General features: G+C 44.2%; 2 protein-coding genes across 6 annotated transcripts; one reads left to right on the top strand and one right to left on the bottom strand.

Annotated features, from left to right (window-relative positions):
- The first annotated feature begins 20185 nt into the window (after window positions 1-20185).
- Window positions 20186-31358, top strand: ZACN (zinc activated ion channel). Its single transcript, XM_060271050.1, has 9 exons — window positions 20186-20339; window positions 21114-21193; window positions 21390-21394; window positions 21487-21496; window positions 22782-22951; window positions 25076-25200; window positions 26217-26421; window positions 29971-30165; window positions 31044-31358. The coding sequence occupies exons 1-9, from the start codon at window positions 20193-20195 to the stop codon at window positions 31238-31240; spliced, it is 1134 nt and encodes a 377-aa protein (XP_060127033.1). The 5' UTR covers window positions 20186-20192; the 3' UTR covers window positions 31241-31358.
- Window positions 31359-35115: 3757 nt separating this feature from the next.
- Window positions 35116-66884, bottom strand: EXOC7 (exocyst complex component 7). Of its 5 annotated transcripts, XM_035104525.2 has the most exons (21): window positions 66607-66884; window positions 65476-65541; window positions 64948-65132; window positions 63712-63817; window positions 62771-62993; window positions 60091-60258; window positions 58777-58788; window positions 53123-53215; window positions 52355-52423; window positions 50619-50764; window positions 50381-50533; window positions 49174-49272; window positions 48582-48644; window positions 47761-47827; window positions 43057-43122; window positions 42124-42241; window positions 39485-39580; window positions 37800-37863; window positions 36758-36799; window positions 36502-36635; window positions 35116-35314 (listed from the first exon to the last, which is right to left on the bottom strand). In XM_035104525.2, the coding sequence occupies exons 1-21, from the start codon at window positions 66709-66711 to the stop codon at window positions 35212-35214; spliced, it is 2178 nt and encodes a 725-aa protein (XP_034960416.1). In that variant the 5' UTR covers window positions 66712-66884; the 3' UTR covers window positions 35116-35211. The 5 variants fall into 5 exon arrangements, with proteins under 5 accessions (XP_034960416.1, XP_034960417.1, XP_034960418.1 ...); XM_035104526.2 differs by lacking the exon at window positions 52355-52423 and having other exon boundaries at window positions 66607-66847; XM_035104527.2 differs by lacking the exon at window positions 53123-53215 and having other exon boundaries at window positions 66607-66843.
- Between the last annotated feature and the right edge of the window lie 4502 nt (window positions 66885-71386).

The following is a 71386-nucleotide window of genomic DNA, read 5'->3' as shown; positions in this document are numbered from 1 at the left end:
CAACAGTTTCCGTTCGGATGTAGAAAAATTCGTAAGCGTGCAGCCATTTGTCCCGTTCTTAGTCGAAACCTACGGATGTCGAGTCATTCGTAAGTCAAGGGACCACTGTAGTTTCTTATATTAGGGCAGAGGTGGAACATAATGACGCTCTTCACTGAATTTTACTCTAGCTTGCTGAGTTAAGCTTATATTGTAAATCATCCTCCAAAGACAGCTGAAAAGCAGTCAAATTGCCAGTGTCCAGTGCTCATTATTTTATAGGTGACACTTGACCTCTGGCACTGGGGCCAAAAGAAGTAATGATATGTTCAAAACCTTTAGTTGCCTGCTTATCAATAACTTAAAGGTAAAGGTAAGGGGACCCCTGACCATTAGGTCCAGTCGTGACCGACTCTGGGGTTGTGGCGCTCATCTCGCATTATTGGCCGAGGGAGCCAGCGTACAGCATCCAGGTCATGTGGCCAGCATGACAAAGCCGCTTCTGCCAAACCAGAGCAGCACACGGAAACGCCGGTTTCCTTCCCGCTGTAGCTGTGTCTATTTATCTACGTGCACTTTGAGGTGCTTTTGAACTGCTAGGTTGGCAGGAGCAGGGACCGAGCAATGGGAGTTCACTCCGTAGCAGGGATTTGAACCGCCGACCTTCTGATCGACAAGCCCTAGGCTCTGTGGTTTAACCCACAACTTATTTGGCTGTAAAATATCCCATTGGCCAAAGCTGTCATTACCTGATGAGGCCACTACTACACTTTGCAGAGGTGGAGGACTGAGTTTGATTATCTGGCTCTGTAGATTGATTAATCTGGTTAGCTCTGGGACATCCCCGGGGAATTTTCTTGAAGATTTAGCTGGTGGCCCTGCCGTGGTCCTGGTCTCCACATAGGATGAGGGGAGGGGCCGCACAATCACTCCCCTTGCAGCTGTAGAAGTTTGGCAGGTGGCTCTTGGGTATTCAGAGATGCTGAAGGGAATGAAATGACGAGGTTGACCATTACAGCACAAATGGCAGAAAACTCTCAATGAATACAGCAGAAAAGACATTGACAATAACTTCAGGACCCACAGTATCTATGATCATCCTTTGCTTGTTGCAGCCTGATGGAAATAGCACAAAATAATCCACTGTTAAAAACATTTGGATAACATCACCCAAACACTTTGGAAATTTTGCTGTCTCTCTCCCATGGGTATTACAAAAAAGCATTATTATGGTAAAAACTCCATTTATTAGCAGCAAAGAAGAGGGGGACTGCTTGCCGCTGCACTCAAAAACCACCTACATCTGAGATGCTTTTAACAACAAATATACCTTCATTAATCTCACTATTCCAGCAGCAAAATCGACACATCACACATTACAGTACCATGGTTGTTCAGGTGGAGGTTAATGCTTTTGCTTTCTGTTTTCTGTGTTTATTCCATAGTTACACAAAATATTTGTGAAATTATTTAGGCGCTACTCCTCTGAGGCCGCTGAATGTGGTGGCCATCTGGGCTTATAGAATCTACATTTCACTCCCCAACCCCACCAAAAAAAAAAAATCAATGTTAGAGTTCCACTGTTGGCATCTGTATGCCAAATATTCTGTGGATGCATGCAAAGTAGGGCCATTCATTACATTTCCAGAACTGAGATGTCCGGTGTTGAAAAGATAGACTGGTGGATTCTAAAGCTTTAAGCTTTGCCCAGTCTTGATCCCAACCAGGGCTGGGAAACCTTTTGTGATGGAAAAGTTGGTTCCACAAGTACTGTATTTTTTGGACCATAACACACACTTCCCCCCTTTTAAAACGGAAGGGGAAAAGTTGTTGCGTGTTATGGAGCGAATGCCAGAGCCAGAGCCCTGCAAGAGCCAGAGCCGTGCGCAGTGGGAAACCGGCTCTCGGGCTGCTTCCGTGACAGCGAGCAAGGTGAGAGGAGAGACGGAAGGGAGCCCCTTCTGCCCCTCCTCCCAGCTTCCATCCTTCCTTCCATCCTTCCTTCCCCCCTCTCCCCTCCCTCCCTCCCTCCCTCTCTCACCCCTTCCTTCCTTCCTTCCTTCCTTCCTTCCTTCCTTCCTTCCTTCCTTCCTTCCTTCCTTCCTTCCTTCCTTCCTTCCTTCCTTCCTCTCTCTCTCTCTTCCCCCCTCCTTTTTCACCCCTTTCTTCCTTGTCTCTCTTTCTTTCTCTCTCTCACCCCTTCCTTCCCTCCCTCCCTCCCTCTTCCAACTTGAATAAAATATTGGGAGGGGGGCAGGTAAGCCCCACCTCACATACCATATCAACCTCCCCCCGCCTCCGCTGCGTTCAGTGAGAAGTCGACCTCCACCCCGCCAACCCCCGCGCCCCCTCCAGCGCCCCCTCCCAGCCTTTTAGAGGAGGAAAACCGTGTTATGGTCCGAAAAATACGGTATTTCTTTTTGCTTTTATCTCCTGCCAGCAAATGGTTAAAGAATGGCAGCCTCTGATTGGCTGAGGTTCCAGGAGAGAGAGTTTAAAATGAGATGCTTTGGAGGGAGAGAGTTAGCTAGGTTGGTTTTGAGCTGTGGTTGTGGAGGGGGTTGGAATTGAGGTTGGAGAGGTTGGGAGTTAGGTTAGGAGACAGGTTGAAATATACAGAGTGCTGAGGAGGGAGAGTTGGTTCAGGAGAAAACATCCACGCCGAGTGTACAGAGAAGGACTGAGTGTAGTGTCCTGCAGGAGTAATGGGACCAGATCTTGCTGGGAGACTGAGGGAGAGACAGGAGAAGTAGCTGAAAAAGGATCAGTCTACTTAGGTCTCTAACTAGTCTGGAGGGGAGAGACTCTTCTGAGGAAGGAAGAGACTCCCAAAACCCAGTTAAGGAAGGCGGGTTGTGAGCCCTTAAGACTATTACTATAAGTTACCTCAGGAGTTGGAAAGTGCCGCCTCAGAAAGGTACCAAACTAAAAAAGCCAAAAACTCTGTGAAACGAATTCAGCAAACTAGCTTATTAATTCTCAAGTAACCTAAGTTTCTCCACTTGTATTACAATACAGTAATACCTCTGTGAACGTCCACCTTGTCTAGTGTCCATTCTGGCGAACGTCCGTGGCAAACCCGGAAATACCGGAATGGGTTACTTCCGGGTTTGCCACTCACACATGCGCAGAAGCGCAAACCGCTTCGCACACGTACGCACACGCAGTGCTTTACCCTGTGTCCTTTTCAGCTAGCAGGCATCCCCAAACTGCGGCCCTCCAGATGTTTTGGCCTACAACTCCCATGATCCCTAGCTAACAGGACCAGTGGTCGGGGAAGATGGGAATTGTAGTCTAAAACATTTGGAGGGCAGAAGTTTGGGGATGCCTGGGCTAGCGGCTGGGGCTCCAAAACGGATCCCGGCTGCAAAACAAGGTATGGCTGTACCTTGTTTAAAATAAATCTTTATTGTTATTTTAAAAACACCTGCTTGATACTCCAGCTTATTGGTTATCCCCCTCACAAAGATCCCCCACTAGATTCTCTAGGATAGTTAGCATTTGTTTTAAGGGTTGTTCAGTGTAAAGGTAAAGGGAGTTGTGACCGACTCTGGGGTTGCGACGCTCATCTCGCATTTTTGGCTGAGGGAGCCGGCGTATAGCTTCCAGGTCATGACTAAGCTGCTTCTGGCGAACCAGAGCAGCACACGTAAACACTATTTACCTTCCCGCTGTAGCGGTCCCTATTTATCTACTTGCACTTTGACGTGCTTTCGAACTGCTAGGTTGGCAGGAGCTGGGACCGAGGAACAGGAGCTCACTCTGTCGCGGGGATTCGAACCGCCGACCTTCTGATCAGCAAGCCATGGGCTCTGTGGTTTAACCCACAGTGTCACCCGTGTCAGTGGGTCAGTGAAGTGGGGGCAATATATGTAAGAGAGAGCGGGCAAGTCGGCGCGAGCGGTAACTGAGGCGTCAGGCCCATAGCACCTTTGGCCCTCCAGCTGCAGCTGAACTACAGCTCCCATCATCCCTGATTATTGGCCATACTGGTTAGGACTAATGGGCGTTGAAGTCCAATGTCATCTAGAGGACACCAGGTTCTCCAGCCCTGCCATTGGGCAAGGTGGCAAGCAAATTGGTTGTCACAGCACCCAAGAGAGCTCCTCACGAATCCCATGACAAGCTCACTGATTGGGGGAAGGAAGCAATGCCTCTCTCTACAGAGGACTCGGAGCTAGTTAATCCAGAACAAATAACATTGCCTTCCATTGAGTGGGTGTTGCTGTTTCAAAAGGGCCTGAAGACATAGCTGCCAAGCCCTTTTTCAAAGGCATTTTGTGCTAATTAAATGTGAAATCGTTCCCTTCTCTTCTTTTATATCCCAGCCTACCGAAGAGCGGGCTGGAGGGAAGGGGGAACGGAAGAGTCAAACATATTCAGCAAGCAGCATGTAAGGAAAGGAGGTATTCATGTGCAGAAAAGAGAGATAAATGAAATGCATAGGTAAATCTGTAAGCTAGGGCATGGTTTATCACACTGTTTTATTGTGAAATAAAGAATTTTACAATAAAGCAATCTAATTGTGCTTGCAAAAAAGCAAGTTCCACTGTCTCTAATTACTATCTATTGATTAGCATACTTCCACCTCTGCCATTCATTGTTACCAAGCCCAACATGGGAATACAACACAGCAAGAGCAGATAAAAACCCGTTACTTAATACAGGCATGAATATACTCTAAAGGCAATATTTTTAAATAATTTTTTTCATAATTATGGGGGATCTCCCCTCCCTTGTCTCTCACACAAGCTCCTTCAAACAGCCCACCACCTTCAAATGCATGCAATTCTTACCCAAATACAACAACAAATAATATTAAGAGAAATAATAATAGAAGAGAGAGAGAGAAAGAAGAAGAATAACAAAGATATAATAATAACAGTCGTAAATTCTTCCTGGCTCGGCTTGGGAGTTGTGGGGGTGGAGGGCGCCAATTGGCACCCCCCCAGAGTGGAACCTGGGGCGGATCGCCCCCATCGTCCCCCCATTGCGATGCCCCTGCTTCCTGCAAGACCAAATGCGGTCATAAACAGTCCGGTTTCCCACCACCCTTTTGAGTGGTGCCCCCCTCCACCCTCTCACTATATATAAGGGCCTGGTGACTTCTGTTTCAGTGTATCTGAAGAAGTGTGCATGCACACGAAAGCTCATACCAATGACAAACTTAGTTGGTCTCTAAGGTGCTACTGGAAGGGGGGAATTTTTATTATTATTATTATTTTGTTTCAACAAAGATGAAGAAAGAGATAAAAATGACTTCCATCTATCCATCCATCGTTTGTGCCAGCAAACATTCCTCATAATAGTCCAATGTTCAATCCCGAATAATATCCATTCATTCCTCCCTCTGCTGATGTTTTCCCAATGTCCAACCCAGGAAGCACAGATTCATTCCTTTTTCTTTCCATCCAAAAAGTCCAAGAGAGGTTCTCCATTTACAATTATGAGTAAGAGTCAGCCATAGAGTGCTTCCAGTCCAACCTCACAACTTGACTTCTTTCCGCTGTTATCTTTAAGAAAGATTTACATTCTACCATTTCCTGTATATCCCAATCCCTTTTTTTCCAGGAGTATTTCAGGTGACATGGTTGCCTTTTCTCCTGAGATCATTCCAAATTTTACACGGGGCTCACTGCTCACCTTCCACTGCATTAAAGTTTCTATGGTCTCCTGCCACTGAGAAGCATTCAGCAATCAGATCCATCCCGGGAAGCCACTTTGCAGCAGTGTTCTCCTGAAGCACTTCCCTGGCTTGCTTTTATTGAAGGCTGCTGTTTACTTAGTAACCCCACTGTTTTGCAGAACCATCCATCCTGTTGATGTAAATTGGAAAAAAAGAGTTGGTAGGCCTCAAAAGCCAACACTGTGGTAGCAACTGCTGTGGTGAGATAAGCCATGATAACATGCATTTGCTGCCGCTTCAGGAGTGATGACGACTGGCTGTTAAGGGACGAATATAAGTTTAGGATTATAGCAATGGAAGGGACCTCAAAGGGCATCTAGCACAATCCTGTGCATAGGGTTGCCAGACTCAATAGAGGACAGGACTTCTGTGCCTTTAATTGCCCTTCTCTCTTTTGAGTCTGGAAACCTTAAAGAGAAACCAGCAGACCCTTTGCTTGGAAATTAAACAAAGGGTCTGCTGGTTTCTCTTTAAGGTTTCCAGACTCAAAAGAGAGCAGGGCAATTAAAGGCACAGAAGTCCTGTCTATTGAGTCTGGCAGCCCTACCTGTGCAAGTGAAGGATGCATACTGCTACAGCATTGATGGCAGGTGTTCATCTAGCCTTGCTTAAGAGCTGCTAATGATGGAGAGTTTGTTAGCTTCCAAAGCAGCCTGTTCCACCGTCAGAACAGTTTGTACTGCCAGGAAGTTCTTCCTAACATTGTCTCAGGCCACACCTGTACCTTACATTTAAAGCAGTATCATACCACTTTAACAGTGGTGGCTTCTCCCAAAGGATCTTGGTTGGCAACACACAACAACAACAACAACAACAACAACAACAACAACAACAACAACATATTATTTGTACTCCACCCATCTGGCTGAGTCTCCCCAGCCACTCTGGGCGGCTTCCAATCGAATATTAAAACAATACAGCATTAAATATTAAAAACTTCCCTAAACAGGGCTGCCTTCAGATGTCTTTTAAAAATAGGAGAGCTGCTTATTTCCTTGACATCTGTTGGAAGGGCGTTCCACAGGGCGGGTGCCACTACCGAGAAGGCCCTCTTTCTGGTTCCCTGTAACCTCACTTCTCGCAATGAGGGAACCACCAGAAGGCCCTCAGAGGTGGATCTCAGTGTCCGGGCTGAACGATGCGGATGGAGACGCTCCTTCAGGTATACAGGACCGAGGCCGTTTAGGGCTTTTAAGGTCAACACCAACACTTTGAATTGTGCTCGGAAATGTACTGGGAGCCAATCTCTTTACATACTTGGTGGTTTCTTGTGAGATGTTCACATCCACACTGTGGCTTTAAAGCACGTGACTTCCCGCAAAGAGCCCTGGGACCTGTGGTTTGCTCCTCACAGGCCAACAATTTCCAGTAGTGCCCTCAATTCCCATCACAATTCCCAGGATTCTTTGGGGGTAAGTCATGTGCTCAAAAGGTACGGCATTTGTTTCTAACAAAGAGGACAGGTTGTCCAGTGGTAAGTGGTTGAGCTGGCCTTGGTTGTGCTTCTAATTCCTGCATCACTGCAAGTTGAGAGCCCTGTTCCCTTGAGGCCCTTTGGCCACCACACACCAGCAGCTGTGGGCTGTTCCCTAGCTGGGTGAGAGTGTAGATATGCCCTTGGGGACTCTGCTTCACACAGAGATCAGCTTCAGACAAATAACTGATTATGAATCCAAAGTATAGCGTTGTCAGGCACTTAGAGAATGTAACAGCTGACACTGGGGAAAGCATGACCCTTCTCTGCCTCTTCCACATTTCCATCTTTCAAGGGAAACGGGCATGTTCTGCAAGGCTAAGCATCTTCCTAGCGCAAACAGCCTTACCTAATGGTGTGAAGCAAGAGGAACAACAGGCACCAGGTGCCTCAAAGCAAAAACCATAATGCCACCTGTGAGGGACAGGGGATATCGCGAAGTCCCTCCCCTCCTGAGTTCAAGCCCGTCCCCGAGCAAAGGGGAAAGCAGGGAGAGTTCCGATTCCAGTGGGGAAGCAGGAAGTCGTGTCCGAGGCTCAGGCAAGGTAGAGGAGCCAGGGTCCCAGGTGGGACAGGAAGGGGCAAGTAAGGGGGGAAGACCCATCCCCCCAACTCCAGAATTACGCAGGAAGAGGAGGGGCAAGAGGATGGGTCTGCCAAAGCTTTTGTGTTGGAGAAAGACGCGCCAAAAGCCATTAGGAGGTTCTGAAACCGACTGACAACATCGCTCCGTGTAAATAGCAATGACTTGAGCACTGTAAATACGCAGCACCAATAAAAGAATAAAATGCAGAGCTGCGTAGCGTCGTTACTCTGAAGTAGTCCACTCCGGCCACTGTGACAGCAACCTCCTAATCATTTTTGGGCTACTTTGGAGTTGCCGGGATGAGCGTGTCAGAGGCGGAGAAGTGGCGGCAGATCGCTGAGCAAGCCCAGCTAGAACTGCAACAGCTGTCGCTGCAGGCGCAGGGAGAATTGAAGGCAGCTAAAGAGGAGACTAAGAAGGTCCAGGACGACCGGCTACAACTTGCGGAACAGGTGAGAGAGCTCCAGGAAAAAGAGCAGCATTTAAGGGCGGTGGCGGTAGACCTCCAAAACAAGCTGGATGCAGAGAAAAACAAGGCGGGAGGGGCACCCCAAGTCCAAGTGCTACCAGGAAGGAGAGCCGGGACCCTAGTAAGCAAGTTCAATGGAGACCCGAAGGAGTTTCAGGGCTTTGAGACTGAGATTGTGTATGCTCTTGAGCTGCACCACGATGAGTTCCCTGATGATGAGCACAGAGTAGCGTTTATTGTGGAGCACCTTACAGGGGCGGCCAGGGAGTGGCTAAGACCGTTAATTGCAACAAGGAATCCTTGCATGAAGAATGTCAAACTATTTCTAGAAGGTTTGAAAACGATGTATTCGTCCGATAGTCATATGGACCAGACTAAGGAGGAACTTCATAATTTACGCCAAGGAAATATGACAGTTCGCGCGTATTGGGCGAAATTCACCATGCTGGTGCACAGATTGGGGTGGGATCTGGAGTCTGCCCCAATGCAAGCGGCGTTTTACTTGGGGTTGCATGAGGAGGTGAAGGATGAGCTCTCGAGAGGTCCAAAGCCCAGTAATATGGATCAACTGAGCAAAGCGGCTCTGGCGGTGGGGGTGAGGCAGGAATCCAGATGGAGCGACAAGCAAGCAACGCGCGCAAAGCGGGCTTGGTTCCCACGGTCGCAGGAGAAGCCACTCCCTCAACAACCCTTTCAAGCCACGCCTGGGGCCACTCAGGACCAGGAACCCATGCAGATTGATAGCGCGCGCGCGCGGGCTTTTCAAACCCCAGCGGCGCCAAGACGCAAGGAGGGAAGGGGTGGGAATTGCTTTCTCTGCAACTCCCCCCAGCATCTCGTCAGAGACTGCCCACATCGCAGGGAGTGGCAAGGAAAGGCGGGAACGGTTGTGCCCTCCCCCACTGACGCAGCACCACAGCAGGGAAACGGGAAAGCCTGGCTGCAGGAGACAAGGGGCGGCAGCCAGGCACAGTCAGCAGACAACAGCCCCAGCCCACCCACCCGCACAGAGAGGAGCAGAGCCAGCCCACCCCTCCCAGAGCAGGAGTGGTTCTAGAAGTGACGCTCACGCTCCCTAATGGCTATCCCCTGACAGTCCTCGCCTTAATTGACAGTGGGGCGTCAGCGAACTTCTTCTCGAGGAACTTTGCAGAAGAGCACCAGATCCAGCTTCTGCAGCTGGATTTTCCTCTGCACGTGGCAACCATTGACGGCAGAGAGCTGCTGGGAGGGGCCATCACTCATCAAACCCCCCCCATGAGAATGACGGTTGGAAGGCACTCAGAGACACTGGCATTCAACGTCACCACCATCTCAGACCCCCCAATCGTTTTGGGCATGAGCTGGCTGGCGCGCCACGACCCCTCCATAAGTTGGCATCAGAGATGCATCACTTTTGGATCGGACTTTTGCCTGGAACATTGCATGCAGCACCAACCAGGGGAGGGGCCTCCGATAGCCACGGTGGCCACCATGCACGTCAAAGGGGGTGAGGCGATACCCAAACCATACTGGGACCTGCAGGAGGTCTTCAGTGAAGCGGAGTCCGACCACCTGCCCCCACACAGGCCTTTTGACTGCCAGATCAACCTGGTGCCTGGGGCAACTATACCCCCAGCCAAGCTGTACGCCATGTCAGACCAGGAACTGGAGGATCTGCGCGCTTTTATCGACAAGAACCTCAAGCGGGGGTTCATCAGAGAAAGCAAGGCAGCAGGGGGCAGCCCGGTCTTCTGGGTGGACAAGAAAGACACGCAACAGCGCCGTCTTGTGGTGGATTTTAGACGGCTGAATTCGGTGACAGAGCCAGTGGCTTTCCCCATGCCCAGAGTGGATGATCTCCTGACAGCGGCACGCAGGGGCAAGATTTTCACCAAGCTAGACCTGAGGGGGGCGTACAACTTGATCAGGATCCGGGAAGGCGATGAGTGGAAAACCACGATGTTCACGCCTCTGGGCTCTTTTGAATATCTGGTGATGCCCTTCGGGTTGCAAGGGGGCTCAGCATGCTTCCAGGCCTTCATGCACCACGTCCTGGGGTCCCTACTCTTCAGGAAATGCTTGGTCTTTCTGGATGACATCCTTATTTACTCCAACGACCCAGTGCAGCACGTGAAGGACGTCAGGGAGGTGTTACAGCGCCTGAAGGAGAACCACCTGTATGTGAAGCTGGAGAAGTGCAAGTTTCACACCAAGGAGGTGGACTTCCTGGGCTACAAGCTGTCAGACAAGGGGCTGGCAATGGACAAGGACAAGGTGCAGACCATCCTGGACTGGCACAGCCCCAGGACGCGCAAAGATGCCCAACGCCTACTAGGCTTTGCCAACTTCTACAGGAAGTTCATCAAGAACTTCTCTCGAGTTACGGCTCCCATCACTGACTGCCTGAGAGGCAAGCAGAAGTTCAGGTGGACACCAGAGGCGCAAGCAGCGTTCGAAAGCCTCAAGAGGGTGTTCGCCTCAGACCAGAACCTGTTCCACGTGGTTCAGGACGCGCCCCTACGCATTGAAACAGATGCTTCTGATAAGGCTGTGGGCGCCATTTTGTTGCAACTGGACGCCAACAGAGAGTGGAGACCCTGTGCCTTCTTCTCCAGGAAGTTGACCCAGCCCGAGCGAAACTACACAGTTTTTGATCGGGAACTTCTTGCGATCCACGCGGCGTTCCAGCACTGGAGACACTTCCTGGTGGGCGCCAAGCACCCCATCCAGGTGTGCACAGACCACAAGAACCTGGAGTTCTGGAGAACTGCCAGGGTGCTCAACCAGCGGCAGATACGGTGGGCGGAGTTCTTCTCGAACTTCAACTTCTCCATACACTACATCCCAGGAGAGCAGAATGTCAGGGCGGATGCCCTCTCCCGCAAGCCAGAGTACATGGAGGAGGAGGCGCCACCAGCCCCAAGGCACATTTTCCCCCCGTCGGCATGGTCCTGCGGAGCAGCAGTGGTGAGCGAGGCAGAACTCACAGCACTGACGGCAGCGGATGAATTTGCCAACCGCATCTTCAGAGAACTGAGAGGGGGGAGGGAGCAGGCAAAAGACTTTGCAGAACGCAGAGGGCTGCTTTTCTACAAGGGTGCGCTGTACCTACCCACCACCCAGCTTCGACGTACGGTCCTCAAGCAGATGCACGACAACCCTACAGCGGGGCATTTTGGAAGGGACAAGACCACTCACCTAGTCATGAGACACTTCTGGTGGCCAGGGGTGAGGGAAGATGTTCGAGACTATGTAAGGGGCTGTACCACCTGCCAGCGGGCGAAGGTGGTCAGAGCAGCGCCACCAGGGTTGCTGGAGCCCTTAGCCACACCACACAGGCCGTGGGAAGTGGTGTCCATGGACTTCATCACAGATCTGCCTTCGTCCAGGGGTAAGACTGCAGTGTTGGTGGTGGTGGACCTCATGTCCAAAATGTGTCACTTTATACCGTGTGCCAGGGCAGTCTCGGCAGAAGAGACAGCCAAACTGTTTGTTGATCACGTTTTCAGACTGCATGGATTACCTTTAAGGGTTATTTCGGATCGTGGCCGCCAATTTGTTTCCAGGTTCTGGCGGCGGCTCATGAACCTCCTGCAGGTGGAGGTCAGCTTGTCGACGGCTAGACACCCGCAGACCAACGGACAAGCGGAGAGGGTCAACGCCATTCTGCAGCAGTACCTGAGATGCTACGTCAGCCAGCGGCAAACGGACTGGGTGGATCGCTTGCCACTAGCAGAATTTGCCTACAACAATGCAGTGCACGTCTCCACAGGGGTGTCGCCCTTTAAGGCCAATTACGGGCGCGACCTCAGATCTTTCCCAGAGAGGGAGAGGGAGGAGGAGGAGGAGGGCCCACAGGCTGAGGATTGGGCAGAGGAACTGGAGACGGTGCACCAGCAGCTCAGAGAACACTTGGAGAGGGCCAAGGAAGCGTACAAAAAGGGGGCAGATCGCCACAGGCGACAAGGGGAGGTCATCAGGGTGGGGGACAAGGTGTGGTTGTCCTCGGAGGGCCTTCCCACCAGAGGGAGGTGCAAAAAGCTGGCACCCAAATGGCTGGGCCCCTTCACGGTCACGCAACAGGTCAACCCGGTGGCATACAGGCTGGCACTGCCAGAGGACATGAGGGTGCATCCAGTGTTTCATAGATCGCTGCTGTCGCCATACAGGGAAAGCAGCAGGCTCCGAGACAGCGAACAAACCCCCGAGGGAGGGGGGGAGAGGGAAAGCAGGGAGCAACTCAATGAGGCCACGGCCATCCTGGATTCAAGGTGGGGGGTGGGGGGCCTGGAGTACCTCATGGCATGGGAGGATGCTCCACCGTCCCAGAATGAATGGGTTCCCGCCACTCAGATACAGGAGGAATTCTTGGTGGAAGAATTTCACGCCCTCTTTCCCCACAGACCCAAGCCCTGGCACATGGAAAGGGAGGGGGAGGAGGAGGAGGCACGGGAGAACAGCTCACCATGGCGCTGGGAAGCGGAGTTTGAGGAACCAGAGGATGAGGTATGGGTGTCGCCAAGATCCACCCAGTCAGAGGAAGGAGCAGATTGGCAAAACATTTTTACCCCCACCAGCTCTGACGCCACGGACTTTTTGGGATTCCCGTCCTCCCAGGCGGAAGGGGGGGGCTCGCAGGACTGGGGGGAGGTGTTCACACCAACGGGCTCGGAGAGCACCGAGTTTTTAGGCTTCCAGTCGTCACCGACACATGGGGGGGGGCCTGGGGAGGGGTGAAGGAGAGCTTGGGAGGGGGGTGGATGTGAGGGACAGGGGATATCGCGAAGTCCCTCCCCTCCTGAGTTCAAGCCCGTCCCCGAGCAAAGGGGAAAGCAGGGAGAGTTCCGATTCCAGTGGGGAAGCAGGAAGTCGTGTCCGAGGCTCAGGCAAGGTAGAGGAGCCAGGGTCCCAGGTGGGACAGGAAGGGGCAAGTAAGGGGGGAAGACCCATCCCCCCAACTCCAGAATTACGCAGGAAGAGGAGGGGCAAGAGGATGGGTCTGCCAAAGCTTTTGTGTTGGAGAAAGACGCGCCAAAAGCCATTAGGAGGTTCTGAAACCGACTGACAACATCGCTCCGTGTAAATAGCAATGACTTGAGCACTGTAAATACGCAGCACCAATAAAAGAATAAAATGCAGAGCTGCGTAGCGTCGTTACTCTGAAGTAGTCCACTCCGGCCACTGTGACACCACCAGTGCTGTTTCTGCTGCTTATGGCCAATTAAAAGCAACGGAGAGCTAAGACTTCTTGCCACTTTACAGAGCCTTCCCCAATGGCTTAGAGTATAACGGGCAGACTTATACCTTGTACACAGAGCACAGCACTGGGATTGCATACATTTCTTGCTCCGAGGTAGGGCATTCATCCTGAGCTGTATTGTGCTGGTCAGATCTGCTTGGTGCCATCCGTTTTAGTCCATGGGTAGGCAAACTAAGGCCCAGGGGCTGGATCCGGCCCAATCGCCTTCTAAATCTGGCCTGCGGACGGTCTGGGAATCAGCGTGTTTTTACATGAGTAGAATGTGTGCTTTTATTTTAAATGCATCTATGGGTTATTTGTGGGGCATAGGAATTAGTTCATTATTGTTTTTTCAAGTACTTGGGGCCCAAACCCACTTTTGTTTCTACACTACCAAACATTGGCCATTGTTTTGTGTTGGTTTCATATCTTTGGTCAGTGTTAGCTGCCCTGAGCAATTTTTGGAGGGAGGGTGGGATAAATAAATACTGTACTTTTCTGTGTATAAGACTAGGTTTTTGTTTTTGTTTTACTAAAAAATAATGGTAAAAGGGGGGGTAGTCTTATACATGGGGGCAATCTTCCCCCATTTTCTTAATTTTGAGTCCCTCTTTCTGTGAAATATTTTAAAATGTATTCTAATAGCAGGTATTTACAAAGAACTGAGTCCATGTTTAACTCTTCATTGGCTGGAAATAAATCCTGAGATAAACTATATTTCATTTCCCCAAATGTAGTTGGTTGGTAGACAGAAAGAAATGAAATAGAACACACACGAACATCTAAGCACATAATAAACAAGGTGCTGATTTTGTTTGGTTAGTGATGCAATTTATACTTCTCTTTATGGCAATTTACACCCTTCTACACGCACACACGCGCGCACACACGCACGCACACACACACACACTTCCATTGTGTTGTTTCACAATGGACTGTTGTTGTTGCTGGGAATGCAATGAAAGCCCAGGAAATTACCTCCCAAAGGGCAGCTGTTGGTAGAAATGCAATGGTATTACATGTAAGTTTCAAGGCACTTCCATCTGCCATGAGCGTGACAGTGTTGCTTCCAGAAGCAGTAACTCTGGCAGTGTTAACTTACAAACTTACAAATTGAAGCTTTCAAATACAGTATATGTTTTGGATCTGAAGACAGTGTTATTGGGGAACAGGGTTCGTCAAGAGCAGTGCTATTTTTCTAGAAAAAGAGGCGCTGGAACTCACCACGAACACCTCCCTTGTTCTCTTCGAATGGTAGTGGTGCTGGAATTGAGTTCTGGTGACTTCTGGCTGAAAGAAAAGCTCTGGTAAAGACCATGGGTCGTATCCTGGGCAGCACAAGCAAGGTTCTGCTAGCACAAGAGGACTTCTATTTCTCCATACCCACCCACTCAAATCTGTTCCAGAGTGTTCTGTAACCCTCCAGAGCTGATTTTTTTTGGGGGGGGCATGCAAGGGGCTGGGGGGAACAGTAGAGGAAGAAGCTCTACTGTGTGCACAGAAATTCATGGGGCCAGTGGAGTTGCAGCGCTGAATATTGGACAGTTGTGTATTAAATGTGAAATGTGTTAGTTCATCTATTCTACACAAGCCCCTTCTTCAAAGCAGAGATGTCAAAGAATGGTCCAACAAGCAGTTGACTGTCAGGCTGCTCTAAAGTTGTGGAGTGTGGCCCCACAATATTATGTGGGAAAGGGCAGTATTGTTGGGGAAAAGGACAACGGTGTGCAGTGTTCTGTAACAGCTGGAGCTGCTTTTGAACAAGAGATGTCCTGTAAACGGGGCACATTTATTGATCCAGGTTCTTTTTTCCTGCAAGAGTTTACTGAACAGGCAGAACTAATCTGAACCTGAGCTGTATGATCTATGCACTGCTGTGCTGGGAATAAACAGTGTTAATTCAAAGGTCATCATATTTTTTCTCCTCTGAAGAGCAATGCATTGTTTGCTAGTGCTTCATGCATAAAAGCCCAGCAGCGCTCAAGTGGGTGTATGATTTCGAAGCGATTTGGCTGGCTCTTAATCTAAACAGTCTCTGTGTCCTGATTGATTTCAAAGAAGAAGAAGAAAAGGTGCAATTAAACATATATGCAGAAGGAAATTGATTTCCCCTCAAATGAAAGGATTCTGGTAATGCTATTGTTTGGAGAAAATGCTAAGAGCCTCCCTTCTTTGGCCAATGGACTCACGCCAGATGGGCTGCCAGGAACATGAACTGCTCAGCCCTTTCAGCAAAAAAAGAAGGTGAAAAAACCCACCAGGTACTTGAACCTGCATGTGTGCACTCACAGATCATTGCAGAGGGTGGGGTGAGTGGGTGGGAGAGGACCGTGGATAAAAACAGAGGTAACAGAGGTCTGGGAGCTATTCCATCCCTACCTGGCTGCTCAGAACACAAAATAATTGTGCAGGATGGGAAAGACGTGTCGTGAATCACAGAGAGAGAATAAGTAGCTAACAAGAACTGAGCAAATAATGAATGTGTCAGATGAAAAGAAATTTCAGGGAAGGCTGCTTTGGTTTAATCCAAACCAGGGGCAAAAGCAAGCTTTACGACAGTTAGAATTCAACCCATATGCTCATGCCAAATTAACTTTATGGGGTTATCCAGATTTAAAGATAGAGAGCCAACTTTTTTAAAAAGAAATTGGTAGCATGTGGGATACAGTCATTAGATCAGTTCAGGTGGGGAGTGAGGTGGGGAGGGAGACAAGTGGTCACCCAAGCCCTGGGCAGCGACTTTCTAGTTCTTCATATCCATGAACAGTGTCATTTCAATACCACTGGGATGCCTTTTTATGTCATGTTTCATTTAATACTGGACTGACTTGAGAGCCCCCAGCTGAAAACACGTCCAAGGTGACCCCTGCCTATCTTCTTGGGAAATGTTCAAGGAGCTTCCATCCCTACTACCAGTAGTAGCGGGCGTGAATCATAGAATCATAGAGTTGGAAGAGACCACAAGGGCCATCCAGTCCAACCCGCTGCCAAGCAGGAAACACCATCAAAGCATTCTTGACATATGCCTGTTAAGCCTCTGCTTAAAGACCTCCAAAGAAGGAGACTCCACCACACTCCTTGGGAGCAAATTCCACTGCCGAACAGCTCTTACTGTCAGGAAGTTCTTCCTAATGTTTAGGTGGACTCTTCTTTCTTGTAGTTCGAATCCATTGCTCTGTGTCCGCTTCTCTGGAGCAGCAGAAAACAACCTTTCTCCCTCCTCTATAGGACATCCTTTTATATATTTGAACATGGCTATCATATCACCCCTTAACCTTCTCTTCTCCAGGCTAAACATACCCAGCTCCCTAAGCCGTTCTTCATAAGGCATTGTTTCCAGGCCTTTGACCATTTTGGTTGCCCTCTTCTGGACACGTTCCAGCTTGTCAGTATCCTTCTTGAACTGTGGTGCCCAGAACTGGACACAGTACTTCAGGTGAGGTCTGACCAGAGCAGAATACAATGGTACTATTACTTCCCTTGATCTAGATGCTATACTCCTATTGATGCAGCCCAGAATAGCATTGGCTTTTTTAGCTGCTGCATCATACTGCTGACTCATGTCAAGTTTGTGGTCTACCAAGACTCCTTGATCCTTTTCACATGTACTGCTCTCAAGCCAGGTGTCTCCCATCCTGTATTTGTGCCTTTCATTTCCCCCCCCAAGTGTAGTACTCTACATTTCTCCTTGTTAAAATTCATCTTGTTTGCTTTGGCCCAGTTGTCTAATCTGTTAAGGTCATTTTGCAGTGTGATCCTGTCCTCTGGGGTATTAGCCACCCCTCCCAATTGTCTAATATGCCTGCTTGAGGCAGACCATTTCCTAAATTGTTCATAGGCATGAGCACAAATGGCTCAGCACTCCACAACAGCGACAGCCGAGGATGTGATGTGATATTCTCTTCCTGGGGCAAGCAGGATTCCTGTGTTGCCCCACAGTAGATTGAGAAAAGGGGACAAAGTGGGTCAGGATGGGGGGAGCTGCAACTATACTGCCTTTAGCTGCAGCCATACTTTCCGGTTGACAGGTTGCAAACCACCTGAGACAGCTCCCCCTCCTACAAAAGAAAGGGGGGGGAGAATTCACCATCCATTCTTTATCAGATATTTCAAACAAGGTTTGAAATGCCAGCTTAGCTCAGGAACAGTTTATCTGCCTACTGAACCTTCTTAAAAGACAAAGTTTTGAACAAGTGTTGTTTCTTTTTGTTTCTAATAAGTATAATGACGACGACATTATATTGTGTAATTAAACGGGTGAGAGAATTAGAAAGGAGCCACATTGCTAAACCATTATAAAATAATGCAAACGTTGAACTAGAATATGAACCTCCCCCCTCAATAAAATAGCTACTTTTGGGGGAGGGTTGAAAATAAAATAAACAGCATCAGTAGCAGCAATCATATCGCTGCCCTTACCTGCCTGCTCTTATACAAACTGGCAATAGTCTCATAAAAGATAATCATGTTATTTTTGTGCAGCTGCATACAGTGAGTGCCCTGAGAGTGAGACGTATAATGGGATTTTAGGATGTATATAGGAGTCCTTTTAGCTTTCAGTTGTTTAGAGCTGGTTAATGGACGACTTGAAGAACCCCAGAAATCCATTTTCTCCCAGAGCTCTGCCTCACGCAACAGAATTGCTTTGCCAATTATTCATTTCCTGGCAGCTCTGTGCCTGCTGTCTGGGACAAGGACCCTGCACCTTTGGCTTTTGTTCTGTATCGTGAGGGTTAGCCTGCTGTTCATTTATTTGTTAGTGTCGGGTTTGAACCAACTTTTTGCAACATGCTCTCTCGACTTGCGTTTGGCTGTCGCAAGGCAAGGGTTGCAGAGATTTGTCCTGCATACAGAACTATTGTGGCAGAGGGGCTGGCAGCAGTCCTGTGGAAGTTTTGTGCAGAATTGCTGTACTCCCAGGGAAGTGTGCGCATGGGATTCATGCTTTAGAGGCTTAGCAATCAGGAAGGTCCTTGCTTCGCATCTGCCACAAACTCTGTAGGGGCCCTCAAGTAGATTGCTAGCTCTCGGCCTCAGTCCCGCATCTGCAATATGGAGATAGCAATACTGGCCTACCTTAGAAGGTTGTTGTAAGGGGTAGAATAGGCTAGCAAGACACACTATGTGCTTGGAACAACCAAATCTGTGGCTAGATTTTACGTTGTGCCATTTTATTTTATTTTACTTGTTATTGTTTTGTTTTAGAGTGGTGTTTATCCTCATATGATTTATTTCACAGCTTTGAACTTTTGAAAAGCAGTTACAAATTTTAAAAACAACGCACCACTTATTTTGATCGCATAGCCGCTTCAAACTCGAGTCGTCCCTCTTTCTGTGAAATATTTAAAAATGTATTCTAATAGCAGGTATTTACAAATAACTGAGTCCATGTTTAACTCTTCATTGGCTGGAAATAAAGGATGAGATAAACTATATTTCATTTCCCCAAATGTAGTTGGTTGGTGGACAGAAAGAAATGAAACAGAACACACACCAACATCTAAGCATATAATAAACAAGGTGTTGGTTTTGTTTGGTTAGTGATGCGGAGAAGCAATTCATACTTCTCTTTATGGCAATTTACATCTTTCTACACACACACATATTTCCATTGTGTTGTTTCACAATGGACTGTTGTTGTTGCTGGGAATGCAATGAAAGCCCAGGAAATTACTGTACCTCCCAAAGGGCAGCTGTTGGTAGAAAGAAAACCTGAGGGTTGCAGAGCTTTGTTGTTCATGAATTGAAGCCTAGCAGGCTGTCATTAAAATCCACCCCCCAAAAGAGATATCGTAGTAAATGGCCTGTATAAAAACTGGCTCTGTGGTGGTAAGGTCAGCCCTTACCTCATGTCTGATGTGAACAGTGTGGCATCTTCTGCAGGTATGATGAATAAGTGCGTGTTGATTGCAAATGATCCTGGGGGGTCCAGAGGCATGTAGATTTTGCAGTTGCAGAATAAGGCAGCTGTTGTTGAATCTCTTTTCCTGTGTTCATGTGGTTACAGAATAATAAGTGTTGTTTGACTGCTCCGAGCCTGGGAAGATAAGGCAGAAGCCAATACCTAGAGATGGTAACTTCCAGAAAGCCGTGAGTGGAGAAGCCCAAGTAGCCTTCACTCAGTGGAGAACAGAGATACCTATTTTTGTAAGATTACGTGCGTTGTAGTGTGAGAATACCCATGAAAGTATCGTTAGGCAGTCCTACACACCTGCAAGCCACTTCAGAGTTCAAAAATAGCAGAATTGAAATCTCCATCTCCTTTTCATTGGCAGCTTCGTGCTCTAGCTGTGCCACCAACCGTGTGTGACAAATGGTCATTTTGGCTCTCTGTGCTATGAATTGGTATCAAATTTACCTTGCATTAGAGCCTGCTGTCATGCTTTCATATTGCAGGACCTTAAAAAAAAAGATGACGGTGACAAGGATCTGCCTGAATCTCTTCCTCTTGGTGCTAGGTAGGATGAACTTCCCTTTTTTATTATTATTTTTACACTGCATACACTTGGGGCTCCAATGCTTTGGCCACCTCATGAGAAGAGAAGACTCCCAGGAAACGACCCTGATGCTGGGAAAGATGGAGGGCACAAGGAGAAGGGGACGACAGAGGACGAGAAAGTTCTGTTGCCTAGTAGTTGTGAGTGGAATAATTTGCTGCAAATATCCTCCGTATTTCCAACATAAAAGAATCAATGCTTGATTTGAGATGGAGTGTATTAGATGAACAGCTCTGAAACGGAGTACTTGTGTGTTTTGCTTTTAGCAGCCTTGCCTCAGATGACTTGGCAAGATTCTATCAACTCCTTGGAAGTGAAGTTATTAGAGTCACTACTGAATACCTATTCCCCATCCCTGATGCCCAGAAATGGAACCGGCCCCCTTGTGGTGGATGTCAACATAAAAATGTCCAACGTGCTTCAGGTGGTAGGTATAACAACTTATACCATGCTTGCAAACAAGGATTATACTAAAATACATATACTGTATATATGTTCATGTTCAAACTAATGTATGTTCAAACCACCCCGAGACCCATGGGTATAGGGTAAGGGGTATAGGGTATATGGGTAAGGGGATGCGGGTGGCGCTGTGGTCTAAACGACTGGGCCTCTTGGGCTTGCCGATCAGATGGTTCGAATCCCCGCGATGGGGTGAGCTCCCATTGCTCTGTCCCAGCTCCTGCCAACCTAGCAGTTCAAAAGCACGTCAAAGTGCAAGTAGATAAATAGGTACCACTGTGGTGGGAAGGTAAATGACGTTTCCATGCACTCTGGTTTCCGTCACAGTGTTCTGTTGCTCCAGAAGTGGTTTAGTCATGCTGGCCGCATGAGCTGGAAAGCTCTCTGTGGACCCACGCCAGCTCCCTCAGCCTGAAAGCGAGTTGAGCGGCGCAACCCCATAGTCGCCTTTGACTGGACTTAACCGTCCAGGGGTCCAATAGGGCAGTATGATGATGATGATGATGAAGAAGAAGAAGAAGAAACTGAATATAGATGCCTCCCAAGCTAGGGCTGTTATATGGAAGTGACAACAGAGTTTTTTGGCCAACATAAAAAGGCAGATTTTTTGGAACCATGTTTTCTTGAAAACTCTTGTATGAACTTTACAGTGTGTGTGTGTGTGTGTGTGTGTGTGTGTGTGTGTGTGCGCGCGCGCATGTATTTGTGTGTGTTTGACCTTGAATTGTTTATCCACCAGGACATCCTGAAATACACTATCTCATCTGTCCTCGTGCTCCATCAGGTAATGCTTAGTCTTTCTTATCAAAGAACTGGGAAGTAATAGGAGATAGAGAGGGCTCCACTCTTCACATTGTCTGCTCACATTTCCTGGTCAAATAATTAGCTTGATCATATCCATGGGATGCTGAAGTGAAACAGCTGGTGAGTGAAGCAGATTTTAGGTTTGAAAGGGTGGGTGAGTGGGGAAGGGGATACAGTCAAGATTAATGTTTCCTTTCACCGAAATTCTCAGTCATGGTATGCTGAACAGCTGTCCTGGAATGAGACAGAGTTCCCCTTCGCCACCATCACTGTGCCCTGGGATTCAGTGTGGACTCCTTCCCTCACAGTTCAAGAATCGTAAGTAGCCTTGAAAAATGTACACATGTGCCATACCACATGTTCCAAGGGTTTCTCCAGTCTCTGCTCCTGAAAAAGGCAGAGGACAAGGATAGGGACCCTGAAGCCCTCCTCCAGGTACGGTTGGACTGCAGCTCCCAATCAGCCCCAGCCAGCATGACTAATATTCTGGAATGCTGGGAACTGGAGTCCAGAAATAAACAGTAAATTGCAAGAACTCGGGCCAGGAGGAAGATGAATTTCAAGTAAGTCTTCAAAAGGTTTTATTTATGTAATGATAAGATGAATTCAAATAGGAATCATTTCCAGAATGATAGTGAGGCAAATAAAAATAGATTCCAGTGAAAAAAATCCCAGGACAAGGCCCTCTTTTGACAATTCTTCATCAGCAATGTTTTAATGGTCAGAGTGTACCAAGTATGTACATTCTGGAATTGATTCCTATTTGAATTCATCTCATTACATAAATAAAACCTTTTGAAGACATACTTGAAATTCATCTTCCTCCTATTTCTGGACTTCACCGGGAACTGGAGTCCAGCATCACTGAAAGAGGGAATGTGGAAAGGAATAGGAAAATGTGAGAACGGCATCCAACACGGTATCAGACCCAAAGTCCCTGGGATGTTGCATATAGGGCCAGATGATGATAACCATCCCATTGTTTCCCTCCTGCAACCCGTGGCATCAGGTCCCCAGAGGTACGCTCCTTTGAAATGTACCCACCTGCCATGAATTTGTCCAATCCTTTTGTAAAGCACCCATCCCCTTGAAGGCAGAAACCTATACGGCCTTGCACACAGAATAATCTGACAAGGCGCCGTACCATCTCTTTCTTGGCCAATGCACCAACTGATAGGAGTAATTCTCCACAAACATAGAAGAGTGTAACATACCGGCAGATGGGAAACTTTAGCTAAGCATAAATTCCTTTTCTGGATTTCATTCCTCCCCATTGTGTATCTTCATGTTGCGATGTGTGAAGACAGGAACAGGGTCTGTTATTAAACTTTGGGTGAGGAGCTGGTCTATGACCTTTTCATAGGAAGTTCATCCGCAGAGTGGTTGCCTCCCTTCACTCAGCTCTTCCTGTACCACCACCACCCCGGCTCATTTTTCTTATCCACCTGCCCAGGTGACCCAAACACTCACCTTGTGGGTGAGTTGCTAGTAGATGCCATTCTACATGTCAAAATAGCATCAGATGCCTTTGCAGCGAGCAAAGAAGGTCTGAGGACTCTCCACTGCTGCCCCCTTGTCTTATAGCTTCTTTTGCTTACCGAAGGTTTGAAGTGAAATGGAAGACAGAGTCGCCTCTCGTAGTGCTTCACAGTGATGGGAAAGTGGACTTCGCGCTCCCTCTGCGCATCGACAGCAACTGCAACTTTGATCTCCTATACTACCCACGAGACACCACTCGCTGCACTCTGAGCTTCTCCTCTCTAGCCAACACGGGTAAGTGAGGTGCCTGCTTATGCTGGGCAATGCAAATGTCAGAATCTGGTAAATGTAGTGCAGAAGAAAATAGCCTGGCAAGACGGCTGGTTGAAAGGGTAACTAAAGAAAAGGTCGATTACTCATGGCAAACAAACCTATTCTACGTATAGTTGTTACAAGATGGAGCCAAGAAGTCTACAGAAGACCATGCTCATTCTGACTGAGCTAGGAGAAGTAGTAGGAAGAAAGCCTGAAAGGATGTGATCTACTTTAGGAAGTAGTTACCCAGTACTAAAAGTGAAGGAATCAGTGAGGAGAAAGGACAAATTGCCGCTCAGTTCAGGTGGAATGACTCTGTCCAGGAGTCCACTGGGGGACCAATGGGTCACTACACCTCTCTCAATGGCTGCCTGTGTGGAGTCGTGGCATCCAATCCATGTTGGGGGGCGACTCCCCAGCACAAGTTTGACCCCACCAGGTTCCTATCAGGTAGCAGGCAGGCTGCCTGATGCAGGATACATGCCCAATGCCTTTGCCAAACCTACTCTTTCCTGGAATCAATAAAGCTGTGGCCTAATTCAACCCAATACCAGTCTCCTGTGTTATTCTTGTGGTCTTCCCTTCACCTGCCACTGCCATTATGCGCTTGTGCCGGCAATTACCAAGTCAAATAAGAGTCCCGTATGCCAACCCTCCAAGTATCCCTATTTCCAGGGAGTTCCCTGATTTAGAGAAGCCGTCCCAGTTTCTGATTTGATCCCGGAATATCCCCCTTTCCCTTAGGATGTCCCTATTTTCATTGGAGAAATGTTGGAGGGTATGGAGTTATCTGACCCCCGAGCTGTCTGAAGGCAATCCTGTAGAGGGAAGTTTTTAAAATAAAATATGTTTTATTATGTTTTTATGCCTGTTGGAAGCTGCCCAGAGTGCTGGGGCAACCCAATAAGATGTGTGGGGTATAAATAGTACAATTATCATTATGGAATGGGACGTCCCTATTTTCATCAGAGAAATGTTGGGGGGTATGCCCATGTGAGGTTTGCCTTAAGGGGAACATGTCTTGGGGTGGCCTGACTTTATGGTCTTTGGGGCTCTTTCCAACTTAGATGCAACTCCTATTGAAGGGAGCATAGATACTAGGCATATATTCATATTCTCACATCTCCTTTACATATTTAATCTATGCATATTAACATATTTTTATAGAACAGTATTTTTCCATGTATTCTTCAAAACAATCCCATTCTAGTTTTAAATTTTGATTTGTTTGGGATCTTATGGCTCCTGTTGGTTTTGCCAACTCTATGTATTCACTTACCGGTAGCTTATAAATCGATTCTTCTTTTGTGGGTATTGCCTTGCTTTTTCATTTGCTGGCTAGAACTATTCTAGCTACTGCTGTGGCATATATATATATAAATCATTTTCTTATTCTGTGGGATATCACTCCCTATTATGCCCAGTAGATATGCCTCTGGGTATTTTTTTCCTATGGAAGTCCTGAGCATTTTCTTTATCTCATCATGTAAAACCCAGAAGGTTTTTAATCTTTTCACATCTCCACCAAGCGTGGATCATTGTTCCTTCAGCTGCATTTCCAACTTACCGGTAAATTAGTTTGTGAATTTTTGTGAGTTTGGTTGGTTTCATGTACCACCTAAAGAACATTTTTATAAAGTTTTCTTTAATAGAGTAGCAGGCTGTAAAGTTAATATCTACTTGCCACAGCCTCTCCCACTGTTCTAAATAGATAGTGCTGCCGATGTCTCTTGGGCCCATTTTATCTGCACCTCCTTTACAAGTTCATCCTTCAGGTCCCACTCCAATAGGAAATCATACATTTTTGATAGACGTTTCTTGTTATTTTTTTAATAATATCAATTGGAATTTTGAATCTTCTTTACCAAAACCTATTTTGATATCTGATTTAAAGACACTATTCAACTGATGGTATTGGAGCCAATCACATACATGTTGCCTTAGCTCCCCGAATGATTTTAACTTTAATTGCCCTTGGTTCTGTCATCAACTGTCTATACAAGGGCCAGTGTCTTTCCATATTCAGCTTTTTCACAGCATATGCTTCCAATGGGGATAACCACCAAGGAGCTTGTGTCTATGTGTGTGTTTAACTCTTTCAAGTCAATGAGCTGGAATTCAACGTCTCCATTCAAAACCAGATTCTGAATTTAAAGCGTGAATACCTTGTGACCGACGTGAAAGTCAGCAGCCTGAAGAATTTGCCACAGCCTTGCTTTGTAGTGATGGTAAGGAGATGAAATTGGACTATAACTCGGAGAAGGCATGCAAGGGGCTTCTCTGCTGGGTCCTGCCCTCTCATCTGATTGGGGCGCATGGGAATGTCACAATGCAGGGCCTCCCTGAAACATGTGTCTTCAGCCCTGCTGGTGAAGGCAAAGAAGGCAAGTGAGTCAGAGTAAACTACGTGGGAGACGAGCTGCAGGGAATGCTCTTCTTGGAAATGTGAACTGTACTTGCGGCAGGGAACCTATGCTGTTGGACTCGGACTCCCATCAGCCTCAGACAGCAAGGCCAATCAGTGGCCAGAGATGATGGGAGTTTTAGTCCAGTAACACCTGGAGAGACACAGGTTCCACACCCTGGATTTAAGGAGCATCTTTAGTTTGCTGCTGCAACATGGTTTTTATGTAGCATTTCAGAGGATTTAAAGCACTCTGCGTACATTTTTGTAATCCTTACAAATACCTTGTAAGGTAGGACTAGATCAGGGATGGAGAGCCTGAAGCCCTCCAGTTGTTGTTGGACTCAAACTCCCCATCAGCCCAAGCCACCTTGGTCAATGGTCAGGGATGATGGGAATTGTATTTGAGCAGCGCCTGGCGAGTTGCAGGTTCCCCACCCCTGGTCTAGAAAAAGTTCACAGGGAGGGGGTTTCCAGTGCCCTCGAAATCCGCTTTTAATGACAAGTGTTCACTTAAGAAGATTCAGTGCACCTTTGGGCGAACGTCTGCTTTTAGGTAACTTTGCTTCTTTCTACATTAATGGCCAGAAGGGCAAGCAGCTTTTAAAATTTTGCTTGATTCCGCCAGTTCCACTTTAGATGCCGTTGTACTTGACAATAGTGGAAAGTGCCAAAGCTTGTGTCCTTCTTTTGGCATTTACTTATTAGTGGGAGGTTGATTAAATAAATGAATACAACGTATCCAGCCACTTTGCCAACCAATGATGCTAATGTTTTGTGAAATGCTGAAAGGCTCAAATGCTCATTCCTTTCACCCACAAACCCTGACCTCTTTTCTAGGTGAACTTAGAAAACACAGGAATGCGAGTCATCCTCTCCGTAATTGTGCCAAGCATGGCACTTGTGGTAGCTGATCTCTGTGGCTTCCTTATCCCACTCAAAGAAAGGCTGGCATACATGATCACCTTGCTGTTGGCTTACCTGGTGTTCCACACCTCGCTCATTGGCTCCTTACCAGGCTCTTCTTCCTGCAACCCACTGCTCAGTAAGTTGAATACGCCGGGAAAAATTTAGCAGCAAAACTGCAGGCGGAATCGTATTACAAACCACACGGGGCTGTAGCCCAAAATAGCAGCCCTTGGCGCATTTCCCTTGACTTCTCTGCAATGTTGGCAACCAATTAGATGGAGGAACACACATTACGGAGTGCAGCTAGTGGGGGGTTTACTTCCCCCCCCCCAAGCTGATGTACCACAATGGACATAAAAGCTCCCCCCGGCAGCTTATTGGAGATCAGTGGAGATGCAATGGACAAACGCTGTCTCTTTTTCAGCAGGATGAGTAGCAGGATTAGGCCTTTCCCTCTCCTTCGGTGAAAAGCCAGGAGAACTTGATTTTCATCCCCTCCGTGGCAGGTGGGGAGGAGAGGGTGCACTCCCCTGCCCAGCACATGGGAATGAGCATGAGGATTGAGCCCTCCTGGTCACCTGAGGAGGGGGGCTGCATGGCTTCAGGGAGATTGCCAGGGACAGGGGAAGAGCACTGGCGAGCTGAAGACTCCTCAAGCTTCTCTTAGAGAAGCCAGCCATGATCAGTCTTGAGGTGCCAGACTTTATGGTAACCTTCCCTATCACACTGAAATACTACTCTTTATTTCTTTACTTACAATAGTCTTTCCTGTCAATTTTTTTTAAAAAAAGTGCCTTTGGTTAATTTTTGCTGGTTAAGTTCTGTGTATTAGCTGCTGGGATTTGTTAAAGGGATTGGATATTGTTCAGTTCTAGTGTGTTAGGGATTGTTTTGTTCTAATAGTTTTTGTAAGTCGCCTCGAGAGCTCATCCATGCTTCCTCTCATGCTGCATTTCTAGGCACAGATCCATGCTTTTAAAGCATTGTGTCTGAGCACAAAAAAACCCCACTCTTTAATGCTGAATCTGAGCAAATGGCAATCCACGAGAAACCCGTTTGTTCCGATTCAGCATTAAAGAGCAGGTTTTCACAGGGAAAGTGCTGGGGCAAAATAAATAAAAAACGCTCAGACATGGTGCTTTAAAGTTTGGACTTGTGCCTAGAAAGTGCAGGGCAAAAGGTAAGTGTGGATGAGCCCTGGGTTTCTTTAGGCAGACTTTTATTTATTTTTAATTTTAAAAGGAAGAAAGCATCAAGACAGAGTATAGTGAACTATAGGTCACAGAGACGGGAAGGAGAGTGTTCTTCCTATTGTGCAGTGCTTCCCCAAGCACTTGTTGTGAATAAAAAAAACAATGTGCTGGTTTAGTTAAGAGCTCCCCTCCCAGCACACATTTCTTCACCCTAACTCAGAATATTCTTCGTTGTGCCACTGAGGCACACAGGAATGAGCCAGAGTGCTGTGGAACAAGACCCTAGATTGTCTTAATTAAGATTAATCAAATGGTTCTTACATCAAACGGCAATATCATTCCATTCACCATTTTACCATTTTACACACTGCATAGCTGCTTACAGAAAGGGAGGGCGATGTGTGTGTGGGGGGGCATGTCTTCCTAGAGATACATAAAATTGTAAGGCTGTCATTGTGCAGCTCTTGTGGGAGGATTTGTAGTGCCTTATCACAACTCTGGATTTGCATGGAGTCAGGGAAGGAGAGAGGAGCAAAAGGGAATGCTGCTTACATGGGCAGGAATACACACACACACACACACACACACACACACACACACACACACACACATATCCCTTGCTTTTCAAACATGGTTGACTTTTTTGATGAATAAGAGACATTTGTTAGGATGAGTCATAAAGCCATGACTCATATGCTCCTTCCCAGACCAGTTTTAATGGCTGTTACAAGCCTACAAAGTGAAGGTTTCTTTCTTTTCCACACGCATGCACATGGCCAAACTAAATATATTAATAGAGATAGGCAGAAGGTCGATCTGGTTCTACTGATGAATCTTTGGGTGATTTGTGGTGTATTGACAAGGAGTCTGACTCCCTATTGTTTAAGAATAATAGCAACAAAATGTCACCAATACTTAATCTGATATTCATGCATTGTAGGAGATCAGACTTGATGACCCATGGGGACCCTTCCAACACTATAATTATATTATTCTGCTCTATGACACCCCCACTACCTATCCTAAATGATATTGCTGAAATGAAGAAAGTTTAGGGTAACTGGGTATGGATTTTTGTATCAAAGAACCAGGAGCTCTGTCCAGTTCTGGAACTTAGAGAAGCAAATTCCTGGGGTCAGAATTATTTAATTCTAAGTGTACACCATTTTGCAACAGGCAGTGGTAGGTAGATCCTGACATTCTAATACAGGGGCAGGCAATCTAAGGCCCGTGGGCCACAAGGGGGTCGTTTAACCAGCCCACAAGCTGCCCCCAAACCGAGCTGCCTGCTTGGCGAGTCCCCCGCACGCTGCTTTAAACCGGCACGGGGGACTCACTTCCGTGGCACCGAAAATTGACGTCGAAAATCATGGGCGTGTGCGATCCGGCCCACAGAGGGATCTCCGCTGGAGTGAACCAGCCCAGGCGAGGTAAACCTTGCCGACCCCTGTTCTAATAGAATACAACGGGCAAAACTGAAAGTCTGTCTGCCCCTGATGCTAAACACATCATCAATGTCCTTTTACAAAATTTAAGCGGGCCTGTGTGAGTGTGATTCAGGCCTTAGCTATTCCTACAATGGGGCGGGGGGGGGGACACATGAGAATGATGTGTTTAACAACATGTCTGGCATACACATGGGTCAGGGATGGGGAACCTCTGGCCCTCCAGATGTTGTTAGACTCCAACTCCCAGCAGCTTCCTCTTTGAATGGCCAATAGTCAGGAAGATGGTAGTTGTAAAGCAACAGCTGGGGGGGGCACAGGTTCCCCCTCTCTGGTTTAGGCTGATGGATGGTAGGAATGAGTGGCGCAAGTAAGCAACTGTCAGTACAGGTGGAACTCAATTCCACTTATTGCTCAACTTCATCATTTCCTGATACTGCCAAAACACTTGCTCATTCTCTCTGAAACACTATTCTTTATTGTTCCTGTTTCTGCAATGGATGACACTATAAGGATTGCCTTCATTGTGTGGCTCTTCAAACCTGTCACTTTTTTGTTCCCTGTGCCTGGTTCTCTTGCCCTTTGCAGTACAGTACAAAAACCTTTCCCTCATCTTTTGAAATCACTTTCATGCTTTTCCTCTGCTCAATCTTTTAGCTCTGCCTTGTTTTCTTCATCCTGGCTGAAATCTTTTGGTTAAGCCTCAGCTCACACTACTATAAAGAATTCCTTACTTTACAGCACATTTTCACTAAGGAATGTAATGCCGTCAAAAGAGTGATCACAAAGACCAAATATCAAGGCCAAGCAGGCAGCTCCAGCCCTCCTTTCTGGCAACCCAAGTAAAAATAATGTTTTGTAAAAACGATGGTTTCACTGGAAATTATGTGCATGCTTATTTTGAGTTTTTCAGTCCATGTCTGCTTGTTTCCCTCTGGCATTCTACAGCTTTGCTAAACAATTTTTCGAAGTCAGTTGTTTAGAACAATTATCCAATGATTTGCTCAACAGCTGTGCAATTAATTTCCTCTTTTTTCTAAACTCCAGGTTATTACTACATCAGTCTCCTGGTGTTACTATTCCTTAGCACAATTGAGACTGTTTTGGTGACAAAGTTGGTTACTGACAAGAGTAATCTGTGGCTGAATTGTGGATGTCAGCGGGGAAAGGCAAAGGCTACCACTATGCTACCTAAAGACCAAAGCAATAATCCAGAACATACAAAAGATCCTGGGATAAGCGGTAGGTGCTAACGGGAAATACAACAGAATGGCATTCCCCAAGCAAGGTGACTAGTAGCAAGCCACATTTCAGTATGTGCCTTTCCCCAACATGGGGAACTCAACTCCCATCAGCTCCAGCCAGTATTTCACCAGGCTGGGGAAAGCTGGTCTTAACAATACAACATCCTGATGCAGGCAAGCCTCTGGATCCACTGAAGGCTTTGTGGCAGGAAGATGGTGTAGTGCCAAAGAATGATTGAAAAGAAACATAAGTGTAATTAATTGCTAGCGGGGCCACCCCACTCTCTCCCAAACTCTGCTATGGTGTTGCAACAGAAAGGTGGTTCTGAATATCAAGAGATGGACAGCTGCAGCAACATGAGAGCTGTGTCAACAACACACCCTTGAAGCCTTAAGGCAGGAAAACTCTGTCCCAGTTTTGTCCTCCCTCGCACCCAGGCAAGCATCTATCCTACGGAGAAAAGAACCCACTTAAAGTACAAGACCTTCTTTATTCAGAATTTAACAAGCCCGATCATTTTCTGAATTCTGATCAGAGGCAAAATGCATTTGTTGCAGAATCTGGGCCCAAACAAACACCAGTGCTTAGGAAAGGGGTTTGGATCGACACTAGAACTAAGAATGTATTAAATCTATCGAAGGGGTTTGAATTCAAATTAATCAAATGCCAGCTGTTTATTTTCTCAAAGTCCATCAATAATACTTCCAATGTACCTTTCAACAGCATCTCGGGTTCTGCTTATTTTGTTTTCTGCGGCAATCACCCGAAAGGGTTTGCATAAGAGATCACTTGAATACTGATACTCAAGTGCTTTGGTCATATGAAGCTTGCAAGCTGAGCATTCATTCAGCTTGTCTTTCTCCTTTACCTTGCAGACTGTGGGACAACTGAAGAGTCATCGCATCTCAAGCAAGCTTCTGCCCATGTGGACAGGCTCTTCTTCACCATCTACTTGGGACTGGTTGTTGTGTTTCATCTCCTGTTTGCAGCACTCTATCTCTTTTGGAATTGCGAATCTGGGAAGCCTCCAGGAGAAGGCTATTTAGATGGAATCAAATGGGAACAAAAATAATGGTGCCACCCTTAAAGCTGTGTAAAGCCTTGCTTTGTACTAAGTTATGCATATTTGCCAATCCTCTATCTGCATAATTTGCTTTGATCTAAAGATTTAATGGAAAATGGAGTGCATTCAGCAGTCTTCCAGGAGATGCATTTTGTGCCTTCAGATCATTCTCTGAACTGATTAAATTTTTAAAAGGAAGAAGAATACATTGAAAATAGTATTTTAGATGTGACACAAATGATTGCTTCTCCCTAAAAAATGTTTAAGAGTTTTCCCAGTTCATGTATGTTGCAGAGCAAATGTTCTCCAGTACAGTAGATGTTTTACCCTGATACTATTTTGTGGGCAGGTGAAAACCTTTTCATTTTGTTGGAGGTCTGGGGATTAGCGGAGATATTATATATTTTTGTTTTGTGGTACTATTTTTCTATTGTGTATAGGTTAGGTTTATTTGCATTTTTGAATTACTGTCAATCATTTTATCAATAGAAACAATGAGTGATACCCAGTTGTGTCTGCCCACTTTTGCAACAGAGTTCTGCTCACGCAACAGGGCTTCCTTTTCTTCACTTCTCTCCTGCAACCCTTTGTCCACCAAATATGCTTTGGAGAGTTGTGGTGGCACTGTTTGGAGCAGGTTTAGGGATGTGTGCAGGTCTGCAGGAGGGAAATATAGGAAGGGGAAATTCATTCACCTGCAATTGATAAATATTGCACATAAACAACTACAGAGCAGTAGGCGGGGCTACCCTGCTCCTAGAAAGCCCAGGTAGTTTACACTCACCTGTCTGATAATGTATTGCTGCTACCAGCATCGTACAATTACTGAAACGTGGCTCTCCAATTACACCTAGATTAACCTTTGTGTGTACTATTCCTCTTTCCCTCGGATCTGCATTTTACAATAAAAGGAAGTGTAGAATTACTAATGCACAAAAAGAAAAGGAGTACAGGTGATGCCTTTCATTGCTGCTACGATAAAACAACCAGATGGATTAAGGGAATAACATTCAGTCTTAGTTCACCTGCCCAAAAGACAACAGAAGAGACATTACTCAGGAACTAGCTAAAACAAATACAGTACTGAGAGAAGAGTAAAGGTGCAAGGTACATGCAGGTGGAAAGCCAGAACTGTACCAAATCCTAGTTATCTGGCTCACAAACACACATTCACCGCTTGCTGCATGTGCTGCACTTGCTACAAATTGCATGTGTGAATGGGACCAGAGATCAAGCACTGCAAAAAGAACCTGCAGGGAACCAGGCAGAGGGCCTTCTCGGTAGTGGCACCCACCCTGTGGAATGCCCTCCCACTAGAGGTCAAAGAGAACAATTACCAGACCTTTAGAAGGCATCTCAAGGCAGCCCTGTTTAGGGAAGCTTTTAATGTTTGATGGATTTCTGTATTTTAGAATTTCTGTTTTTTTGGAAGCCGCCCAGAGTGGCTGGGGGAACCCGGCCAGATGGGCGGGGTATAAATAATAAATTATTATTATTATTATTATTATTTATTATTTATTATTATTAACCTGCTTACCACCTCAGGCACAGTGCATTTCAATGGAGTCTGTTCATATCTTCAGCTGTGAGTATTCAACAACGCATGACTCAAGCAGTGAGCATCCGCCATATGAACTGGCCTAGCAAAGTCCAATCGGAGTCTTGCAAGAAGCAGACATGCAAATGGGAATAAAAGGTAGGGGTCACTAGTAAGAAAACCAAATGGTGGAGGGGGGGGTAACCTACCATCAAGAAACAAATGCTGAGTTTTTAATAATATTGAACACAGGAGCTGTTAAATTAAGTGTTAAATAGCTAAAGTGGCTTTCTATTTGTCCTAACTTTTCGGATCTTGGTTAGGTGAGGAAAAAATTGGTTGTGTCAAGGGAATTGTGAAAGTCTACAATGAGTACAAGCAGGTCATCCAGACTTCCTAGCAATGCTTTGAGAATATGGCACACTTCCTCATGCTTTCTCACAAGTTTGTTTCTAGCTCAATAGGCCTAGATAATAACTATTCTCAGATAATGCTAGAGAAACAGTCCTAAAACTTTAAGTAGGAAAATCAGACCTCTGTTAAAAATGCCTCAAGTGTTGTTGCAATCTGTGCTCTTACTGCAATTTAGAGAAATCAATTGCCTGGATTGCAATTCTTTTAGAAGCAGAACACTGTGATCCAGTGGTTGAAAAGTAACAATCCAATATATCTGCAGGTATCTTTGGAAGATGCACTACCATTACCACTGAAAAACACTCAAAAGCTGCAGGGAATAGCTACGAGACCTTTCCAGCTCTTTACTGAGTGCCATTAAGATAACCAACATGTAACAGTTATTATTTCAAATCTTCAGGCACTCTGGAGTGACTGCACTGCAAGGAAGGCTTTTGAAAGGAATGATGCTCTTGAATCTACCACTGAAAAATTACACTTTGAAGCTAGGGGCTCTAATTGAAGTGGAAATCCATAGAGATAGTTTTCGGGTCCCTTCCAACTGTACAATTCTATGATGTAGAGATCCCCAAATGGCTAACAGTGCAATTCAATACCTTTCGAGCAGTACAAGTAAATATACTATCAGATACATCTTAAGGCATGTCTGCATTTGGCTACATATGTTCTGTGCCAAGCCAGCACAAAATGCCTTTCTGCTTTCCAACTCTGGAATGCCCTCCCCAAAGTAGTACAATGCCCAGAGTACAATGTTGCCAGGTTCAGGATAAAACGTGGTGTGGGCAGGTGGAGCGCTGGCATTTGAAAGCATTAAGTTGCCTCAATCTGCTTTTAGTTTCTCTAGTATCTGATTGCCTCCCCATTGCTAAGTTATTATGAAAGATGTTACAGTGTTGCTTTTATGCTAATATCTCTTTGTACACTGTCCTGGAATCCATTAGAGGAAGAGCAGCTTAGAAAATTTTTAAATAAATACACCCAAGTCTTACTTGTCCCTAGAGGAGAAGGGAATGAAAAAAGAGACCAAGATACACGGTCAGCACTAGATCCTCTGACACTATATCAGACCTTATGTCAGGAAGATTTCCACTGAACTTTCTGTCTCACTGATAAAATGCTGAACCAGGCATGGAAGAGATTATTGCAACCGTCATGAAAAAGGGGAAGGTACCCATTACCCTATTTTCTTGCCAATTATTGGCCTTTCGGGATACTTATCTACCATTTACATATCCACTGGTAGTACTCAATAAGTGATTTCCCCCTTTCCTTCCGGGAATTATTCACATTTCAACAGATTTCACATTTCGACAGAGCATACAAGGAAAGAGAGCAAGAACCTCTAGATTAAAAAAAAGAAATAAAGAAACTGAGCCAGAATAACTCAACAGAGCGGATTCTGCAAGGGCTTGATTAAGCTGGGTAAGCCTGCAGATACTTGATGGCCTTTCTTGATTTTTCTTTACTGGGCTGGCTGTACCAGGTGACCTCCAGACAATTAGCTACCATTTCAGTCTGACCATCTCTGTAGACATTTTAAATAATTTGAGGCTTCGCTGTATTTTGTGAGTGGCAGCATCTTTCCACTTATAGCACCATGCTACCTACAAGTAGATTTTTTTGTTTGTGGATAACTGTTTGTTGGTGTTTGTATGTTCCTTGTACTTTGAAACTAAATTTTAAAAAATTAAAAAAGGAAAACTAGGGAGAGGTGGGTTTTAAGCTTACATAGGAATGGCCAGGGCAGTGCCTCGGAAGGAGAAACTAGCTCATCCTTAAGCTATAGGTTCCACTTGTGTGCACACTATACAGAAGGATTTAGCCCTGTGCAGACAAGATAATTCTATACATATTACTAGTATCTTAGGAACACTTACCCGCCAAGCAAGATTTCAACCAATGATCTTGGAAGAAGTAAGAGACAACCCGTAAACCATGTTCTTAGGAATTTATAAATTTGATAAATACAAGCATAACTCATGGCCATCATACTGGGCTTAGAAAGTACTGAGACATACAGGCAGGGAGGTCATGCTGATGTGTCGAACAGTTTCTCAATCATCTCTCCCACCTGCTCCACCCTGTATTTAATGTATTTCTCGGGGTTCTTGGTAAAGGGTACATTGCCATACCTGCCAAGGGAAAAGCAAGGGGAAAAAAAAAGGTGTGACAAGCATGGACAGGATTTCTCACTTTGCAATTCCCCTCCCCTTCTTCACCAGATCCCAGAACAACATGCAGTGGGCAGGATTCAACTAACTAGTCCCACTAACGAAAGCCTGTGCAAGAACATTTGCTGGTGCAATGGGGCTTTCCATCTTCCTCTCCCATGTGCCCCCTGAAAGTGGCTTGGGGACAAAGGTGACAAAACCTCCAACTGAACTGACAGAACAATCAACACTGCATTATGTTGATTTCCCCCAATCTATTCAATTCCAGTGAAGTTATACAATTGCTACAAGCGGTCGAAGATCTGTTATACAGCAAGGCTGAAGAGAAAAAAAATTGCTGTGTTTATTCCGAGTGCTGGGAGTTTAATGTGATCCAGGCTGAGCTACAACTACATACATTTGGTGCACAAAATGCTGGCTTCCTGATCCACCTACAATCAAATGTTGCTAGCTACTTGGTTACACAGACAAAAACCCACAAAGGAGTGGCAACTATACTAACTCTCCTCACCATCTTTCTCCCATAACAACTGCCTAGGCAAATCCTTTCTTCCAAAAATGAGGAAAGGAGTTAACCTGTGGCCCGTTGGTGTTGGAAGTGGAGGAGCCTTTCCAACTCCAACAAGTGCTCTGGGCTGCTTATAGAGCCAGAAGACGTATTATACCCGTCCTTCTGCTTAGATCCCCAGCTTAGAAAGTTGCTTGTACATTATGCTTCATAACTTTCTTTCTAGAAGAGCTAGAGACTTTTTTCCAAAAAAAGAAAAGAAAGCTCAGAGTCAATTGTTCCTGTTCAGGTGTGCCAATGTTGGCCTTCACAGGTGGCAGGTTGGTAACCTCTACCCTTATGGTCAGAATCCATTTATTTCAATTGGGGGTGTAGGAGAAGAAAAGAGTGGGGAAAAAATGCAACAAGCTAAAATACTAAATTCAACAATGGCAATTCATAGTCACGTTTCAAAGGTATCCTCTCAATGCATACTAATAACTTGGGGGCCCTCAGACACCGGGGGGAAGGGCTAATTCTGTACATATCTATAAAACCATCACAGACAATGATAGTTTTCAAAATAGGAACACAGGAACACAATTTTCAAAGCCCATGAAAACTCTCTGAACAAAGACATATTTGTGGGTCAAATAATTACCTGCTTAGTAAGGCAGAATAGGTCTCTAGCACAATATTTTTCTGGGTTTTCCGGATTTTGTCCCTCTGTTCTGTGTCAGGGATGGCCCAAGCCTTCTGGATTTTACACAGCTCCTCCAGACAATCATTAAAACCCTTTCCCAGAGAGATGATAATGTTAAGCATGCATTTGGTTCTGAAGAGCAGTTGGAAAAGTAAACACAATGGGTGCAAAGACAAGAACAAGAACATCTGTCTAGGCGCCGATCACCAATTACCTTAAACCGATCCTTGATGGCCTGTCTCTCTTTGTCTTTGAGCTGTGGGAGATTGAGAAAAGGAGCTCTTCTGGTTATTTCGTCTTCTCAGACTATTTGTTCCAGGGCTGATATTCTAATACTTCTTGATTAATTGGGAGCACTTAGCTTCATACTGGGCCCTATACATTCATAATTTTATACAGGCCTTACAGACATGTACTCAGTTAACACTCAATGAGTATTTATGCTTTTGGTATAGTGTAATGGCATGTCAATAAAGCTGCTCCCCACACTTCTGTTTGAGCACTATAGACAGGAATCTAAGAGTTTTCCCAGCACAAAGCAGGCAATATTTCCCTCTGGCAACCACCACACTCAAAGAACTAGTGTCAGTTATCCATGCCCAGGTTACTTTCACTGCAATGCTCTCTATGTGGGGCTGCCTTGGAAAATAGTACAGTAACTTCATTTATGCAAAACGCTAGAGCCCGATTATCTGGAGAGGATAACTCTGATCTTATGCCCTTTTTTTCTGGGATTGATTTACAGTGCTGAAGTTGACCTTTAAAGCCTTCGGCAGTTTAGGACCAGATTACCCGAGAAACCACTTGTGCCCATATGAACCTGTCTGGCCTTTAAGATTGATCTTGCTGGCCCTGTTCTCTGTCCTGTCTACTGTGGTGGTGCCTGTGAAATATCATCTCATGAGAGATCTGTAGGCAGTTAGCAAGGACTTCTTTATTCCAGCTGGCTTTTAATGCATACTGCATATAAGCATTTCATGTGTCATTGATTTTTAAAAAATCTTTGATGATGGGACAAGATCTGGATCATCACAAATTTGGAGTGGTGGCTTGTTTTCCTGGATGACACAGTCCTGCCAAAATAGCCTTCCTCACAAAGCTGATAAGAGCCTCAGGAGGGAACACTAAACACATTCAATACCATGAATAGTTTGCCTCTAATGTGATTTCTACAACAAACTCTTATATAGGTGTGTATGTGTGTAATATACGTCCTCATTTTCCAACACAGAAAGCTTCTTCTGAAGTGTTCTCACCTTGACTCCAGGTTGGACGACAGGCAAGTTTCTGTCCAAGAAAGAGTCAGTTACTTTCAACCAGCTGAAACAGACATAAAGAAGAGAAAGCAACATGGGTGTGATTGCCACACAAACAAATGAATAAAATAAGTGACAAATTACAAATGCATGTGCTATATATGCTCCAATATATAGGGGGTCCAAATAGGGGGTCCGGACCTTTATCACAGCATGTTGGCTTCAAACATGGATCTGTCTGTACATCCAGGGCTCAAAAGGGTACCGGTATGTGCTTTTAAGCAGCTTGTGTTATTTTGGCATTAAGTGATACAGAAATTAAGTAAGAATAATATTTGTTAGGCTGCTCTAGGGGTACGAAAATGGATCTGACCAGTGGGCTGCATCTTGACATTCTCCAGCACCTGCAGGCTGTCGGAGAACCAGCCGACTCTTAGGTGCGAGGAAATCATGAGACGAGAGTCAAGAGTTTCAGATAGAGAGCATGAGCAGAGTGCGCTGACTGCCTCTCAGCCTCAGCTCCTTTATTAAGGATCCTTTCCTCGTAAAATACATTAACCTTTAACTTATACATGACTCATGCAAACAAGGAAGATGTGTAAACAGACAGGCTGGCGCCAGTGGTCCTGTGGTCCTGTGGTAAATCACTTGATTGATTACCCCCCAATAAACCTGTGCCTTACACAGAGAACTCCACCCGCACACCCCCACAGCAGGCCATTCTGACAAGTGAGCATCACCATGGCATCAGATGAAGCATTTTGCTTTGCCTTGCCTTGACAGTCTGAAATCACAGAATCTTAAAAGTTGGAAGGGACCCAAGGGTCTCCTAGTCCAAGCCCCTGCCATGCAGGAATCTCAGCTAAAGCATCCATGACAGAAAGCCATCCAGCTTCTGCTAAAAACCTCAAGGGAAATCAAACCCTTTGGGCAAAGGTACAGGAAGTTGGCAGGCACCAATGATCAGCAGCACCCGGAAAACGCTCTTGAAACAGGGCTTCATGTCTTTATGTGCCCCATATATGATATCAGATACAGAGTAGGTAGGCACAGCTTGGAAACATTCTGCTGAAGTGTGAAGCTGTATATAAAAAAAATAATTTTAAAAGACCAGAGACGGGGTATTAGGATCAAGGCTGGCTTTTGCCAACTCAGTTCCTTGAAGCCCACTACAACTTGGGACAGGAAGGCTTGTGTTACTAGCTGATGTCTGGATCTCAGGACTAGCATGTTAACACAGCCAGGTTGCTCCTTATAAAAATGAAGCTTTCAGTTCAGCTCACCTCCTGAATACCTATTTCATATGGAAAGGCAGCCGCTTAGCTGCTTATCAATCTGCATATGTATAGATAGCCAGCACCTTTTCAATTAAACATATCTAAGTGCCATCCATTCACATGTTGGTTTCCCATCTCATCAGCAAAACTAACCTTTGGCAAATACTGGAAAGAGCAATGTACCCTACTGCATGCAAGCTGTAGTAATGAAATTTGTTGCTGAGTCAGAACTGCGATCTATGCCAATTATTTTTACTTGAATAACATTTCCAAGAAGGGCAAATTGCCTTCTCCAACTTCATAATGTTTTACTGAAAGGCCTCTTCACATAGACAATGATTACAGGTTATTTATAGTGCTGAGGTCCTCCTGACTCTAATGGGAAAGGGGCAGGCACATTCTTCTGACCTGCGCTGGTATGCAGTGATTTGCTGCTCAATGTGTTCTCTATAAGATTTTTCCGCATTCTTCTGTGTCACAGCCACCAACTGAATTAGCTCAGACCTAGGAGGAAGAACAAGGACAAGCAGTGCTAGATGAACAATGAGGTCACAAGGCATTAGCACCTTTCTGAGGATAGAGTTTCAAGTTTTTCAAAACAGATGCTTAGTCCACCTGCAGTTTTAAGTTGAAACAGGGCCCCACAAATGTTGGCTAGCCTTGATAGCTAGCCAACGCAACTATGGGGGTACGTACCCACTCCTTCTTGCGCAAGCTTTGAGCTTATAGCTGACATTCTGTGACTAATAAATGACTGGAAAGCAACAATCCGTCTCACTGCATTTCAAGCCTCAGCACAAGGACAGAAAGACTCCCCTCCTAGTGGCAAGAGTCTTGTTAGCACAAAGATGGAAGAATGAGGAAATCCCAACGAAAGAACAAGGGCAAGAAAAACTGGTGAGTTATGCGGAGTTGGCAAAGATGACATACAAACTACATGAGGACAACCGTGACTTCAAAGAAGAATGGGAACTTTTTACAAACTATTAGAAAGACAACAAAAGGATTTGGACTACTTGGCAGGTTTTGAATAAACATCCACAATTTATTATTAGAACATATGATAGATAAGGTAATGATATGTACAATTTTATAACATGCAGAAAACAATATGTACAAACAAATCAGAGATAGGAGCTGAGGGAAGTCCTTAGAGGGTGGAGGAGGGAGGGGTGAGAGGAGGAAAAGGGGGGAATTATAATTGGCTATGTTATTGGTAATTTGTATTGTTTAAAAATTCTTTTTCTTCAATAAAAATATTTTTAAAAAGAAAAGAAAGAAAGAAAGACTCCCCTCCTTCTTCCAAGCCTAGACCCAGCATTTCAATAACAGGCAGCTGTTGCTCAGGATCAAACCCCGAAACACTTCCCTCCCCTCATTCTTCTGCAGAGCACTAGCAGCAAAGATGAGATATAGGATGGGATAGCATAGTCATAGACTGATGTTGAATTGCTAAGGGCTTTTCCCTGCACTGTGTTTTATGGATAGGTTTGCCTGCATGTAAAATGTTGTTTATTTATATATTACATCTCTATATTGCCCTTCCTCTCACAGGAGGCCAGACCTGTGAAGTTACAGCTTCTAGCCAGATCTTGGGGAAATGAGCAGAACCAGAAGTTAACAAGCCAGCATAGGCATGCATGTGTACTAGACTCTCAACAGACATACCTTAACCCTTTGTCCTCCAAACCCTGGGGATCAAAGCAATCTAAGAGGTGGTGGTGCCGGGAGATGGAAAAGGAGCCCTTGTCTGGGTGGCCTCCATCAGTGGCAATTTTAAGATGAAAGTGAAGCAATAGCAACAAGGGCTATTGGAGCTCATGGTCAGAGAGGCACTAGGGATTAAGAGCAGCTGTTGGGGATGTAGAACTAATAGGTGTTGTGTTCACATTTAAAAATTGAAATACTGTATAAGGCTCTGCGGCTTAGAAATATTAAGCACTCTGACAAAGGTAAAAAGGTAAAGGACCCCTGGATGGTTAAGTCCAGTCAAGGGCTACTTTGGGGTGTGGCACTCATATCGCTTTTCAGGCCGAGTGAGTTGGCGTTTGTCTGCAGAAAGCTTTCCAGGGCATGTGGCAGTATAACTTAATCGCTTCTGGCGCAACAGAACACCATGATGGAAGCCAGAAAGCATGGAAACGACGTTTAGCTTCCCGCTGCAGTGGTACCTATTTATCTACTTGCACTGGTATGCTTTTGAACTGCTAGATTGGCAGGAGCTGGGACGGAACAATGGGAGCTAACCCCATCGCACGGACTCGAACTGCCAACCTCCCAATCGGCAAGCCCAAGAGGCTCAGTGATTTAGACCACAGTGCCATCTGCTGTCATACTCTGACAAAGCTGATTGCTAGGCTAGTGGTTACGAAGATTTCACCACCATAATTACAAGGACAGACCAGCTGGAATTTTCACTTTCCCCTATAATGACTGGAATTCCTCACTTTCTATGTGCCAACTGGGTTTGTGTGACCAAACATACTATGGTCCTCTCTGATGGCAGTGTGCTTTGTGCCACCCATTGGTACACCATAATCTGGATGACCACCAACTTAATTGTATTATTGTATGCATAGTCAGGTAGAAATATTTAAACATATAAACGCTTGAGTACTGAGTAGTGGACTAGATCATCTGCAGGAATGTAAAACTGCAAAGGGCTTACATTAATAGTTATGCGTCTGAGTAGCTGCTCTTGAGTCACGCAAAGCAACCAGCAGTAAATTATTTCTTAGATTTATTGGGAAGTGCTCTCCAAAACAAGAGCCTTTCGGCTGACAAGATGAAAGAGCCTGATGCAATCACAGCCCTTTTGGCTGCTTTAATTTTCCATTCTTTTGTGTAAGACATTGGTTACAGTAGGAATGACAGACATCAAAGGGCCCTTTCTGAAGCGGAGCAAAGCATGAGGGAAGCAGAAAAACCGGAGTACAAAATGTGCTCTGCCAGGGAGTTAATGAAAGAACCTCATAAGCACAAATTCAGCTATAGTGGCAGAAATTCCAGTCTTCCAGCACATACATAAACAATATCCAAGTACTTACTTTTCAAGGGACTTCAGGATGTAATTGTAGTTGTTAAGCAGGAAGATGGCACTTAAAGATTCCTCATAAACCTTGGATTTACTGAGAAGGTTTAGTTGCAAGTTGCCCAGCACTTTGCCTTAACAGAAAGGATGCATGAGTAGGAGACAAGGAGACCACTGTAAAGATCTTAAGTAGATTACCTATGCCACTTAGCTAGCTGGCTAAATTCTAACCAATTTATATAACACAAAGTCTCTGTGAAGGTGCTTCTTTGAAGATCTTGGCATCAAGTGTGAGATAACCAACATTGATGCCACTTGCAGCTGAAGTATATATTTAGCGGTCATCCTAATCCCCATTTTTATACAAAATTTGCACACAGTTTATAGGATGTTTGTTATTCTGAACTTCCCACTGCCATCATTCTCATCATTTTTCTTATGGAAAAAAAGTCCAAGATTTGTTTGTCTTTAAATCATTATTTGTTGTGCAAGATTGCAGCAGTGCTATTTATCACAATGTACCCACTTGCTTTGCAATGTGTTATAAAGGTGCACTCTTAATACACCAACAACATATACTGGAACCTACATAAACGCATAAGATATCTACAGAAAGGTGCAAAGTTTGAATTAACAAAAAAAAAAATCACACATTATTGAAATGCCGTCTTTTATATATATTTTTCCTTGAAACAGGGAACTAATCTCCATTTCATAGACTGCTTACTATTTTGGCAGGAGCAGCAATTGCAGCCCAGCATGGCTGCGGGTAAACGGGGGTGGGGGGGATCCTTCCTGCACAACTGGTTGGCATCAGTCTCCGCCTCAGCTGAATGTAGGGATTGCCGAGACTCAGCACCATTTTTTAAATTCAAATGGGCTAATCATAGCCATAGTTTGGAGGCCGTGAAAAGGAAGAAGGTAGGCAAAGTGGTGAAGAGTTACTTACAGATGTAGGTGCTGAGCAGCCGTCTACTGAATTCAGAACTGTAGCTACTTGCTGAAGAGCTGGTCTCTGAAAGGCAGCAAACATTAAATCAATTATTTTATTTCTTTAGATGGCTACTTTCTCTCCTCCTCAAGCAACGTTTTATTTCTATAAATTCAGCTAAAACTTTAATCTTGGGTGTACTATGAGATGGAAACAGCAACTTTGCTTCAACTCTAGACTAGATCAGTTTCACTCTAACCTAGTACCCTCCAGATGGTTCTGGACTACAAATCCCAAAACCCCTAGCCATGCTGACTGGGGATGCCAGACGTTGTTGCCCAAAACATCTGCAGGACCCAAGGCTCTGCTCATTTTATGCAATGGAGAATAGAGCTACATTCAGTCAGAACCTTTGTCACCTCAGGCTTATACTACCTTATGAATTACTTTACCATAATCTATCAAGTTCAGATATAGTGAACACCGTTACAGAGAAAAGATACTGGTTATAAACATTCCCACCCACCCCCGAAAATCTGTTTGTCTCAGATATTCTCATTAGGATAAAAACAAAACATTGTTTTAATGAACCACAAAAACTGTGCTAACATTTCATATTAATGCAAGCAATTGTTTGACTTCAGCAAGTTTCAGGTGACACTTTATAGGTTAGCAAGGAAATAGCCAAGGTTTCTGTCATATGAACAAGGCAGGTTATCAAAAGGTTTTGCTTGTATGAACGCAAACATGATTTTCATTGGAACCTTAGCAGTGTATATTCTGTGGGGTTGTTGTGAATATGACCAACTTACTTTTAAGCAGTGCTGTACTTGCTTCTGAAACTGTGTTAAGTTTGATGAGAAGCTGTCAGCTGGCTCAACTTTATTTGAAGTGTATGTGAACTTTTCGTACTGGCAGAGCCAATTGATACCAGATACCAGAAACCACATATGACTTCTTGGTGATGTTCCAAGGCCAACAGAAGAAGGGGACAAAAGTTTTGCCAATGGTGGGTCTAGGGCTGAGCCTGTTTCTATGCATTCATGGAAGTCTTTGGCCTGCAGCCAACTCCCAGGTTTTGTACTTATTAGCCGGCTTATGGGCAGGTGCTAGTGATGTGGCCTACAAGGGCTCATTCTATGTAGAATATGTTCTTCCAGCTGAAGTGGCTCACCTGACATTGCCTAACATCCTATGCCGCTATTTCTCAAGGGAGAAGTTGGCAGCAGGTGAAGCGCCCCTTTCACAGGCCCTGTTTGCTTATTGTTGCATGAGGGCAGGTACACTGTATGTTATCTGCTCCTCCGGGAGGGAAACAGGCACCTTTCCTCCAAGAGGCTTACCTTGAGCATGCCTGGATTTTACCTTCACTTCATGCTGATTCCCCCAGAGAGCATGGCAGCAGCAGGACCCGGAGAGGAATGCAGTGGCTACAACCTCCTCTCCTCTCTGGGAAGCTGCATGTTCACACTAAGCCATGATTTGGGTTACTGCTATGTGGAAACTGAGCCTGTGTGTTGTATGCAAATATATATAACAAAGTCTTTACTGCCAGTTCTTGTAAAACAAAAATAGCTTGAAGGCGGCTATTGAAGGGAGAAATACAGGAAGGGTAATTAACCCTTTCCCTGGTTACCATTTTTCCATTGCTACTTTCCCCTGCCAAGCTGCTCCCTTCTCCCATCTCATGTTGTCCCAGCTGTGTGTTTGCAAGGGGAGGTACATAATGAGAAGCAAAACAATGGGGAGGGGGTTGTCATTCAGTCTGGAGTAAAATGGGCTTTCCAGTTCCAAATCCCATGGGGTGGGGTGGGGTGGGGTGGAGAACACCCTCTGCATTCATACATTTTCTGATAAATGGAATAAGACATGGTTTTTATCGGGTACAATGAAAGACAAGCAGAAATACCGTATGTAACCAGGTGCAAAAAAAGAGGTAGTATTATGTATGCATGTGGGTAGTACAAGTACCACTGCTGCTTACCTCTGGGATCTAAAGGAATATTGTATGTGTCCCCAAGAACTATAAAATTTAAGGCAGAGCAGAGATAAAAAGGATAGGAAGAAAAAAGAGAAAGGAAGAAATGCAAAGTGCAAAAAGACACGTTAGAGACAACCATACTTTCAAGAACCAAGCAGAAGATACCAACACAGAGCATTACATGGGTTCAGCAGGCAGGAGCCACTCCTTTTTAGAGCATGGATGTGACAGGAAACTGAGGAAACCTCTATTTCTAGTAGGGAGCTTATATGCCATTCCTTCTAAGGAGACCACTTATAGCCAAGGCTGCTTATATTCAGCGCACTATGCAGAAGGGCTTCTGACTTCCCCAAAAATCTCAGCTTCCATTGAAAACAGGGGCTTCTAGCCTTGATGGGCATAGTTTTTTTTTCAAAAACTGCAATCACAATAATGTGTCAACAGCAACTGTAGACTCAAAAAGGAAGGAAGCCCTCTATTGGGTTTTAGTGGGCACAGATAGTGGCTTCTACTTCCTTTCCCTACACAATTCCAAGGTTATCTACTGTGCTTCATGGCTCAGCGGGGATTTGAACCTACATCTCCCTGGTCTCATTTCAGTCTCACTGTTTCAGAAGGGCTTGCTCTCAAAAAGCATGCATAGGCTTGCAACCTAGCATGTCTTTACAGATGAAGAATGTCACAACTTGCATACTAATACGTAAAAGGTTAATTGAAATTTGCACTCAAGTCTGTGGGGGAAAAGCTAATCATTTGGGGAAGGGGTTATCTACCATCTTATTTGGGTGCAATAAAAAAGCATGTCTTATTGTTATAGGAATGAGCTGCATCAAGCTTCCTCATGCCTGGCATAGCTGGGAAGAAGAGTTTAGAAATTTACTTCCATTTCAAACTAACAGTGATTAGCTTTAACTTTGATTAGCTGAAACAAGCCAACTTCAGATCATAATTTATGAAGCTGGTTTGTTTTAACCGTTGTTAAGATAATCTACAGCTTAGAAATTTGTTACAGAAAGCTCCCAGTCTTCTAGTTGTGACTGCGCCAGAGGAGGAAAGCCATAAGTGCATGAACCAAAGGCTCATGCAAGTAATAATAAGCCACTGTTTATAATTATGCCTGAACCTGCCATTATAGTACAGCTCTTATCCCCCCCCCACTCCTTTTCTTTGATGAGAGAAGCTGAATAACTGTAATTAGATCCATAAGGTGGTGGGGTGTGTTTTTTGCCAGGTGGGGGGTGCATAATGGTTTCCCTGCAAATCATTTATCTGCCCCTTCCCCTTACCTGACAAGGCTCAAAAACACAAGATAAATATGTATTCTGAATGCTGAAGAGGTGGCACCTGACCCAAAGAAGCAACTACTTGAGATCACAGGCACCCACTCATGAAACTGTTTAAACGTGCTTGAAAAATGAAGGTCACTGTGGCTCTTTTACATAGATTTGTGCAGTCAAGGTTAGCCTTTGACTGGGTCTCAAATTAGCAACAAAATCTCCAGCTCTTTATCTACTACATTTTGCTTTAAAACAATGACAATATAAGCAATCAGACCCTGCAAAAGAAATTGCAATTAAGCCCCAAACCTAATAATTGGCCAGGTTAGCAGAGACACATTCTGCTAACCATTAGAACTTTTTAAAAAACACCCTTTTACATGTCCCAAGCTGTTTACTGCTTGGGCAGCTGCTACAATCTCAATCATTATTATGTTTTCCTGATCAAAAGACACAAAAAGGAATTGCAGCTATCTCTACTGGTAATAAACTGCCACTCCTTTGGCCCATGAAAGAGTTGGCTCCAAAACTGTCTTTGCCCATAACCAATTTAAGCAGGCAAAGGAGCACGTGGAAGGGATTTTGGTGAGTCAGCCACAGAAATGGATCCTGTTTTGAGTATTATACAGGCACCTGTTAAAAGGACAGATGATGGAGAGCACATGCAAGGTGCAGTTTGCTTAGTTAAACCTCCTTAGCATGGACCTCACTGGACAAACTGGTGTCCCCTTTAAACGTTATAATCTTTAAAATGGCCTCACCTCTTTTTCAAACAAAAACAATCATATAGGAGATTTAACTGGCTTATAGTGATACACCACTGCATAACCCATATATGCATAGAAACATAAAAATTACATAATGTTGAGGCAAAAACATATCTTGCTAAATTATTGTCAACTACAGTTTTATATACCCTGGGTTTCAGATGTAACATCTGAAGTACACATATTAAAAATCAGATTCTTGGCTTCACATTCTGCCAGAAGCAACAACTCTCTGAATTTCAAGAGTTTACACTGTCTTCCACTAACAGAAACTGACCCAGAAACATATGACTATTCCATATTATTATGACATAGCCACAAAACCAGTTAACAGCTTGTTCATGTGGCGATAACAATACTCCAACATGATTCTCACTGAAAGCTACCTAACTTAGGAGATGAAAGGCTATCTCAAAATTCACCCTTGTCTGTAGGCTTCAAGGATTATAGAACTAGTAGCAGACTAACAAACTAATGTGAAAAACCAGAGGCATCTCTCTTAGAATCTCTTATAACTTCTTAGATGGCTGCGGGTTGTTTTGGTTTTTTTGCTGTACTAGATAAAACTAGACGGGTGATGAGGTGAGGCGTAAACTGTACCCTTGCTAAGGAGGTTTTACTGCAAGGCAAGCAAAGGAAACGACTTTATTAGTGCAAGGAAGTTGTTTCTTGTATCCCGGGAGCTGTGTGTGAGTACCTTGGGATGCTAGCATGGCACCTGCAGTTTCCTGAAAATCCAGCAACTGCTGCAGGAAGAGAATGGCCTGCAAAAAGAAGGAAGATGTGTTCTTAAAAAAAGTCAATTTGTTATTTTCCACTTTGTGAAGAAAAAGAAACAGGGAGGCATTCTTATGAAAACCTATAATTATCCTGTCCTGGAAAAATGCATAATCTATGGTAATTAATTTCAAAGATCATGGAGGTTGCAAGCAAAGGGAGAGGGAAGGTCATTGCTTGAAGATGAGACCTGGTAGGTGAGAGTTGTGGCTGACATTGGCCACTCATAGGATGCATTAGCCAGCCCAGAGATCTCAAGGACATTTTTTTGAAGCTGGAATCTGGAGTCTGAAGCAGAAGGTACCCCTCTGATGAGCTGGCAAGGGCAGAGTGTAAGGCATCTACTATTTATACCAGGTCACCCAATTGCGAGGCTCCAAATTGCCTGCCAGACTGTAATGCACACCATTTCTGTGCCTGAAAAGTGCTCCAAGCCTTGAGCACACATTATCTCAGGAAGATCATGACAAAGGAGTCAGTGGGGAGGGGCTCCAAGGCTTCACAGATGTCAGGGGAAGGTCTGAAGGGTGCCACTGCAGCTATGGGCATCACACGGATGAGCTCAGCCAAATATCAATCAATTTCCCTTAACACTGTCAGTTATGGAAGCCCAGGTTTAAAACATGCCATTTATCCTGGTTCAACAAGAATATCACCCTTATGCAACAAAGAAAAACAGAAAAGAAGAATGAAGTCACGGAGCTCGTTTTACCAAGGGACATTCTGAATTGCTTCACATACATTGCTGGTGAGTTCATGAACTGTCCCATCTTTTGGCATGTTGTACTCCTTGTCTGGATTGTTCTAGGGAGGAAAAAACCCAAAGAATATTTGATAAGATGGATAAAAATGTGCACTGCATAGAACTACCCCATTCTTGTTATTATGCAGTTATATTTCCTGAACCACCTAACTATTTCTACATCCCTACGGGTCAAGTGCACCATCTACTGGTCACTGTAAAAAGGATGTGTGGAGAAAAATAGATTTTAAGCAGACACCACTGTCATTATATTTGATCCCTCCATAACCACTTCTCTCTCTCTCTCTCTCTCTCTCTCTGCTAAAAGATCTGTGAACATTTACAAAACTTTCTATGGACTCCCCTCATTTGACTGTCAGTGATGCCTGTTAAAGAGACTACATCAAAATCAAGTTAGTTATAAATACACATTTTAAATTCCAGGAAAGGAAGTCGCTTTCCCCCCTCTCCTCCGATTATAACTTCCAAGATTTTACAGTACACCTAAATGTAATTAATGGAACATTTGCATGGATCCCCTGCACTACTGTGGATTACTAAATAGATAAACAGCAGAAAGGTACTCATTACCTTGATGTTGTCTGCGAAATCTTCCAGAGCCTTGGCTCCTGTGGTTTCCATTGAGGTTATGAGGCTGGGGAGTTTGTTCTTCGTGCTGGCTGCAGTGCCCTGAAATATCCAGCACAGCACATGAGACAACTCCGGGGGGGGGGGGCTACTGTAATCTACTGAACACAGAGTGTATCACTCACAATTCTGCTGGTGCTAAGAAAACAATCACAAGCTTTGTTAGCAGCAGGTAAAACTCAAGCTTCCCTGCGGAACACACTGTCAGGCCTGGTGTGCGTTCATCGGAACATAGGAATCTGCCTTCTACCAAGTCAGACTGTTGGCCAATCTAGTTCAGGATTGTCTGCACTGATTGGCATCTGCTCTCCATGGTTTCAGGCAGGAATCTTTCCCTACCATACCTGGAGAGGCTAGGGATTGAACCTGGGCCCTTCTGCCTGCAAAGGAGATGCTCTACTGCAGTTATGTCTCTTCTGGCTCTTGAAAGAGGGAACAAGCCTACTAGTCTTAAATGTACATTTGTGCTTCAGTCCTAGCTACTTCTCTTTCACTTGGTTTCTAGAAATTTTATATACTTATTAGTTTTAATTATAACCATTCTTCATCTAGCCAGACCCCAGAAGGGTTTACAACACACATTTCCATAAAACACGTAAAATACAATAAAATTTCTAAAAGCATTGTTAAAAGCAATATATGCAGCAGAAAACTTCATTAACTCCACAAAACTCTGATATCTGTCTATGTGGCCCACACTTCTATCTCTCAAATGCATGAATGAATAAACCTCCTTAAGCTGGCATCAGAACATCACCAATGAGGGGGACAGTTGAAATTCCAATGCGAGTTTCACAGTCAGGGGGAGCTACAGCAGATAGGGCCCTGTTTTGTGCCATTACAGAATGTACCTCACTCAAAGGTGGAACCACAAGCAGGGCCTATTCCCTCTGATCACACAGCATGGGCTACCATAAATTGGGATATGTGTTCCTTTAAATATTTGGGTCCTGGGCTGCATACAGGCAGCAATTCCCAAAGGAGAAGAGACATCTGTGCTGTGAATTGGCCTTCACCCTACCACAGTTCTCAACTGTTACAAAATCCTGTCTGGAGTCCTGATCCTGCTATGAATAACTGGATCCTGCATCCCAATTGTACATGACCTTGCTTTGCAATACTGTAGTGAGTTTTATTGATAGGCAGTTACCTGCAAAACTTGATCAAATTCTGGCTTCGTCTGCTTCAAGTGCCTTAGGATGGGGAAGATAGTCAGCACAGCTGAGTAATCATGACGTATGATGGCCTTTCGGGCTGCAGAGACAATGTTGTCCCCCTCTATCATCAGGTTCTCTAAAGACTCCTACAGCAAAACAAATCCTGCGTGAATTAGAGAAATGAGCTTTTTCCACAAGAAAGGAAGGAACCATGTTAAGTTTCAAGAAGACCTGGATAAGGGAGTCAAATGTCTTCTTCTGGTGGTGTTCTGGGATGATTTCTGTCAGTAGCTGATACTCGCTTTGGGCCAGTTTGATGAAGGCGCTAACACAGTGGATGTAAGCATCAATCTCCATGTCCAGCATGTCATCTCTCCCTGTAGGGATTGCACAAGCATAGAATATGTCAGTTTTCTGTGGGAATCTGATAATATTAGCATATATTTTCATTTGTAGTGGAGCAGTTTGTTTAGCACCACCAGAGACTTCAAACTATACCAATAACCCAAATTTTGTTACATGCCAGCCCATAGGGTGCATCTAGGGGTGGGAGGTGAATATTTCATGTTTTTCTTGACAGGATACAATGTTTTAAGCAGCTAAGTGCAAGCATGTAAAGGGAGCCCAAATGTGAATGATTCAATACATTCACTCACACCTTAAAAGCACCTTAAATTTGTACAACAGTCTGTAGTGTTGATTGACTTGTGCCTTTATGAAACAGAATTTATCCTGAAGAATTCCATCCTACAACGGATCTATCCTATTTGCAACAGCATCATTGATACAAAAGGAGGGGCTTGCCTTGCCTTGATTTAGTAGCACATTCAATTCCTAAAACATTTATGCCCAACAAAGTACAGGAACATAAAAAACACTTTAGCTGATAAAACTAGGGTAATGCCGTTAAAAAACCCTAATGCCACAAGACATCAGTATATCTCCAATATGCTAGAATAATCTTTCAGCTGAGAGTGAGACAAAAATGCTTTTAAGTGAATAAATAATGCCAATAAGTTCTTGATGCCAAAAATAGCAGAATAAGGCCCTTGATGGGCCAGGAACATATTCCACGTCTCTCTACTTGGAACAGTGCCTCTCCCCATGATGCTACTGGCTTTTCCTATTGGCTTCTTTTCCCCATTATTTCTACAAGATCTTCCCCCCTGGAAGCCAATTCTTCTGTCTTGAATAATGGAATAGGTATCCAATATATTACAAAACCCTTGTGCCATGATGTCTGCTATGATGTGGGGAGAAGCTGACACAGCTATTTTGCCATTATACACACCTATCACCAGAGCATGTGAAGGTATTCTGCAATTCTTAGGAAAGTTGCAACTCGGGTTTAAAAAGAAATGCTCGCAAATACTATTAAAATAGGGGTTTTGAAGACATTAGCCAAGACGATGTTATTTTATTCCATGTCTTCTTATATCTTGCTACTGGCACTGTGACATCATATAATCTGCTCAGTTTTATGTCCACTGAGGAGGTACACCCACCCACCCACCATTCAGCTGAAGATGGATGTTTGGAGAACTTGCACAGCAGAGATAATTATGCGTAAAAATACCAGGGACGAGTTCTACTGAACTGAAGACTTGAATAAATGAGAAAGAACAGCCCAGACAGTCATCTCTGATATGGGTGGCTTAGCACTATAAGATTAAACTATTCGGGGGTTGTGGATAAGAGTGCTAAAGGAAAGAGGTTCCAGCTAGTATAGGAGCTTGCTGCTGCGGCCACTCCTTTGGACGGATCCATCCATGTCAACCCTTCTTGTGCCCATGTTGTCTTTCAGACTGGCAGAGATCAGCACAATCCGGTGCGGCTTGAAAAAGTCAGATACTCCGATTTGGGGTGGGAGAGGAAATTCACCTGGAACTGTCCTAAGAAAATACCTCAAGAAACACTAAAAATAAAAGTATTAAATTAGCCAGCTTAAGTTTTAATATGGTACTTACCAGCAGCTGGCCCATGCTTGTCACTCAGGGTGTCGGAAAGGTGTTTAACTCGTAAATCATGCTCATGACCTAGCGAGATGTCAGCGGGCATTAACAGAAGGAGTGGTTTATCCAGGCCATCACAGTGCTTGTCTCTTCAGGTTTTATTTGCTTGTCTCAGACATTTACAAGTGTTTTCCTGGCAACCTGGTCTATGACCCCTTTTTCCAATACCATAGCAGTAGTAGCAGTTTCAAACATGATCAAGAATATGGCGTAATGCATGGTTCATAGTTAAAAGCAAGTGCCACTGTTATTTTGACACAGCTGTCTGCCTTTGTTTCTATATGTAGTCCCTAAAATTCATTTAGAGACAGCAAGGCATTGTACTTTGAATTAACGATTCCAATTTGATCAAGGTTGAAAGGGCTGCTACCTTTCCAGATGAAGTGAACAAGGATAGATCATGGAGAGAAAAGGTCACACCAAGCTACAACAGAACTTCTGTTAGCCAGTCAAACTGCATCACAGATTGGACTTCTCTAAATTTATGTGGCCTGCAACTCTTTAGAGTGTTGCAAAGAGTAACCTGCTGCCCTATCTTTTTGTATTGGTCTCTTTGCTCTTCATGCTGTTTTTGTGTCCCAAAGAAGCCAGGATATTTATTGAGCAACCTCATTGTATTGGGCAGTGGGGCTAAAGACTAACAGAAGCCTTGAAGGCGGAAGAAAGGCCAATACCCAAGTTAGACGCCCCCCTTCAAGAGTGAAAAGTGAGAGAAGCGATTACCTTCCATAGGAATGAGGTTAGAGGCCCCCTTTTTCCCATCTAGACATTGCTGAGAATACTGTTTCAGAAGATTCTGAGCCTTACGGATCGTGCCTGTCACCAGAGCCACAAGAGAGGAGAGACAAAGAGACCTTGGAAATGAATGAGAAACAAAACACAAAGCAACCCTCCACCAGTGCCTTGCCAACCAAACCTAGCATGGCAGTGCTGGCCAACAGTGAGAATGCTCTGCATATACACATACACAGACTCAGGAATGACCAGTTATGTGCCCTTTAATACTGCCACCAATCCCCTTAGAGAGACTGAAGAACTACTGCAGTGTGCTCTATGTGGCGCTTGCCTTGAAAATGGTCCACAAGCTGCAGTTAGTGAAGAATGCAGCTGCTAGGTTGGCAAGTTGGGCAGCCTGATGGGACCGTGTGCCACCAGACCCAATTCAAGGTGCTAGTACTAGTGGATAAAGCCCCCATCTATATTTTAAATCCCATCTCTATGTGGTTTTTCAGGGAAGCTTTTGTGGGAAAGCTGAGAACTCTGTTGCTCTGTTGAGGGTTAATCCTCATTTTCTGCTGTTTCTGTTAATTGGTAGTCTTGGATGATTTCTTTTTCTTTAATTGTTTTATCCTTTCTATCTGTTTTGTTTGTATTAATTTTTGTGATGGCTTTATTGTTTTTATTACCTTGTCAGCTGTTCTGAATCTTGAGAAACAGGACATAAAGAATTTTAAAACTAATAACAGATTGCTGCTGCTATTAAATATTATTTAATAATAATAATGTAAGCAGCAACTGCTTGCATCAGTTGGATTGCATCAGGTTAGAGTAGCTCCCATGAGGTCTGTGAGCACAAGCATGGTCTGCCATTTTCCCACAAGGCTACCATTTACAAACAAGAAAGACCATGCCACACAAAAATATTGTGGTTTTGTTTTGTTTTTTGTTTGCATCAACCACATTGCACTTAATGTCTGAAGTCAAACCAAATCAATTCACACAGTTTCCAATGCTGCATGTGGGAGCAGAAGCTTTCGGATATTTTTTTGCTATTGTGAAATGAGGGAAGAACATCGAGGATAACTGGTAGGGAGCTGCACAGAGAGGCACATGACTCTGTGCTAGAGACCACCATATACTGAATCCTGGGAATTATTTCCCAATCCCCTACCAGTCTAGCAGAAGCAGCACAAATGTAAGTCACAAATGACAGTCAGGCAACCCAAGGCTTCACAGCAGGTACCAGATTCCACAGGGAAGGCCTGCCTCCAATGGCCACATAAGGCATACCCGTGGCCTTGTGCGCAGGAACAGCTGGCCACAAAAGTAGTTACAGACTGTGTGTTATTCTGAGCATTCTCACCATGGACAGACAAAAAAGGTAAAGTAAAGAGAAAGCTAAGTCTTTACAGAACAGGGTAAGCATCCATGAGAGCTGTAGAAAACAGAAGGCAGAAGCTAACAGCACAGCTCAGATCTGCTCCAGCCCCCTTGCCTAGCTGCAAAATGAAAGGACAAAACATCAAGCTGTGCCCCTCCCCAGCCCCTAGGACTCTACTTCTGAATAAATGCAAATGAAATACATCACAAAAATTGAACGTTTTTGTAAAACAAAAAAAGAAGAAAGCATTAAACTGTAGCTCAAGCAGGATGCTGCAACTAAGAAACACTGAAAAAAGCACAAGAGAAAGCGTTAAAATGTCAGTCCACAAACAAACCTCAGTTTTACATGAGAATGTATTAGTGAACATGCAACAAAACATACCAACAGAATCAAGAGTGCACATAGGCATAACCCCCGCCCTCCCTGGTACATATACACCCAGAGTGCAGGCAATGCTTTCAGCATCAGACAAACAACACTCTAGATACAGAAGAAACAAATCTGGAAAGGTATAAAGTGCTTTATAACCTTTCCAATGATGGTAAAAATGGACAATGGAATCACTAAGAATACCTTTCACTTTTGCTTACGATGCACACACAAACAAGCCAATCCCAGCACCCATAATCTCATGGAGTTGTAATATTATATGCCCTATTGCTGATTAAAAGACTGCAAGTACTGTGTACCCCACTTAGAGCAGATATCATGGTACAATTGCACTTTATGTGCTGTAACGAAATAATGGTGAAAGAAGTACCCTTGCCACTGCTGCAAGCCTGTACGTTTCTATTTATGCTAAGCACACCTTGTATCAATGGAATGCATTTTCTGAAACAAGAGAATATTTGACTTAACAATCTGCCTAAAACTTTGTGATCATACAACAGGGCATACAAATGCGGCATACATCAAAGAAGGCAAGTTTAGCTTTGAATGTGTGGAATTGTATTCAGGGAAAGAACTAAGGCAGTAGAAATCTCTCCTCAAAAGTTGCCATTGTGACAATACTATAGTTGCATTATTTATCAAATGCCATCATATGGTAGGCTGACGACAGCAGGGCAGAAGATAAGTAAGCTGTTCTCCACCTGCCAGATATTTAAAACTCTGATTGGTTAACAGCAAGAACATTAATACTGCAGAATCTGTGCTGAGGTTTATTGTCTAAACCTACAGAGTATATTTTAAAACATTTTAGAAAACCACAAATGGCTTGCAATCATCACAGGTACTCTATATTAGCGAACTTGCAACAATGCTGTAAATACTGAACTTCATTTACAAGGGTCAGTTCCAATTAAGGTAATTGGAATAAATAATGAGACCAATCATTGCATTAAGAAAGCCAGATCAAGTTATCTTCCAAGTGCTCGCAAAGAACAGCAAATTTTAAATTTTGCTCAAATTCTGTATTATTAAAGTAGAGCAATACAAGATCATAAACGGGTGTGCACATGCCTAATTTTTACATGCCTTGTGTCTGAAAGCAATGCTAGCAGTCAGCAAGTATCTCTAAATGAGGCACAGGGCACCCGGGGCTCCTGTGGGAGGAAAAGTGGGGTGTAAATTTAATAAATATTGAACAAACTTTAAAAATCCCTTTTCCCTGCAAAAGTATGAAGCCATTCTTAAGCTTTTTTAACTGTGCAATTGACCCATGCTTCCTGATTTCCTAGAATGAAGTTACCCATGCTACATTTATGAGCCTTACCACTGATTATGCAAAGCATCTCTAGGCTCTGAGGAGTTTGTGCATAATTGAAATTAGCACTCTTATTTTTGTTGGGAATGTAAATATGACTCTAGCTACTATGTATTCAGCAAGCATCAGTATGAGCTATTCCCTATGCAAAACTACAAAGTTAAGTCTTCCATACTCTCTACAGATAAGGGACCTTGGCTCAGTCTCTTCCTCTGATTTGCATAAGAACAATTAGCCATATTTACCTCCAGACACACCAAGTGCTTCTGGGTATTAAATCAGTGCTACTGAAGAACAGAGTACTTAGCATCCTAATTAGGCCTTGATGGATTCTATTGGAAACCAACTGCTTTTGTTATAGGTTTATTTCTCCCGATTAGGCACTTTTGAACCAAGTGGGACAGCATGGCGGTTACTAATGAAGGCATCACATTCAAGGTAGAGGCAGTGATCAAGCAGAGAGAGGAGAAACAGGCTGTTACTTCTAAGCTTACACAGCTGTCCTCAAAACTATCTCTTTGCAAGCATTCTGGAAGCCAGTAACCCAGTGGTTCTTGTATGGGGTGGTGGTGGTGGTGAGGATCCACTAACAAGAGGATGGACTTGGAGACATCTAGGTTACTTGTAACCAAGTGGTGAGGGAACTTTAGGTCCTTTTTCCATGAAGAGACATCTTTTCAACATAAATAATTCTGTTAGTGCAAGAGCTTCAAAGACTTTTATTAAAAGTCACTCCACAGCAGAAACCCGCCCCCCACTTTGCTTAGGACCAAACTATCAGCTTTGTTCCTATTATGAAGCAAAAATGTGTCTAAACATCATGACGGCATCTCTCCTAAGTCGACAAATTAGTGATCATAGAATCATAGAGTTGGAAGAGACCACAAGGGCCATCCAGTCCATCCCACTGCCAAGCAGGAAACACCATTCATTCATAGTGATTCATTTAAGAAGTCCCAAGGATTCACTGAGCATGCCACCTTGTAATTTCTTTGCATTACAAACTATCCTTGTTACAGGTAGGGAGCCGTGTTGGTCTGGCTTAGTCAAAACAAAACAAAACAAAACAAAATATTCCCATAGCACCTTAGAGACCAACTAAGTTTGTCATTAGTATGCGCTTTTGTGTGCATGTATCTGAAGAAGTGTGCATGCACATGAAAGCTCATACCAATGACAAACTTAGTTGGTCTCTAAGGTGCTACTGGAAAGAATTTTTTTTAATTTTGTTTGGTTTAAACTATCCTTGAATAGTGTAAGATTTTGTTTGGAATGATGTAGAGATATTTGCAACGACATAAAAGGATTGACATCCATATATTGAGAAGACAAGCTCAAGTTGAGTTACACTTTGATGGGGCTCTATCATTTACATATAACATTTTCGTAGCACATATTCTCCCCAGCTCATGAGACTTTTCTCTTTTTTCAGGAGGGAGGGGCAAGGTTTTAACTCATTCAGTGTATGGGATTAAAACAGGCAAGTAGTACAGAGATACTCTTCATTAGAGCCATGGAACACTAACTAGAAGCTAAACATTGGCTGGGGGTGGGGGGGTGGAGTGAACATGATTTTTTCAAGCAGCAGCACAGAAAATGGAACAGTTGCTTCTTTGCCCATCATTCAAGACAGATAAGAGACAAAATAAGGGATGATTACATTCCGACAAAAGAAACCAAGAGGGACAATTTTGACAGAGACATTAGAATGTCACGTGAAGAGCTGCCCTTGAAAGCTGAATAGTTTTGGGAAATAAAACTGAGTGATTCAGTATCTGCCAAATAATTATATAGCACAATTATCTGTCATTATTTTTTAAGATTTGCTTCTCTGCAGGTCTATTTCAAACACACACTGTTAGTTTGGCTCCATCATTTTCCAGGTTTCTAATTGATCACCAATTGAGAAAGCTAGCAGACTGAGCACATCCAGCATGTCAGAAGTAAGTGTTTCATTCAGTTTGGCATTATAGGTGCTGTAGGCAAATGGTTAGCACACATGACAACATTATTTAAGGATGTTAATTAGTCTCGTGTGGTCCACTGAATTGTCCCTACACTTCACACAATTGTAGCAATCCACTAGTTTGGAAATATCAAGGGCAGTCAGACAAGGATGACTTCACTGCATCTACTGCCTTACATACCAGATGAAGTGGTATGTCTCAGACAAAACTGCAGTTTTAGTCTCAGGGTTGGGAAAACAAAAACATCATTGGTGGAAAGTGATATCTTGCACTCAGCAAATTAACATTTGCTTACATCTTACTGAGAGGTAAAATGTCTGATAGTCTAGTCAATGTATACGTACACATGGACAGTGGACCTGGCTTTAATTTAAAAATCTGACCCCCAAACCTCCTCAGCTTCTCTCTTAGCATAGTCAGCTTTCAGGAAGAACTCCAGGGCATTGTAACTATGCCCCTCCATAGGCAAATATCCCCTTGAAAAAACCCAAGCACAGACTTTGCTAGCACTAGTAATAGGTCTGCAATGGCATCTTAGCACATAGATGTTTAGTTAAGGTCTGTCAAGCTGCAGAAGAGACATACAGAACACACACTTTACCTGGGATGAGGACTGTCATTCACATAAGGATTATAAAAACAAAAACAAAGACATAGAACAATTACAACATGCCATTGTAATGCCTCATAACTCAATTGCTGACTGTTCTACAAATCTCCTACTTGTCTATTATTTCTATAGATTGGGAGAACATTTATAATTCTTAGTTTCATCCAGTAAAATTATTATCTTTTCCCCTGGACACACAATGCTTTGAATTGATCTTGGATAAACAGAAGATGATGCTGGTATACAATACCTACCTCCTTAAACATTGTTTTCTCTGTCAGATAGTTATCATTTTTAATCAATAAAACAGCTACACTCTACGCTTGGATGTAAAGCATGGGCGGAGTCAGGATTTTGTGTTAGGGGGCAGGGGACTTTGGGGGGGCAGAACCTACGTGACTGGTCAGTTAATTAAGTATTTCTATTGTTTTATTTTATCTAGGCGGGCAGCTGCCCCCCTTGCCACCCCCACTTGGCTATGCTCATGATGTAAAGGCCAACAGCCTAGAGCAGTCAAAGAGCAAGAAAATCATAACAAAGAGCCAACACTCAGGAGATTTAAAATAACTCTTGTTGTGAGAATCTTTTAAATACTTACAGCAACTGCTATAATCCAGGAACCCTTAAAATTAAGCCCTTTGCTCCACATAGCACTTGCTGTGGGTGAAAGTTCAGCAAAGGGATTTTTATTTTGCAATTTTATTGAGGCTCCACATCACCAACAGTGGGCAGTGGAGAGTTCCATGAAGGAAATCACTCTAGCATCTACACTTGAGCAATATGTACATGAATGTTTGGCAAAAAAGCAATTTTCTTTAGCTAGCACAATTTTCTTTAGCTAGCACACACTGTGACAATGGAGGAATTATAACAGACTCTAGCTTTTTCATACTAATGACAACAGCAGAGCCCATCTGCCCCCAATAAGACCTAGGCACTCTTACTGAGACTGATGGTTCAAGGAACACAGTACAAAAATCTTCTGTCTAGATTCACAGATCTTCCGTCTAGATTCATAGTGTGTGTTAAAATGCTTGCTGTATCTGCAAGCATGTCTACTAGGGCCAGTGAAATATGATGGGCATCTCCAAGTCTTGGAAGTGGCCCAGGGAATGACAGCAACCTGGAAATTTATGTAGGCATCCAACCAAAATGGAAACATCTAGGAAATACCTAATGAAAAACCAAACATCACATGACAAAGAGAACTCCATCAGATGATCAGACGGATTAAAAAGCAAGAGAATTAAGCCTGGAGCTTCCAGAACAAATCCAAGGAACTGGCATGTAACATTTTGGACTAACCTGGTCTTTTGATGGGCTTTTTAGTTGGTGTGTCCTTCCTCTTGTTCTGAATGGCAGGGGAATATGGGACCCCCGAGGAAGAGCTATTTTTCCGGAAATGCTCCTTCAGTCCTTTGATAGAACGATCCAACTGGCTGGATCGGATCTGATAGTAAACATTCATGAAGTCTAGGAAGAAATATACATGCACTTAAAGTAGTGTGTATCAGCAGTTAGTTTTTTTGTTCCAAACCACATTTGATATTATCAAAGCTATCATGACGGGAGGGAATCAAACAATAATTTTGTTTAAAATTTGATAGCATTTCTTGCTTAATAGAAAAACGAACGCCAATCTTCAAACAATATAATCCATACATTTGAATTATAAATTTTATATTCCGTGTTCAGATAAAACTTGCTTATTTTGTATTAATTGAAATAAACTTGATTTTAAAAGAAACCTCATCAGTACATCACAATGCATGTCTGGTGCATCTTAAGATTTATTCATATGAATGTTAGGCTTAGCCAGTAGATACTAAGTTAGTAAAAAAATCCTGCTGAAAAAAGAAAAACAAAGCAAACTTGTTTGAAAATTGCATTAGTTGTTGATAGAAATATTTTAACACCAATGTTAAAAAAACACACAACATATTACTACTATAGTAAAATCGGACCACTTCTACTAGTTACTTTGGGAAAAAAAGCTATAGAATTCTTTTCAGTGTACATGAAAGCAGTTTTGTATTCTACATCACTCCCAGATGCTTTCTAAATCTAAGCTTCCTACACTTACTACGGTTGTGTTCTAATTCTCGCCCTACAGTGCTCTCCCTAGAGGCTATGCTGGTGTAAGACCCCGTTCTGTGCTCCCTCTTTAGGCTTCCTCTCTGGGCTCCTGCAGACAGATGCTCTTCCTCACACAGCCAGTTAAATCCTGCACCACAAGAAAAACCATGTCATACAGCTGATGCCCACAGGGCTTAGTTCAGACTACAAGAGACCTTCATAGATTAGGGTTGTGGTAACTAATAGTCAGAGTATACATACTATACGCATAGTACTATAATAATACATTACTGTAATAATCACAAAGAGCAATTAGAGTTTCACAGTAGGAATTTCAGAATAGTAAAAGGTAAAGGTACCCCTGACCGTTAGGTCCAGTCACAGATGACTCTGAAGTTGTGCGCTCATTCTCGCTCTATAGGCCGAGGGAGCCGGCATTTGTCTGCAGACAGCTTTCGGGTCATGTGGCCAACATGACTAAGCCGCTTCTGGCGAACTAGAGCAGTGCACGGAAACACCGTTTACCTTCCTGCCGGAGCGGTACCTATTTATCTACTTGCACTTTGATGTGCTTTCAAACTGCTAGGTGGGCAGGAGCTGGCACCGAGCAATGGGAGCTCACCCCGTCGTGGGGATTTGAACGACCAACCTTCTGATCGGCAAGCCCTAGGCTTTGTGGTTTAGACCACAGCACCACCTGCGTCCCTGACAGTTAATTTTTACAGAAGCAGGAACACCTTAGAAGTAAACTGACCTTTCTGAATTTGTGTAGGCAATAGACTACTACCCTTTCTCATTCTTTCAGTCTCAATATAATGATGATATTAATATTAATATTAATATTAATATTAATGTTAATAATAATAATATATCAAACAGGGTCATTATAAGGATTACAACAAGATTGTGTAGAATAGATGAAGCATGATGAACTCCAAAACACTTTTTAATGCTTAGCATTGTTTTTAAAAGCTGGCACACAAAATGTTCCACCTGGAGTTTTATGCAGGGCAGAGGATATGTTTTCATTTTCTATTCCATATTAGCCTGCATCAACCGGCAATATCACCACAAAAATAACCACCCTCTGCTCAGAAGGCAGACAAAAAACAGACACCCAGGGGATTTTAAAGGTTGCGGACTAGTGAAGTGGGGAGGGGGGGAATCAATGAGCCTATTCCAGGCTCAGTGCACAAGTGCACACAGTAGAATTATAACTACAGATGGAAAAAAACAGATGAGACCCAGGGCAGGGGTGTCCAGCTGTGCATCTTTGCCTACTACACACAAACTGGGTTTTTAAAAAATGCACCTTTGCTGCATAAGCCATAATTGATCTTAGTATTAGGTTGACAAGTTTTATAATACATACAAGATTTGTGCCACACAGTGGTATTGCATTTGCCAAGGTTCATGGTTTACTTCCACTTCCACTTGAGCAGGAGCCATGATCCCTGGGCTTTGCATTATGCCTGAACTGGGGCTCAGACAAACCATACCTTACATTTAAAGAACATTTATACCACTCTGACAGTCATGGTTTCCCCCACAGAATCCTGGGAGTTGCATGGATTATGCAAAGCTAACATGATCAGTTGGGGAAACAAATATCAGAACATGTTCATGTATCATAAATGAGGTGACAACAACTAATTCAAGTATTATAGAAGAATGTAGCCTCAACCACTGCTGATGTCTTAAAATGCATGAAATGCAGTAAGGCTGTCCAAACTATTCAGATCAATTTCATACAAAAAACTCAAGAAGAGAAGAAAATTAATTCAGCATAAAAACAGCAAGACTAAACTTTAACCCACACTGAAAGTTTAGCAAAATAAGGAGATCTTAGCTGATTGCCTGAAGCTTAAAAGAAAGAAAAAGAAAGACAACTAATCACTTCACAACTTACCTTGGTTCCTCCCATACTCCACCAGCCAACCAGAAATACGGACAATGTCCTGCAGAACACTCTCAGGGAGGTGTTCTAATGTCACATCTTCCTGCGATTCCAGTTCATCATCCAAAGTGATGAGATCCAGGATAAGGATTGGTGGAACTGGTTTAGAGTGCCGTGCCATAAGGCTACGAAATTCAGACTCCAGAGACTCCTTCCCCTTCTCAAACAACAATTTCTGGTTGGAATAACATATATGAAAAAGATTAGATGTAAGAACTATTGGTTTTAAGGTGGTAAAACAGCACTGTTCGGCTTCTGCACAGTGCATTTGCATCCAAATATGTCTGTTTTCCTTTCAGAAGACACACCTGCGGGACTACCAGGTGGCTATTTCACCTCCTAAGCTAGAGATTTGGCATAAGAACTTTTTCAAAAAAGTTTGCTGGATCAGGCCAAGGGCCCATCTTAGCTCAGTATCCTGTTCTCACAATGGCCACAATGCCTGAATTCCCCACTTCTGATTCCCAGCAGTACTATACAGTATTTCCCCCCACTTTAAAATCATCTGCTCAAAATCCATTTTTAATACTTGGCATAAACCACTGTGTAAAGGAGAAGGGAAATGTGGTACTACATGTAAGTGAGCACCATTTTCTATTTTATAAGTTCCTGTATCAAAACATTTTTGTGCATGTTTCTTTTTTAAGCACAGGGTTTAAACACAGACAATTTGGGGCTTCTGCAGAGGCTGTTTCTCTGGGGAAAGCACAAAAACAAAATGTAGGTGTGCTCATATGTCATTCTGGATAACTATCTTCAGAGATATTATGATGTGTTGATATTTGCTTCCAAATGGAGCAAAGCCTACTGTGAACTAAATAGAGAAAGCAAGGAGCGCTCTGAAGAGAGATGAATCTGTAGTCAGTAGTCCCATGTGCAACTGCTTTACATACCACTCTATTAAGCTCTGGGCTGTCAGGATTGTTGTCTTGGAAATACTCCACAGCCTTCTGAATTTTAGCCATGCAGGCCAAATACTCCTCCAATCTTCCTGTAGGGCTGCAATTAAAAGTACATCTGGTTCAACAACAAAGCTACACGAAGAGGCAACTGCTTACCATAAAATCCCTATGAAGTTGGCTTACCATTTTCTCCCAGAGAATAATAATAATAATAATAATAATAATAATAATAATAATAATAATAATAATAATATCCTGTAATTTTTCTTCCCAACAGGAAAGTCTGGCATCACTGATGGAATTAAAGTATGTAAGTTACAAGAATAGCTGACATACATTATAGCCCAAACAACCTTTTGACCTATGATTTGTTATTAGGTGCCAGGTCACCAGCTTCAGTAGAACAGTTTTCTTTGAGACATTGGCCTAGACAAGTGGTAGGGATATTTTTAGGCAAAGGGTAAATAACTGCATCTATCTGAAGTCCTCAATGGGGGGGGGGGGGAACCAGGCTATCACTTCACTATGCTCCAATAAAATGACCTTATTTATATATTTTAGCCCTCTTTATGCTCTGCTCTATGTGCTTTAAACCAACACTAAATAATATAAAACAATTCATCTGATGTTTAATGCTATACAGTGGAACAGACACCCTTGGAAGGTGGTGGACTCTCCCTCACTGGAGATTTTTAAGCAGAGGTTGGATGGCTATCTGCCACGGATGCTTTAGCTGAGATTCCTGCAATGCAAGATTCTCCGTCTGCTAGATGCCACTTAGGGTCCCTTCCAACTCTACAATTCTATGGTTCTATGATGAAATCTACAATAATAAATGCATGCATAAAACAGCAGAGGGCTTTAAAAATGATCACAATTTATATTGGATCAGAAAGCTGATATTTAACAGTTGTGCCTTGAATTTTCATCCCCTGAAACCTGAAAGAGGTGTGCTCTGATGTACCTCCTCAGAGATATTATTCTAAAACCAATGGGACAACTGGGGAAAGCCTGCTCATAAGAATTGTCAGGTTTATTTTCCTAATAAAAGGGGATGCCATGTTTCTTATAACTTAAAATGCCTATCCCCAGTTACCTTCTGTAATTCAACCACCATTCTTAAAATTAATTAGATTATTCAAGGTGGTAAAAGACAGGGGAAGAGACTGACACTGAAAAAAAGAACAGACCTCACAAAGATATTGAGGGTCCTGAAACTCAACTCACCCTTCTCTTATAATTTTCTCTGTGTCTTTTGCTACATGGTAATAACTTATAACATGATCCAAACAGAACAATGTCTTCTCAACGTTCTCCTGTAGGCGCTGAAGATTCTCCGTCTGCTTATGTACAGGGATTATTGAATTCTCCAGCTTCATCAGACGGCTTTCAAAAGATGAGAGAATGGAAACCTAAAAAACAAAACCAGAGATATTTCATGTACACAGTGGGGTCCATTTCCTTCAACAATAATCACCTGCATTGCTGTATTTTAGTTTGCAGTTCCATCAAGTGAAACAATATGAACTGAGATTTACACTGCAATCTTATGCACACTTACCTGGGAGTTAAGTTCCATTTAACTCAATGCAGCTTATTTCTCAGTTAACATGTATTAAGACTGCACTGTAAGGCACACTTACGTGGAAATAAGATCCATTGAATTCAGAGGGACTTCTCAGTACATACACACATAGGATTGCACTATATTTATGCTCCACTTTAAAATAAAATGCACAAGTTATGCAAACTTACCATGTTTTTTGTGAGCTGGTCACTTTTTTCTAAACTATCTCTAATGAAAGACAATGTTTCTTCTTCCTGTCGTTGCAAGAGAGGAGGAAAGACACAACCAATTACTCTGGCTCTTGAACTACTTTTCTAGATGGTAGATGGATTGAAAAATGGTAACAGGGTGTTGCTTTTATATGTTTTAATGTAAATGAAATTTTTCATGATTTGGGTATGAATTTAAACAAAATTTTAAAAAGCAGCTTTAACCAATATACCTTTTCATGATATTTTAAAGTATTTTCAATTTGGCACAACGCTCTCTGAACTAAACACCTACAGAGCTTTGGAGAAACACTCTCTTGTCCAGGGTGCTGGGGAAGGCTGTACTCCTGGATCTTGGGACTACCTCTAAACATTTTGGATCATGTTCATGCAACACAAAAACGTTGGCTTGTCAACCTTCTTAGCCTTAATACCGTTTACTGATTTTTACATCTTTGTAGTATTCTTGGACTTTAAATGTCTGCAACAATTTGGTGCTGCTGCAAACTCAGTTGCACTTGTTTTCTTCTGGTTTTGGGCTGCATCAGTTCCTTAGTGTTGCGATCCTGTATTGACGTTTTATTTTTAATTGGAAGCCACCCAGTTACAGTATTGGGACAACGTGTAAAGGACACAAAGAAACAAAACAGCCAGGCTTATTTGTGCCGCTAAGCACAGAAAACAATTAAGATTTTCCCTTCAAAGAGCACCAAGAAAAGCTTTAATAGTTGTATTTCAGGGTGTCACACAGGCAGTTTACAGGGGAAGCACAGCAATCAAGTGGCAAACGTACCTTGCAGTGGGCTTTCCCTACCACCCCCCTTACCACCCCCCTAACCCCCACTTGGTTTTAGGGAATCACTCACGACCCAGTCCTGTATTTACTTGGAAGGAAGCCTCCCTGAGCTCAGTGGAACTGAGTCCCAGGTTAAGGGGAGGGGTTTGGGCCTGTGGTCTCTGAGGGAGGCAGTGAACCGCGCAGGGGGAACCGAAGGCTGGAGGGGGGAGACTTTAAAGGGGGGGCAGAGCAGGGCCCGACGCCTCAGCCCAACGAGGGCGAGGCTGAGAGGACGGTGCTGGGGGGGGGATGCACAGTGAGGTGCCGCCCACCTGCTTCAGCTTCTCTTCTATTTCCCTCCTCCGGGCGGACGCCTCCTCCGTCGGAATCATCCTGACACCAAGGCGCTTCTTCCCCCTCAGCAACTCCGCAGGCATAAGGCCGCTTCAATAGCTATAGCTCCCTGTCAACACAACCCGCTTTCACTTCCGCCTCATTCCCCGCCCTCTCCCGGCATGGGACGGTCGCCATCTTGAGAGTGGCGGGCGAGGCTACGTCCTGACAGGAACCGAACGGAGCCCCGCCCCGCGAGCGCGTGCGAGTGGTGGTGGTGGGGGAACGCGCGGAACTTTTGAGAGATGAAAGGAGTTATGAGAGCTTGGTGCGGTAGTGCGCAAGCGCGCGCGAGCGGAATGGGGTTGGGGGTTGGACGCTGAGAACCGATGACCCTCTCGGGCCGCCTCCATGTTAGGAGAGGCAGCTAATGCCGCCCCGAGACGGCAGTCCGTGGCAATCCGTTCGGGGTCCAAACGGGTGGAGCTTGACGTCACTTTAAGCCACAGAGAAAAGCAAGCTTGGTTTAGTCACCTGGTCATATTCGTTTAATTATTCAACCGACTGCATTGTTAAGAATACCCTTTAAATGGAGCACCTTGACAGGTGCATCCCGTTTTCTCGTGTACATGCCTTATATACAGATTTGCCTATATTCTGCTTAGTTCTCAAATTCCTTTGGTTGACTGTAAAAATAAAATAAAATAAAATAAATTCTGACCCGAATTGCAAAGCTCTTTGCAAACTTCAAAGTGTTCCAGCCACAGATACTAGTATCACTTGGGAACTAGACGTCAGAGCACAGCAAACATGTGTGCTGTATTTTGAAATTATGGAGGTTTTAAAATCCTGTAAGCTGCATGGAAATAAAAATTGCATAAATATCCAAAAGTGAAAGCGAGCTCTTCGGCTTTGCAGAAATGTTAATTTTCAACAATTCCCTAGAATAGCATACTACTAGCTCTTGAGGATGCAGCTTGCTTGTTACCATTCACCTTAAATAAAAGTTTCTGTTTTCCTCCCATCAAATGCTGGACCGTATCTATCAGGCTCACAGTTCTAACTGCCACTTTCTTTGGTGTTGCTTAACCATTACAAGAGCTGCATTCTGCACTAACAAAGGAATCCTCCTAGGCACACATTGATTTGGGTGTAAGTGGTTCTGAGCTCAGTGGGACTTTTGTTTTGGGGTGGCTTTAGTTCCACTAAATTCAGTGCTACTTCTACCTTTACAGAAGGGTCACCTGTGAAAATGTCCTCAAATATAAGGAGTTGTATAGAAATAAACCATTTTAAAGCAAAAGATGTTGCTGCATTAGTTTGATTCTCACAGGGCGTTGTACACATTACAAACACGTACCCTTTACATATGTTGCATTTCTTGGATGGAAAACACCACAATAAATCAGAAGGACATTCATTATTCTTGTACACTGTGAGCTGTTTCTTCTGCTCTAGATATAAAATGGGCAGTTAAAGGACCATTTGGGTCCCAACTTTCTGCAGAGGTATAGCTGACTCACGTGGAGCCAATTATTATTAAAAAGAGCTGAACGCTATAATCCCTGCACATGGAGATGGGAATAAGTCCCTAGACACTATCTCTTGTTTTAGGAGTTCAAATCAGTACACTTCAAAAAGCTTCCTCTTGACAATTCTCCTTCTGTGCTTGTTTTCTTGTTTCATAGATGCCAAGATGCTTGGATGCTTAGAGAGAAAAAACAAGGGTGCATTATTTGTAATCGAAGTTCTAAACACTGAATGGGGGGCGGGGGGCGAGTTGACACAAATCTTCAGGCATTCAAATGGGTAACAACATATAGCCTTTTGCAACCTTTTGGAACAAAAATTAGATGCCACTTTAGTGATATTGCAAAGGCAACAAGAAATTAGTGACATGCTAAAACCGGGGTGGGGGTGGGGGTTTGTTTGTTTTTTAATGTAACTCAACCAACATGTCTTTTCCACTAGGTGTCCCCTATGTACCAGTTTTGGAGAGGGAATAGTGAGGGTTGAATGCTTTGTTTGTTTCAACCAATCAATCAAACTTCAGTCCTTACACTTAGGATATGCCATTTGTAATTTAATTGGGACATTCCTTTCAGGTAGGGGGCAAGCTATTTTTGATGCAACTCAGATAAAAGTAAATACTATGTCCTGACTCTTAATCCACTTAGCAAACAGCAGAACACACACTGCAAAAATGTGTTGGAGAATGGGGAAATACACTACCTGGCAGGGAGTTCATTGACTCTTTCAGATGGAGATGTTACAAGCGGAAAGTTATTCAAGATTAGGCCTCTGTGAAATAAGCCAGTAATCCTATTCACTGTACAATTGTTTCATATACTGTGCACTCAACAGTGTACCAACTTATACTAGAAAACTTTTTGCTAGAGGTGTCAGTTACTCAGACTCCATTTTATACCATACATGTATTTTGGGGTTTGTTCAGAAGGCAGCTTTCCCCATAACTGGTTAGGGACACAATGTGAGAAAGCAATTGCAAGGAAAGGTATCAGCTGGAATAGAACTGGCCCTACCATGAGGTGGAGTGATGAGAGCCAAGGTTCACATTGCATTAAATGTGTAGTTTACAGCTACACCTAGTTTTTCTTTATTCTGTTATAGATGTGGAGGGGCACAAGGAATGGGGGTTATCCCTTCCCTCCCTGGCTGCAATCCGGTCGAACATTGTATCCCACCAATGCAGGTATGAGAAAGGGAAAGCTCCACTTGGCACCAACTTTTTGCCATTGTGTTTTTAACTGTTATTTAACAGCACACAAGACGCTGGAGGCTGGAATAGCTCAGTTGGTAGAGCATGAGACTCTTAATCTCAGGGTCGTGGGTTCAAACCCTATGTTGGGCAAAAAGATTCATGCATTGCAGGGGGTTGAACTAGGCAGCCCTTGTGGTCCCTTCCAACTCCGCAATTCTATTATTCTATGCCCACTTATCGGGGAGTAAGCCCAACTGCACAGAGTGGGACTACCTTCTGGGTAAACATGCACAGCAGGGGTGAAGAAGCTCAGGCCTGGGGGCCAAATGCAACCCCCCAGTCCTCTTGATTTGACTCATGGGATTCCCTTCACCTCACACTCTCACTCTCAGGTAACAATCCTCTCCATCTCTTCTTCGCACCCTCCTTGAGTGTTTTTGCCTGGCTGGAATGTGCCCTTGGGCAGGGCCGGCTCTAGGGGTAGGCTGGGTGGTGCGGGGCGCCAGCCGCGGCAAAAAACGGGGCGGGGCTGGGGCGCCGGAGCGATCTCCGCACCATGGCGCCAGGGCGCCTGACATGCTTAAGACGGCCCTGCCCTTGGGATGTGTCCCTGATCTCTGATGCCTTTCACTTGCATGGATGGAGGATAAAGAGACATGTGTGTGTGTGTAAACTAGCTTACTGCACAAAGGTAAAATTTACATATGTGGCTCCACCTACAATGTCAGGAGGCGTCAAGGGCGGAGCCAAACACAGCGCCAGCATGGCCTCAGTGGCTGACAGCTCCCCTTGCTGCTGCCACTGCTGCCATTGAGGGGGGCCAAAAATGGGGGGGGCAAAAGAGTTCAGCCCCTAGGAGATGGCACCCCTGCATAAGGGGCAAAAGGAAGGAACATGGGCCCTCAGCCCTACAAATCACCCTAGGTTACGTACAAACCAACCTAATGGCCTAATGGTGTTTTCCTGGCCATAATGATGATGATGATGATGATGATGATAATAATAATATTTATACCCCGCCCATCTGGCTGGGTTTCCCCAGCCACTCTGGGCATCTTCCAACAGAAATATTAAAATACAATAATCTATTAAACATTAAAAGCTTCCCTAAACAGGGCTGCCTTCAGATGTCCTCTAAAAGTCTGGTAGTTGTTTTTCTCTTTGACATCTGGTGGGAGGGCGTTCCACAGGGTGGGTGCCACTACCGAGAAGGCCCTCTGCCTGGTTCCCTGTAACTTGGCCTCTCGCAGCGAGGGAACTGCCAGAAGGCCCTCAGCACTGGACCTCACTGTCTGGGCAAAACGATGGAGGTGGAGACGCTCCTGTATACTCCACATACATAACTAAGAGGTGTGGGCCCTGTTTTACACCCACACCTCTTTACTCCTGGGTATCGTGCTTTTGTCTAGCTGGTGTCCAACTAGTTGAGGTTTACCTGAACACAGATTGTGAGGCAAGGAATGCCTGCTTCATTTCCTTTTGTGACATTGCATTCTTTTCTTTTTCTCTGCTTGTTCTCAAGCCCCTTGGGGAGGGACTTCCTGGTTACTATCTGACCATAAGCATCAGAGTGTTTGACTAGGGAAAGGGTGAGGACAGGACTGGAACAGAGAAGCAGGAGCTACTGTTGTGCTACTGGCCGGAGTTTTTTCATTTCTGGCCAAAGCATTTTATCTCCTGAGAAGAAACCAGGCTGTTACTCCAGAGAAGCATGAGGAGGGAGGGGAGGGAGCAAAGCACCACATATTTCATCCTTCTTAAAGAAACACTCTGGAGGATAAAAGGTGAAGAGCCAAATTCTTGCCACACAGGAGCCCAGCAACAAAGTCACAGCTGGAAGAGGAGAAGGAGGGTTAGAAAAGAGCGGAAATTAGCTACCCCACAGCTGGCCTCTTTCAAGCCACACAGAGAAGGTGCTGAACTGCTAGGGCAGAAGGGGGCTGCTCCTGCTCCTAATAACTCTGGCAAAAATCCTGGATTTTCAGAGGGGGAGATCCAGGCCTGAGATCCCCCCCCCTTTCGGCCATCTATATATGCCAGGCTGTCACAACTACCAC

The sequence above is a fragment of the Zootoca vivipara genome, chromosome 2 (assembly GCF_963506605.1).
Source record: "Zootoca vivipara chromosome 2, rZooViv1.1, whole genome shotgun sequence".
Lineage (NCBI taxonomy): Eukaryota > Metazoa > Chordata > Lepidosauria > Squamata > Lacertidae > Zootoca > Zootoca vivipara.
Note: the sequence above shows the minus strand (reverse complement) of the source record. Positions and strands in the feature narration are given on the sequence as shown.

What these genes read in the sequence shown, in the direction of transcription:
- EXOC7 (XM_035104525.2), bottom strand. Translation starts at nt 66,711, where the DNA reads ATGCCTGCGGAGTTGCTGAGGGGGAAGAAGCGCCTTGGTGTCAGGATG. An exon ending in TAGAAGAGAAGCTGAAGCAG is followed by an intron (nt 65,542 to 66,606) that starts GTGGGCGGCACC and finishes TTGCAACGACAG; the next exon opens with GAAGAAGAAACATTGTCTTT. An exon ending in ATTTCGCAGACAACATCAAG is followed by an intron (nt 48,645 to 49,173) that starts GTAATGAGTACC and finishes TTTCCTCCCTAG; the next exon opens with AACAATCCAGACAAGGAGTA.
- ZACN (XM_060271050.1), top strand. Translation starts at nt 20,193, where the DNA reads ATGACTTGGCAAGATTCTATCAACTCCTTGGAAGTGAAGTTATTAGAG. An exon ending in CTCCTCTCTAGCCAACACGG is followed by an intron (nt 22,952 to 25,075) that starts GTAAGTGAGGTG and finishes AACTCTTTCAAG; the next exon opens with TCAATGAGCTGGAATTCAAC. An exon ending in AGCCTTGCTTTGTAGTGATG is followed by an intron (nt 25,201 to 26,216) that starts GTAAGGAGATGA and finishes CCTCTTTTCTAG; the next exon opens with GTGAACTTAGAAAACACAGG.